The sequence below is a fragment of the Saccostrea echinata genome, unplaced genomic scaffold, assembly GCF_033153115.1.
Source record: "Saccostrea echinata isolate AGI-Se365-2 ecotype Australia unplaced genomic scaffold, CSIRO_AGI_Sech_v1 ptg000054l, whole genome shotgun sequence".
Lineage (NCBI taxonomy): Eukaryota > Metazoa > Mollusca > Bivalvia > Ostreida > Ostreidae > Saccostrea > Saccostrea echinata.
Window position 1 is genome coordinate 32,359,719 of NW_026889803.1, and position 60,948 is coordinate 32,420,666.

The 60,948-nt window shown below is 32.3% G+C and overlaps 3 protein-coding genes across 3 annotated transcripts; 1 reads left to right on the forward strand and 2 right to left on the reverse strand.

Moving 5' to 3' along the window:
* Positions 1–15,757: 15,757 nt before the first annotated feature.
* LOC133206360 (proline-rich transmembrane protein 1-like) lies at positions 15,758–18,594 on the reverse strand. Its single transcript, XM_061342312.1, has 5 exons — positions 18,497–18,594; positions 17,630–17,677; positions 17,342–17,433; positions 16,426–16,554; positions 15,758–16,005 (listed from the first exon to the last, which is right to left on the reverse strand). Exons 1-5 carry the CDS (start codon positions 18,501–18,503, stop codon positions 15,808–15,810), a joined length of 474 nt encoding a protein of 157 aa, XP_061198296.1. The 5' UTR covers positions 18,504–18,594; the 3' UTR covers positions 15,758–15,807.
* A 7,024-nt stretch (positions 18,595–25,618) lies between these two features.
* LOC133206299 (uncharacterized) lies at positions 25,619–30,962 on the reverse strand. Its single transcript, XM_061342250.1, has 4 exons — positions 30,766–30,962; positions 27,390–27,591; positions 27,089–27,180; positions 25,619–26,637 (listed from the first exon to the last, which is right to left on the reverse strand). Exons 1-4 carry the CDS (start codon positions 30,881–30,883, stop codon positions 26,465–26,467), a joined length of 585 nt encoding a protein of 194 aa, XP_061198234.1. The 5' UTR covers positions 30,884–30,962; the 3' UTR covers positions 25,619–26,464.
* A 4,035-nt stretch (positions 30,963–34,997) lies between these two features.
* On the forward strand, positions 34,998–60,339 carry LOC133172170 (phospholipid scramblase 2-like). The gene is made up of 12 exons (XM_061307010.1): positions 34,998–35,057; positions 37,625–37,675; positions 39,893–40,042; positions 43,685–43,723; positions 52,554–52,685; positions 52,942–53,019; positions 54,159–54,235; positions 54,630–54,760; positions 55,184–55,304; positions 55,665–55,767; positions 57,012–57,070; positions 57,745–60,339. Exons 2-12 carry the CDS (start codon positions 37,639–37,641, stop codon positions 57,793–57,795), a joined length of 978 nt encoding a protein of 325 aa, XP_061162994.1. The 5' UTR covers positions 34,998–35,057; positions 37,625–37,638; the 3' UTR covers positions 57,796–60,339.
* The last annotated feature ends 609 nt before the right edge of the window (positions 60,340–60,948 follow it).

The window sequence follows — 60,948 nt, forward strand, 5'->3', positions numbered from 1 at the left end:
CATGCTTAGGTTTAAATTTCAGCAATACACTGAAGATATAAGATCTGAGAATCTTATATATGTCTAAACTTAACGATATAATGTTGAAATCTTAGTATATTATCTGTATCACAATTTTTAAGCATGTAGGAACCTTTATATCAAAATATTGGTCTACGAATCACAAGAAATTATATATTAATCATGTATTTCTGTAAAAATTCAATCTTCCAATAACTCAATAACTCATGCACATATATAAATTAGTATTTACTTCTCTTTTATTAGATACTGGAAACATTAGGGGAAATAATCTATGGAAAGTGGTATTGCAACGTAAAAATATTTTATTATCTAAAAGTTATATTTTGGTGTATGACCTTGTAAAGATTTTTTTTTAGAATGTTGATTATATTAGTGAGATCTACTTTGCTATTTAAAAAAAAATAGATTGGCCATCTTTAAAAAAAATTGTTTGATTGCCCTCTCCCGACTGACTAAAAATGGCCCGACTCAAAACTTTTTTTATATTCAAGGACATCATATTTTTTTTTCTTTTTATTCCTCTTATCCTGTCAATAAATATGTTGAAATTGTCTAGAAAAAAAGATTTTCCCACCTACCTACCGACTTAATGATTTTACCCTGAATCAGGAGAGGGGAAACAAACAATATCTTAAAGAAGGCCTTATTCTTGATCGTTTTTGGGTGTGTGCATATTCACTATAATGATGCTTACTATGTACAGTATATTTTATTGTAATTTGTAAACATATTTCGTAAACATTATATTTGTGTCACTTTGATTCACATTTCGCTTCTAGTTTGTTCTTAACATAACCCCGGAGCCAAGAAGAGTCACACAAGGGATTTAAATTTACAGGAAGTCTTTGAAATAAGCCGCATTGTGGAATTTTTGTATTTTTTTTAACACATCCTATTATGTAATAGATTTGTGCATTTCAGCTTTTTAAAAACTACACAACATTATCAACTTATTTCCAAGTAGCATCCTAAATACACCTGCCTACAAATGTATATAAGAAAAGTTTTTTAAAGTACTATTTTCCTATCACGATAAGTGAAAATTATCACTTAAAAGAGCGTAGAAAATGATCAGATAGGTAATTTAATTGTCATAAGAATGACTCTAAGCCTCTATAAGCAGCGCTAGTGAAGATTGGTTGATTGTATGTTTTACGCCCCGTTCGAGAACTTTTCACTTATATAGAAACGTCATCATATACTGGCAAAGGGCTTGAAATTTATACCTTTACTCGGCTCTTAGGGTCATTGAGCAGTGAGGGTTCTTTATCATGCCAATGCCAACATGTACCGTGATGTGGGGCCTTGGTTTTTAAAGTCTCATCCGAAAGACCTGCAACGCTTACTTCAAAGTGCCGAGAACTTAATTAATAATGTGATATCCCCCCCCCCCCCCAACACACACAATCACACACAAATTACAAAATAAATCCAAAGGAGATATAAAAACTAGCAACGAACATTATATTGAATATAAAAAGAACCAATTTGAATACTATTGAGGTTGACATTTAGGTGAAGAACCAGTTCTAGTTTCAAGATTATCATTCATTTATTTTTTAGGTATTCTGTGGCACCTTCAATGGATTTTTATGATTTTTCTTTTATTTCTTTAACCTTTCAAATAAAAGCAATGGGGAAAAATCTGACTTTTAGGATTTCAATCAAGTGTTACGCATCCATAGTTATGACGTATTTCAGACGAATGTCCTATGCATGCATTGCTATAAAGGGAAATATGTCGGGAAGGGGGGGGGGGCTGACCCCCCTCCCCCTGAGATTTTCAAGAGTTAAAAGGTTCTATGTAAAAGTAACAAAGACATGTCCATGAACCCATTTCTCAGGACACTTATTAAAATGGCTACAAGTCATGTGCATTATGAACCCCTTCCCCAGGACACTCATTTAAAAGACAAGAAGTAAATGTGTATTATGACCCCCCCCCTTTCTCCCCTGAAAAAGGTTTTTAAGTTTGAGGTAATTAATTTTATTTATTTATTTTTATTTCTTTTTACTTATTTGTTTATCTATTTATTTGTATTTGCTTGTCAGAAAAATTTCGAGACTTAACATCTGTGATATTTTATATGAACCCCCCCCCCATCACCCACCCCCGATAAAAATTCCTGGGATGTGTGTGCTTAATTGTCCCCCTATATATATATATATTTTAAAAATTATCTTAACTAATAAAACTTGTCATTCCTACCATGCCTACATATTCTTTGTCCCTGCACAAAGTCATATTGAGGAATTGGAATAGTTTTACTTTCAATTATGTCCGTTGCCATGGGAACAGGAATCCATAGCAATTAATGAAATAATTACCAGTTTCAGTTTGAACACGCATTTCTGCATGACCTACCAAGAAAATTCAAGATCATATAGATGGCAGAACTATTTTTATGCATATACAGAATGTCTTTTTAAACAGTGATTTATCGACATTTTTGAACAAAAATCGGGTTTTTTGAAAACTGAAAAAAAAGATGTTTGGACAAATATATTTTTCTAGAGTTTTGATATATCAAAAGGCACATTATAAATAACAAAATTCTACTGGAATAATTTCTGTTGCAATTTGTTTAAGGTTAGGGTGTTTTAGGACTAGAATGACTGGACTAAATCGCCTCGTTTTTCTTTTTAACATCGGGCTCGATGCTATATGATGTTCTAGAAGTTTCCGTCAATATTAAGATCGATGAATGACGAAATAATTTGCAAATTTCCCTTTTTAATCGGTTATCACAACTTATTTCTTTTATATCAATCAAATCAAATTTTGATTGAATAATTCAGTGATGACGTTTTATGAAATAGATAAACAATTGCTTGTTGTCAGTTTCATTAAAAATTGCTAGTAACTTAGATCCGCCAACCGGAAACGCCACCGTACTCACGATTTTGCTATTTCATGGTTGTTTATAGAAAATGAAAGTAGACTTTTTATTTAATGCACGATACTTACTATGCGAGTGAAATCTAAATATAGTTTACGAACATCATCTTGTATATAGTGTATTGTAAGAGGAGTAATTAAGAACTCTGGTGCACCTGCTTCAGAGTTTATTGGCAAAATTTATTAATTTATAAGTATAGATAGGCTTAGTTGTTATTGAGAAGAGTTTTAAAGATATTTCCTATATATTCCTATGTAAAACTTTGACCCACTGTTGTGGCCCTGCACTACCCCCGGGGCTCATGATTTGAACAAACTTGAATCTACACTACCTGAGGATACTTCTGTAATAATATAACTAATAATGGCGTAACTGTTCTTAAGAAGAAATTTTTTAAAGATATTTCCTATATATTCTTATGTAAAACTTTGGCCACCTGTTGTTTCTTCTCCCAACCTCCAGGGGTCATGATTTGAACAAACTTGAATCTACACTACCTGAAGATACTTCTATATTAATATGACTAATTATGACTTAGTTGTTCTTGAGAAGAAGATTTTTAAAGATACTTCCTATATATTTATATAGTAAATTTTGACCCCCTGTTGTGGCCCTGCCCTATCCCCAGGGGTCAAGTTATGAACAAAATTGAATCTATACTATCTGAGGATACTTCTATATTAAAATTACTAATAATGGCTTAGTTGTTCTTGAGAAGAAGATTTTTAAAGATATTTCCTATATATTCCTATGGTAAACTTTGACCCCCTTTTGTGGCCCTGCCCTACCCCCAGGGGTCATGATTGGAACCAACTTGAATCTACACTACCTGAGGATACTTCTATAATAATATGACTAAGCTTGGCTTTGCTGTTATCGAGAAGATTTTTAAAGACATTTCCTATATATTCCTAAAACTTCGATCCCCCTCTTGTGGCCCCGCCCTACCCCCGGGGGTTATGATATGAAGAAACTTGAATCTACAGTATGTAATGAAGTTTCATCTTTTCTTGCCCAGTTGTTCTTGAGAAAAAGATTTTTAAAAGATGCCAACAAATTTTCACGAATTCATAATTATTCCCCTTTGAAAGAGGGCGTGGTACTTACTGTGAACAAATCTAAATCCCTTAACCTAAGGATGCTTTATGGTAAGTCGAAAGTTGAAATTGGGCCAGTGGTTCTTGAGAAGAAGTCGAAAATGGGGAAAGTTTATAGACGACAGACATCAGACCGACGCTGGACACTCTTTGATCAGAAAAGCTGACTTGAGCCTTCGGCTCAGGAGAGCTAATAAGTCCAAAGTAAAATTCGATACTCAAGCCTTAATCTTTGAAAATATGTAAATATATGTTTTTCTTCTATTGCCTATATATGTTTCATCACTCCCAAAAAGTGATATTTTTCTTTTGTTCTCTAACATTTAGCGAACCCCTAGCGAGCATTTGATTGATTGCCATGATCTGCTAAGCATTTGGTTGGTTACTGTCTTCCGCGAAGTAAATAAATGATATACACAAAGAAATTAAGTTTTTGAAACGTGAGAAAAAGGTTCCATAACACGAGCTTTTTAGTTACTGATTTTTCTCCAACTCTCGTTCCTAGATTTTCAGCTGCTTGTCTTTTGACAATTAAAAAGGTACGAAACTCGAATTGTAGAAAAACCGGTAACTAACTTGCGCGAGTTATGGAACCCTTATATAAAGATTAAAATTAAAAAAATAAGCCCTCAGGTAGGCAAAAGTACAATATATAAAAGTTTTATTATTAATTGCTTGGATGTTCGATTGCTTAACATTCCTCCAGTTGCCAGTGGAAGGCTGCAAATTGAGACCTGTACCTGGCACTAACATTTATGACCATTAAGCAGTGACGGATCTTTTACTAGGATACAGTATTCGGTTTATAAGTCTCCCCCGAAGAACCAGAATCCACTTCCCGTAAGGAAGATCCGAACCCGTGATTCAAGGATTAACTCCTCTGGAAGGAAATGATCGAAGCACTGTGCCACACGCAGAGATTGTATTTTGCTTTGAACTGTTACTCAACTGAGGCATAAAAAATCCATGTCGATGAAGACCCACATGAAACACTGTGACTTGCGTTTGTATATTTTTATCTCCTCATTTTCTACTTTAAAAAAGATAAACATCATACATTGACAGCTGCCATAATGGCACAGATCCCAGTAGGCCAGAAGCAGAAGAGACAGGAAAGAATGGCGGGCACCAGCCAGTCGTTTCCTCTTTGTGTAGCAACTAAGACAGGTGGGGCAATGTTGACCTACAGAGTAGAAATCGTCAATCTTTCCAACAATAATCTACATACTTCCTCATATAAATTTTGTATAACTTTAATTTATACATTTGATCAGATTAGATCCTTTTTTCACTTGTATGATGCATTCAAATAACGATCTTTAAAATACATGAAAATTTGGTATTTTAAAATATGTCTGAATTAAACTATTGAAGGTACAAAATAACAATAGACTTACAGAGACATTCGCAGAGTGTTAGTCACCTGTATACTATAACCTACTTGTGACAGTTGTCCGAATTCGGGAGGTTGGTTGTACCCAACGTTGTAAGCTAAAGAAGAAATAAAAAGACAAGACGTCTTTGGTTAGATTTCTGTTAGATTTCTTTCTTTGGTTTAATTGCTTGTCTAGAAAAAAATTGCAAGTTTACCTACTGTAAAAAAATGAAAATAATATTATCAAACAATGTGACTCAATATTTTGCAAATTTCAGTTTAAAGAATTTCTTAAAATATGATGAAGTTAATATTACACTTACGGTCCTGTAACTGTTCCGAAGTGTGTACATAACCAGCGTTCTTGGCTGAGGAAACAAAGTAGTAAGGAATTATTCGCTCAAATTTTAAAATATCTAAGTCTAAATTAAGGTTCATATACATTTAAGTTTTAAAGGAATGACATACTTAAGTGAAAGAAAGGATCAAACACACAAGCCAAAGGATAAGGTATAAGATAGATAGAATTTCTAGTGAAAGTTGAGTGGATTTGGTAATGTTTAGAAGGCGCGTATTCAGAATCTAAATATTTCCTTTGTAAATTTATTCATAGATTGTTTTTTCTTCATACCAATCCATGGATTTTACCTGAAACTTCCTGCAATCATGATATTTTGTCCTGTTGTTTTATTTTCATTTGACATACATTCAATTTTTTTTACCATAGATACTGAGGTATATACGGAATAATTCAGGCCCGTAGAACGCCGACGGGGGGTGGGGGGGGTGGGGGGGGGGCGCCCTCACTTTTTCAGAGTATAGTATTTTGATATAGTAAATGTTCCTTTATATGCTGGTTCCCCCCCCCCCCCCCCCCCCCACACACACACACATTTTGTTGCTGTAAGGTCGAGCACTGGCAAATTCTAGGATTTGGACAGTTAATTAGGGGTTTTATCATCATTGTTATTATTTTCTTTTCTTTTTGCTTGTCAGATTATTTTGGAAAGTTGCCCCCCCCCCACTTTTGAAACCGTTGCTATTTAAAGTGTAAATAAGTTTTTTTTCTTTTCATGTTGATTTATATTTTGTACAGCTTACATATATATTTCATCAAAAGAGGATAAAATACTAGTAAAGTTTTTGTTCAAGGACTGTTAATTGCAACCATCACCCTTCCATACACTATTTTACTCTGTAACTGAGTGTAGAAAAAATGTCTAAACAGACTGACTGGTATTGTCTTCAATTTCGAGTTTACTTATAGATATATGAAGTCGACATACGAATGAAAGTAACTATAATTGTTAATTGATAAAACGTCCTCGATATATCTAAATGTTGAGTTGAAAGCCACAGCAAGATTTAAAATCTTGTGTAGATGTTGAAGGCCACAACAAAAATTTTATTTTTATGTAAAAGTTTTTGAATAAATTCTGCTTCATAGAAATATATAAAAACAGGTCGATTAAGAGGGCAGCACAATTTATGCCCACCATAATTCCTACAGATTGTTGGAAGACCTGGGTCTCCAAAGACTATAAAGATATTGTCAATGAGGAACTCCAGAATCTTTTTAATAACAACTTCAGAATACTTAGAATCAGAATGATTTGTAAATTTGTAGATAACTAATCACAAGATATGAAAATCATGAGTTCCATTTTTATCGATGAAGGTGTTTAATTTGCGACATTTCCAAAGTAACACCAACTGTGAAGTTGCAAATGTCCTCATTTTTTTTTCAATTTCGAGAATAAAGATTATAAACAATATCCTAGTTATCCTTCTCGTATAATCAACCAACCCTTCTGTATAAAATTTGAAATTGTTATAAAAGAAACTGTTTGAGTTATTGTGTCACGATAGATATACAGATAGACATACAGACAGACAAATTAAAGCGATGTGACCCCAAAATTGATAGGTGTTTTGCTGGTAATGCAAAGTATTTCTGTACAAAATTTAATATTGTTACGATAAAAACTGTTTGAATAATCAAAAAAATTGACAGACGGACATCAAAATTGATATTTGTCGGACAGTCTTTCTCTTGAAGTCAACGCCGTCTGTTTAAAATTTGAAATTTTATTAGGAAACCAGTTTGAGTTATCTTCTACGAAGATAACAAACAGGTATATGCATAAAGACTTCAACATACATGGAGACAGACAAAGTTTATAGGTGTATTTCATTTATAGTTAATTATTTCTGTAAAAATTTTGAAAACAATACATTGAAAATACTAACTTTTTAATTTTAATTGAACACATCCACGTATAAAACTATCTTTGTAAAGTTACATATAAATTAAAATTACATTGGAAGTGTGAGTTTATATCCTTTTGGCACTTGGATCATGATGAGGATAAAGTCAATGTAGATGGCAATAGCATTTATAAAAGAAAAGTTGTGTAGCTTATGCAGATTGTTTACTATAATTGTATTCTAAAACTCTTATTTATTAAAATGGAAAATGAGACTGTTCCTATTTTATTTGTGCATTAAAGGTTTAAAATCTGTGAAATTTGAAGAAGATATTATCAATGGATAAGATTTAATTTCCTCAAGAAAAAATCATTATTATAAAAAGTTACCTATATGCGATTTTTTTTAACTTTTGTTTCCTTACACTCCAGATTATATATTTCTACTCTCTTAAACTTTTTAACTTTTTATTTCCTTCACAAAAATGAAATGATTTATCGCAGAAATGTTAACAGATTTGGTTTTGATGTTTGAAACAGATTTCTGAATTTCTGCATATATATAGTCTGGATAGGACAAGTACAGTGTATTATCTTCTGATTATTAAAAATATTAGTGAATTTTTTTTTTAGTTGCTTGATTAAATTAAAACTTCACTCCATATACCTCATTACGGAAGCCCATTTAGGACCTATGAATGGGCTCTCTTACTTCATGTATGTAAACACCTTCCAAAATCACCCTTGGAACAATACTTTTACTTTAAATATTACAAACAAGGAAAATTTAACCATTGGCAGACTGTGCTTGTGCTGATTTATTTATAGTATATAGTTACTATAGTACTATACATGTAATTAATCATAGTTTTCAAAGTTATCATTAAAGTAAATCAAAGCGGCAAAGCGATCACTATGGTAAATCAAAGTAAAATATTTATCATATCTGTATATAATGTTCTGTGATAGGAATCTCAATTAATATAATTATACATTAATTGCGCAACATGGATAATACAATTTTTCAGATTTTCTCATTTAACCGAAGTTACATTTACAAAACTACAATTTAGATACGAATGAAATTTGGCACACGCATAGTTATAAGCATGTTCTATAAATAGCAGATGTTAAGTGGTGTTTTGCTCTATGTTTATGACGTCACAATGTGAAAATGACGTCAATATGTAGATGACTTGTGACAAAAAACGGTTGACTCAGTCGTACTCGAGCAAGGAACGGCTGTAAAGTTTAAGGTATTTCTTGGAAATTCCTTTGCAGTAGCATATAATCATTTGTACAAAGTTGATGAAGACAAAAGACTTGCTAAAAGTTTAATTATTGATTTGATTGATTGCTTTTATAAAGGAAGGGAGATGGTTTAAAATGATGTTCGTTCTGGTGCCCAGTAAAAGTAAGCTGGGAAAGAGATTAAAAGATGTGTTCTTAGTTGAACAATTTGGTATGAAAGATCGCCAAGATACAGTTAGAAAAATAGTTGAATATCTTAACAATTAAATAATTATTAAATCCCTAAAATATCATTTTCTTTAGACTTTAAACATATCAGATATGATAAAAAGAAGGCTCCCAAATTAAATCCACTTTGGATAAACGACCCACACAAGACGGAGGAGTCGGGTTGTGATGGTCACCATGCTCATTCTGGGAAAGGATATCCTTATCCATCCATCCTATTGCCTAGATTTGGCCATTGTCACAAATGGACTGTTCTTGTTATAGAAAATAACCTGCATGGTAAGAAATATAAGACTCGGAAAAATCTTTAAGCATCTCTAAACAGAACGCTACGGAGCATGTCACGTGCTGCCTAGACCACGTGATTCGCACATGGGCAGAACTGTGGCAGATGTTAATTTAAACCGAAGAGGACTACTTTAAAAAATAATAAACCCTGAAACCTAATTTTATTTTTTTATTGAAGAAATTTAATTAGTTCGCGAACTTTTTGATCACCCTTCGCATTGTTATCTATTGTTAACTATATTTTTGTGAGGGATTCTACAAGAAACAATCCATCTAAAGATCTTCCATCTCAGGGTCCCATTTATGTCTTATTATAAAATGTTATGTTCATCCTTTTCACATGAGATGCCTTCAGATTTGCTTTGTATTTTCTGCATTGAAATAAAATTAAGCAAAGCTAGGTCAAATCACTTTAAACTACAGATTAACTGAAACTATAGCCACTACATGTAACATGCATGATCTACGGTACATAATTATTACGATGATAATGATGATTCTGTTTGCAGCATCATATTGTTATAATTACTGAGTTTAGGGAACATGAAGACAGAAAATATTTAAATTATTTCCATAACAATATTATAGAACCTTTGGTCTCTACTTTTTTTGGTTGCATATCCCCAGGAAACATTTAAAGTAAGAATATTATTTTATACATGAAGATGGTCAACATTTATAAATATGCTTGCAGTATATTTTTTCTTCATTTGCTTCAAAATAGTAAACAATTCAGCACTCATAATGTAGTATAAAACATGGGGTCGATGAAGATGTAATTATGAGTGCCGTTCAGTTTAGTTATAATAATTTTGATTGCCTTGCGAAACAATCTTCACTTAAGAATGACTTAATGAATTCACTTCACTTAAGGAACCAAACAATCTTCACTTAAAAGGTTAAGACAGTTGAATTCTTACAGTGAAACACTGAAAGTATCCTTGCAAACTTAATATTGATGCTTACAAAATAATTATATTTAACGTACATGGGATTAAAAAGGGGTCACTGGAGATTGTAAACGACTGAAAAAGACATGTAGAAGCATGACATTGTCCATATAAAAGAGCTGACCAAAGCAAGATTGGAATAGACTGATGGTTGAAGACTATAACATCCTCCTCGCGAAATACCAAGCTAAACTGTTTCAAAAATATATTTAGTGCTTGCATAAGAAACCACTAAAAGTGTCAATGAACAGTACGTACTTCAGGAAAAAATAAATCCGATGTTGCGGAAATTAATAATAATTTTACATATAATTGAACCGAATGCCTTCTAACTGTAAATGAATTGAATAGACATTCACTTGTACATATCCAGTTATGAAATACTCACAAATGTCTACAAAACTACAATTTGAAAGATTTTTGAAATACAGCTGTAATGTAGTGAAATGTAGCTAAATACTGCTGACTCGGCTTTAACTAACAAATAATTGATAAGTCCATTCCATTTTGATCAAACAACCGCATATTATTAATAACACCATAACAAAATGATAAAAAAAACCCCACTTTATTAGTAGAAAAATTAAAATCATGGACAAAAAGTTAAAAAAAAAAGTTAATAATTCTAGAGACACTCCATTCTTGAAATATTAAAAAAAACACACACTATGATTAGAATAGAATACTTTCAAGGCAAGACAAAACCACCATCCTTTAATCCAAAATATGACTATTAAATGAATTCATTCTGAATATAAGCGATTCTGAGTCCCCTACTGCAGTGTTGTTTATTCCCTTAAAAAAAAATAAGAGAAAAAATATTATTGAGCGTATAGCACAGATGAGTCCAAGGGCCTTAATTCCATTAAAAACTATTGGAGCGGAACGAAATACAAACCTTCTCTGTAATTCATCAAGGTTGACGTAAACAAACAAAACCGATCAAAATGTTAAATTTTTCTGTAACTCGTAAAGGTAGACTAATCAGCTCAGTATCTGAAAGAACTGCGAACGATTATTGTTCTGCCGCCTACCTCCAAGTCAAATTTCAAAAGTTAACATATTTAAATGATTTTTCATATTTACATAGAAATTTATGTAAATTTTCATAAAACATAACTTATTAGGGAAAGCAAAGAGAGATAACTCTATAGTTTTGGTAAAAATTGCGTTTTTCACTTTAGAAATCAACGAAAAACGGAAAATATTTTAAAAACAACTTTCCCCGCCCCCTGTGAAACAAAAATTCCTTTGTTTGGGTTGTATGAATCGTTATTTCAAAAATTCATACCAAATCTTTTGTTGTTTTACGGGGGGTGGGGTGGGGGGAGGGTATGTTTAAAGACAAAAAAAAAATGGGAAAACGGTCCTTTTATATCCAATTTCAAATGAGATTAAAGTAAAATAAGGTCTTTTATCAATCTTTTATATTGAATTTTACAAATTAAGTTAAACATACGGAAAGTTTTATGGATCATTTCCATACGTTTTTTGAAAGTTTTTTTAAACCCTTATTTCAATAGATAAAGTTTTCAACCCCCTTTTGAAAAGAGTCGTAAATAAAAGCAATTAAGTTTTTGGCACTTGTTTTAAAATTATTAATGAACTCTTCTTTGCATTCAGTTAAGTTTTAATGACCAAACTGCCATTCATATTGAATTAAATGGGTGTAAAATTAAGGCGGGAATCGAGAGTTTGCGTGCATGGTTCTTTCTAAGGCTGTAATTCCGTCAAAAATCATCTAAACGGATTGAATTGCGAACTCAACAAAATGCCCATGGGCGACATCGCTCACCTGAGCACTTTGGTTAGAAAAAAGCAGAAATAGTTCAATACTGAAAAGTTTAAATATAAAGATGGTTCCACCCTACCCCCGGGGGTGATGACTTGAGCAAAGTTGCTTCCTTACTAAAATGACTAAACATGGCTTTGTTGTTCTTGAGAAGTTTTTAAAGGATTTTTTTTTATATATTCCCACGTTCAACTTTGATTACCTAATGTGGCCCATCCTATCCCTGGGGGGTATGATTTGAACAAATTTGAAGCCACACTACCTGAGGATAATTCTTTATTAATATGACTAATCATGGTGTTTCTGGTCATAAAAAAATAATTTACAGTGTACATATTTTTTCTTATATGTTCCTGTATAACTTTGATCGGTGTGTTCCCATTTCGCCTTACTGTGAAATAGAGGTAAGAAAATGATAAAAAGTTCTAAGGCGAAGTGGGAATTTGATAATTCCTCTGTAAAAACAATAATGAAAATTGATTATAATTATGTTTGTTTTACTGATAAGTTAATGACACAGTTTAAAAAGCAATATTTGGGATGTAAAATGAAAAATTAAATAATATTAGTAATATGTAAATATTATAACTGGCCTCTGGAGTAATTTAACATTGAAAGATAAAAAATTAATGAAATCAAAAATGTGAATTATTTGATTGATGCAGCTCCTGAGAAAACACTAAGTAGCTTTAATATTTATTTTGTAAATTTTAAATTTAATCAGTCATTACCAGTAGTATTTTTTATGCCTTTATATAAACTTAAGTCTTTTAACTTAACTCTTTTTAAATCAATTTTTTTCCTAGTTTTTGTAACATTTTTCGCAAAATTTTTACAATATTACTCTTTTACACCGTGATCAAATAATTAATCTTTGAATTCCTGCTATACAAAGCAAACAATACTTATACAAATAATTATATGTTTACACAGGTTCCCATATCGCCATAATACATCCCAGAAGGTACTAAGGCGAATTGGGAATAGCAAATTTTATACAGCTAAGGCGAAATGGGAACAAACCCTTTGATCACCTGTTGTGGTCCCATCCTATCTGGGGGTCATGATTTGAAAAAAAAACAAAAAAACAACCAAAAACAAATAACTTAAATTTACACTATCTGGGGATGCTTTTGCATTATTATTACTAACCATGGCTTTGCTATTCTTGAGAAGAAACTTTTAAAGATTTTGTCGATTTATTCCTTAAAGTTTGTAAAACTTTGTTCACCCATTGTGGACCCATCCTTTTCCGATAAGGTCAGATACTTCTGAAAGAAATTCCTAGTATATGTTTCTGTGTATAACTTTGATTCCCTGTTGTGGCCATATCCTGACCTTGGATGGGGGTGGGTGGGTCATGATTTGAAACAAACTGGAATCTACACTATGTAATGAAGTTCTCACATAAGATTAAACTTTTCTAGACTAATGGTTTTTGAAAAGATTTTTGAAAGATGCCATTAAATTGTCACAAATACTTAATTATCTTCCCTTAAAAAAGAGCGTGGTCCTTATTTGAACAAAATTGAATCCACTTTACCATGGCTTTGCTCTCCTTGAAAAGATTTTGACTATTTATTCCTTAAATTTGTAAAACTTTGTTCACCCATTGTGCATGGGAAGAACGATGGCATATGTGCATTAAACCAGGAGGGGACTGCTTTAAAAAATAAATACTAAAACCCAATTTGTTTCTTTTATTGAAGTTATTCAGTTAGTTTGCGAACTGTTTGATCATCCCTCGTGTATAAAATTTTCTAAACTCAAAGGCAGTAATTCCGCTAAAAATCATCGAAGCATAACAATATAGAATTTGTTAAGTAACTTACAAACCGGAAACTCGCATAATTTTTGCAAACGCTTAGATAAAAATCTGGAAAACCAAGTGAGAAATAGTGACTGACAGAAAGACAGGTAGAAGGACAGACAGATAGATGGGCAGGTGGAAAGGAAATCTGCAGGTTGCACAACAGTATTAAATTTTGCTATATATTCTTACCAAAATTGCGCAATTTTGAGTAGGTGGTCTTAATTCAAAACAAACTTTTGAGAGGTTTCCTTTTCAGATCTTGTAAAACAATTCTTTATAAAGATTTTAGTACCAAGAAATACATAGCCGTGCATCCAGCAAGGCACGCAAGTTTATTTCGGTCGAAGTCGAGCAGGTCTTGAAAATCAAATTCAGGAACTAATCACTCCCCACTCAAATACAGTATATAGAAAAATCAGCACACCTTTAATTATAATAAATCTGGTCAATAGAGGAAGTTTACATGTACATATAGCTTTTCAACTCATAAAAAACAAGATGTGTTTGTGAAACACTGATGCCCCCATATGGCAGCTTATGGCGAAGGTTAAAGTTTCTCATATGCAAGTCAAAATCCAGGCCAAAAGATAAAAAATGTTTAATTTGAAAGCCCTAGCTTCAACTGTTATAAAGTTATGGCGAAGGTTAAAGTTTTTTAAAAGTAAGTAAAACATTAAGGTCAAGGTCAAAGTTGTTGGAATCAAAAGGAAGGTCTTGTCACAAGGATTACATACATGTATGTAAAGTATGCAAGCCCTGGCACCAACCATTCAAAAGTTATGGCCAAGGTTAAAGTTTTTCAAAAGTAGGTCAAACTCCTATGTCAAAGTTAAAGGTCAAAGTGGTTGGTATCCAAAGGAAGGACTTGTCACAAGGATTACATATATGAAGTATGATAGCCCTAGCACCAACCATAAATTATGGCCAAGGTTAAAGTTTTTCAAAAGTAGGTCAAACTCCTATGTCAAAGTTTAAGGTCAAAGTGGTTGGTATCCAAAGGAAGGTCTTGTCACAAGGATTACATATATGAAGTATGAAAGCCCTAGCACTAACCATTCAAAAATTATGGCCAAGCTTAAAGTTTTTCAAAAGTAGGTCAAACTCCAAGGTCAAGGTCAAAAGGTCAAAGTTGTTGGTATTCAAAGGAAGGCCTTGTCACAAAGAATACACATGTGAAGTTTGAAACCCCAAGCACTAACTGTTCAGAAGTAATGGCCAAGGTTAAAGTCTCACAAAATTTTGCAAAAGTGGGTCAAACTCCAAGGTCAAGGTCAAATATGATGGTATCCAAAGAAAGATCTTGTCACAAGGAATACACATGTGAAATATGAAAGTCATAGCTTCAACCAATCAAAAGTTATGGGCAAGGTTAAAGTTGACAACAGACAGACAGATAAACAGACAAACAGATAAACAGACAGACAGGACAAAAACAATATACCCCCGGGATCTTTCGATCCAGGGGCATAAAAATTCAGCTCCAGTCAGGTTCCAAAATGGGAGATTCAGGAATCATTTTGCGTCAGCCATTTTTTGACATGAACCTCAACTGAAATACATGTACTGTTATGACACCTTAAATTCCCTCTGTTTCACCAGTAGGAGATAACATGTAACAATATGAATGCAATTTACAATCCACAAATGAAGGGAAACAAAGAATATCGATCATGTTGATATGGAACGTAAATTTGTGCATGACAAGTTTATCACTATATTTGCATTATTTTCATCGTAGGATAATTAATTGAAATAAAAGAACTACAGTGTTTTTGATATTATTGACCCCCCAAAAAATAATAAAATAAAAGGAAGAAAAAAGAGAAAAAGAAAGAAATAAAACACTCAAGATAATTTTCCCGTAAGGACATTTTGGCTAGTTTCATTTCCACGGGGGTGTGGTGATTGTTGTATAACCATTGATTTTGTTTTCAGTTTCTTTCCACAAGACAACGTAGAGGACAATAAAGACGACTGCAGAGAGGATACCGACTCCAAGCGAGGTAAAGGTCAGCCCTTTAGCCAAGCTGGCACTGGATCGCCCACCTTCGTAGTCACCAACATCAAAACGGACCCTTGCCTGACAAGTAAGAATAACGAATATATCAACTGTTGAAACCTGTGGATATACCAGCCATTTTAAGCTTCAGATGTTTTTGTTAGAAATTCATTTTTCTCTTCTATTTAATAATTTAATTATTGAATTTTCTCTCCATCACAAAGCTATAAAATCAGATAACACTCTCATGTCCTAAGAGTGAATTTATAAATATACATAGTGAATAAAAGTTTAGGTCCTTAACATAATGTAAAATACTGATTCATCCACAAAATAGACTAATGCACAAGTATTTAAGACATCAAACCCTTTTGTGCAATTACACAAACATAAAAAAGACTCAAAAATACACACGTATGTCATTGAAGTACCCGAAGAAACGCTGCTATTGTATATGATTGTATAATTTCATTTTCTACATTAAGAAGATAAACATCGTACATTGACGGCTGCAATGATAGCGCAGATCCCAGTAGGCCAGAAACAGCAGAGACAGGAAAGAATGGCGGGCACCAGCCAGTCGTTTCCTCTTGGTGCAGCAACCACGATGGATGTAGGGGCACTGGTGACCTACAAAGTTAAATAATTATTATCAATCTTTGTAACAAGATTAACGTTTTTCATGTAAATTTTATACGGATGATAAGATTAGATGCTATGTTGGCACTGTGTTGAATTTCAATAACGATCCGCGGCTTAATATAGACTTACTTTCATTATGTGAAAGAAGAAGGTACTGTTTCATTACAAATCTGACCTTGTATTTTTTTGTGAAATATGAAATTGTGAGAAATAAAAACTCATGCTTCCTGAATTGTTCAAACTCCATGCAATAAGATGATACAAATCGTTTTTCTTATAATTTTATGACCTACTAAATGATAATTGAACTTGTGCATTTTCCCATAATTTTTTCTTTTAAATGTTACAGAAGACATAAATTTTCAGTGGAATTTTCTTTCAAACAATATAGACCACATGCATCGCCCATAAAGATTTTAAGAAATGTGATTTTTACACAACATATCCAAAAATTAAAGTGGGCAACGGCTTGGGCACTATTTTTTAAAAGGAAAATAGACCCTTAAATCAGTCATTTTGAGTTTTTTTTCTGTTTTAGATTGAGAAATGTAACAAATTAATGACTTCATATTTCCGGTCCGGTCCTTCTCTATATTAAATTCTTTCATGATATATCACTTTCATATATTCAACTTGCAGCAAATTTCAAAACGTTTTGAAAACCTAAAATTTTTAGGGTAATAAATCAAAAACAGTACCTTCGTCTTTGTATCGGGATTCAACAATTTAAACTACATGTATATGTGCTTTGAGATTAATAAAACGCCAGACTTACAACGACATTTGTAGAGGTGTTACTCGACATAGATCCATAACTTACTGGCTGCTGTTGTCCGTATGCAGGTTGGGTGTACCCTGCATTGTATGCTAAAGAAAGAAATATGACATGTTACATTAGATTTTCATTGATTTTCTATAATATTCTATAATAAATTGGGCTGATGCTTTCTTTTGAGGTAAATGAAAATTACGCAATAGAGCAACGTGATTCTTTTCAATTTTTCAAAATTTCAAATTCAAGAACCTTCTGATATAACTATGGTAAAGTAAAGTTATACTAAACGGTTGTTTGGCTGCTCTGGATTTTGTACATAACCTCCAGCTTTTTTGGCTGTAAAAACAAGGAGAAAATTATATTTGCTCGAATCATACCTTTTTTTTTAAACAAGCATACATGTACACTTACATCTTTCAATGAATGAAATAAACAACTTTACCAAATAAATGATTACATGTTAAGTTCGAAGAATATGTACTATACTTATCAAAACTTATTTACCACTTGCGTTCTCGGATCGCATTCCAAAGATTTTTGCTCATAGTGTATGTGTGGGTGTGTTGTGTGTGTGTGTGGGTGTAGAGAGAGAGAGAGAATGTATTCAACTCGGTGTAATGACAACCCTCTTCCTTTTTTTACATTCAGCCATGTTTTTTTACACCATACGTATCTGTTTTACAGATTGATGCTCAATCGTAAGGAAATCACTGCATACCGAAGTCAATCCAAGGTCTTGTAATGACAAACTTCATAATTAAAAAAATATTGAAAATTCTGAAAGCAGGGGAATTTCATTTATTAGGTCACTATTGCCAAATTTTAAGATCATGAATTTAGACTGATCTTGAATTTTAAAGAAAAGTTCTGAATTTTTTTTGCTATGTTGAAAAGCAATTAAAGGGTAGGGAGCTTCCTGTTTAAACGTCAAAAAGGAGAAATTCTGATGTTGCCTTAAAAACTAGATCAACTGTGCCAAATTGCATAGAGTACTCTGTAACGGATAGACTATATTGATTTTGAGCAGCTTTATTTTCTCCTTTCTTCTGAAGTAGGTTTTTTTAAAAATATTTTTTCTTTATTCTTTGTTGTTTATTTCGGCTTTTTTTTTTTTTTTAATTTTAACAAGTAACAAAGTTAATGAGCAATACTCACTATCCATGTCGTATCTACCTTCTGTCGAAATCTATAATCAATGTAATAGGTTGCACAATTGATCCGATTTCAATGTGTTTTCCCTGAAATTTTGACTGTTTTCTGTCTACGATTATCCGGTAGTAAATACCATGGATCTTAAATTTGCTTTTTGGGAATGTAAATACATGTTCCACGCCCATCAAAAATTGCCGAAACGTGTTCAGACTACACTTTTGCCTAATTTGAACGATTGGTCAATTTTTTCGTCCACTTATCGTGGTTTTTCCTTCCCTATTAGATAAAAACGAAAAGATAGTTGTCTGAATATCATTAAATATCATTTGAATCTAATTATGCAAAAGATGGAGTTCAAAATTACTCTACAGGTATGACTGCTCATAATAAAATACTGATACTATACAAAAAAAGTTTATATTTTACTTGTGAATGCATCTTTTACTGCATTTTTGAATGATATAAAATTCACCTAACAAATTATGACAATGTGTTATTAAGCGGCATTACATGTATCTATAGAAGAGAATAAATACGTGTATTATGAAGCAGAACATGCACGTTGATAAATTATTATAATAAAAAATAATATTTCATATCAACTTTATACTGTTTGTGTATAGGTTTCTCAACTTTAAATTCACTTAAATATATGGAAATCCTTTCGTAGTACATTTGTTTGTTTGTTTGCTTTACGAATTTTTACTTATTGGGACACTTATGGTCATATTGAGCAGTGAATGATCTTTTTGTGCAAGCAATTTGTACAACACGATATGTCCGATTATATGGATTAATCAAGAGGACCGGTCTCCACTTCCCGCAGAGGGATTCGAACCCTCAAAGTAAGAATCATCTCCTTTGTCCGCGACTTTAGAGTGTAACGCTCTAACCAATGCGACTAGGTCCTTTTTAAGGTAGAGTTTCATGCATGTATGAGTATGATACAGAAGTGAAGATTACAAACAATATTTAATCTTGTAAATAAGATAAAAAAATGAAAGTGAAAAAACGGACCCCTGGAAACACTACAGGTGGGAGCAGGTGTCTAGGAGGTGGACGCATCCCCTGTCGACCGGTCACACCCGCCGTGAGCCCTATGTCTTGATAGTTTAGACGGAGTAATCCGTTGTCAACAATGATGATCAACAATGATTGAACAATTGCTTATGAAACATGATACAACTCAACGATAGGTTGCATTTGTGAAGATCATTATAACGATCATAAAATTTGCGAAATGCTGTCTTTAAACGAAGTTCCTGAAATCCATGTGATATCAACTCATTTGTCAGTAGCCTACCTTGGTTTAAAACTTACTCTATATACTCAGAGTATGCTTTTGCGTATTGAATGAATTGGGAGACATAAAAATCATATGCTGGTGAGAGTGGAATATTACCATAAAAATAAGGGAAATTGACGTTTGTCAAATGTTAACAGTTTAGTTGTTAGTTGGCAATTGCCTATAGTCAGTTAAAAATATGACACAGTTGTAGCAGACTCTGTGCTGTCTTTTAATTCGAGTTCACTAGGATATATCGCGTAACTATTGTTAATTGATAAAACGTCGTTGATATATTAAAATATCGAGTTGAAGGTCACAGCAATAGTTTCTTCTTTTCATGTAGAATTTTAACTATCAATTCTGCTTCATAGGAATTTAAAAACAGATCGACTAACAAAACGACGCAGATAGGCGTTGTTCGGAATCCAACAGATTATTGGAAGACCTGGTCTGCATATGTCAATGAGGAACACGAGATGTTTCAAATGTTGCTATTGATTTTTAAAAAAGATTTTTTATTCAAAATTTTCCAAAAGTTATTTGGAGTTTGATTTGATTTGTACCACTTCTTGAATATGTAGTAGCACAGTATGAGGAACTTCACATAGGAATATGAAAAACTTGAAGCAATAGAATTTATCTTCGGAAGCAGTATAAGTTAATCTAGATATCAATAATTTTTTTTATGATTTTACAAATGTAAGTTTATGTCTTCCTTGACGTAGGACATGATTAAATCAAAATGGAGATTTTATATGCATCTAGAACAACACTGTAGCCCAAGCAAAAAACCATCATACAGGTTTACCCATGGCGTGGTTTCATTGCTTCAAAATTGCAAACATGTAACTCTATTAATCGCTGCTATAAATATTACAGCATGGCATATTTTCTCTCTGGTATAACTTATTTAATCATTGATAAATTAATTTTCAGCCAAGTTTAGTTTAATAAACGAATATGTGCATACACGTTTTACAAACTCATGGAGATTTTTTTTTATATTTCATTTTCAAATGCTCTACTCATCTACTTATTCATAATAGAAAATTACATTATTTCTTAATGTCCGATTACACAAGATGTATTTGATATCGGATGTTTGTTCATATACAGTGTAGTAGCTTCAAATGTTAGAAGCATTGTTTTTATTTATAATGTTTAGTCGTATAAAGTTTCCTTTTTCATTCAAATTTCTCAATAATATCTATGAAGTGATTAAAAAATGTATAGATTTTAAAGGGTGATGACAAAAAAGAAGATATGTGAGCATTGTAGAAAGTCTACAATTTCTAAATATTTTATATATGCATAATTTACATAGATCCAAAAATATATTCTAATCCATTTTTTTCCCATCTTGGTTTTCTAGCGAATATTTCTCTCCACGAACTATTGGTACATGTATCATTATGAATCTATAAAGAATATTTCCTTAGTCGCGAAAATTAGTCGTAGCAGATAGATTTCAAACTGACAAAACGCAAATAAAGGTTGGTTTGCTGTATTTAAGAAGAAATGAGTTCCTTTCATCAAAGCACAGATACGGGAAATGAAATTGTACTATATCTTAAAATTTCACAGCTCTTTTATGACAAAAATTCAGAAAAATGTAGTAAAATTGAAATTGACAAAAGTTCAAGCCAGAGGACATGTGATTTTTTTTTTGTTTGATTTCATGTTTCAAAACATTCGAATTCGATAAATATAATAAAAATATGAGTTATTTAAGGAATTTGGTAATCTAAAAAAAACCTACATGTACATGTGAAAAGACTTCACTGGTTCAAAAGAGATCATTTTATGTTCTTATAATATGTTCTTTAAAACATTTTCTTAAAAAATTATCACTAATCTAGACATCATTGTAGACTTACATGTACATGTATGTCATTAAATGAAAAAGTTGATAATTAAAGGTTTCAATCTGTTACCGAAAAACTGGGAATATCTGTACGTGATCCCTCAGAATGTAACATGCTGGATAACCAATTGGGGGGGGGGGGGGGGTTATTTATCAGAGTTTGAAATTACTCTAGTAAAAGATATGGATTGAATATTTTATTTATTGCATCTTTTTTTTTTTTTAAAAAAAGAAAGAACATAATTGAGTGGAATTTAGGAAAAATGTGTACCTTTAAGCATTTTCATAATATTGAAAGACTTAGTGGATTTGATTTTTTTTAAATTATCTGCGATTACTGCAACTGATTCAAAAGTTATCAATAATTCAACATGAACAAAGAAAGGTAACTAAGTTTTAATTTGTATACTTATTATTATTGTGGTCGACAGAGACATGCGCTAGCTACAATTATGAGTGACCTCGAATCTCATTATTTTTTTCCATTGCTGATGCATGTGCGTGCGTGGGTATATTTGTTTTTAGGTGTATTATATCCAGACAGATGAAATATCTAACAAAAAAATACTGACCGAATCTTAACTTAATTGACGTTTTAAAAATGTCATATTTAAGCATGGCCGGCATTTCCAGGAATACTCAAATTAGTCTTGACAAATGACCAAATGTGAGTATTTGAATGATTTTTAACACCCTTAAGATACATGTACCTAGTTTTCCCCTTTGCTTAAAACGCGTTATAAAATTAAAGTATTACAAAATGAAATATGTGAAGATAAAAGATAACGAACAGTGATCGATCTGGGGAAAAAAAATCTACAAAGTATATAGTTATGTAAACAGGGTATAAAACACTACAGGTGTGATCAGGTGCCTAGGTGGAGTAAGCATCCCCTGTCGATCGGTCACACTAGCCATGAACCATATGTATTGAGCAGACAGACGGAATATTCCATAGTCAAATTTAGTATATAAAAGGCCTAACAATTGGTATAAAACACGTCAGCCAAAATTCAAACCCAAAATATGTTGTTTTGCTAACAAGATCGTTATAACGACCATAAAATGCTGACTTGAAACGAGGTTGTTGAAATCCATGTAACATTAACTTATCTGTCAGTAGTCTGCCTTGGTTTAAAAATTGATCAAACTCGAAGAATGCTCTTTAGAATGGAATAAGCTGGGAAACGTTAACTCCATATGCAGGTGATAGCGGATTATTACTACATAAATAAGGAAAGTTGAGGATTGAAGTGAAGTCATCTCGTTTGTCATACAACTTAATTGTTAGTTGGCCCTTATCGACTGTAGTCTGTAAAACATCCAAATATGAAACAGATGTGGCAATCTCTGTAATATCTTTCATTTCGAGTTGACTGGGATATATCGAGTCGACATATGAATGGCAGTAACTATTGATAATTGATTAAACGTCGCCGATATATCTCATTGTGGAGTTGAAGACCACAACAAGAGTTTTCTTTTTCTCATGTAGAGGTTTTTAAAAATAAATTCTGCTTCATTAGAATATAAACATAGGTCGGCTAAAAGGGGGCATAATAAGTGCTCATCACAATTCCAACAGTTTCTTAGAAGACCTGGTCTCCGAAGACTACATAGATGTTGTCATTGAGGAACTCCTGCATCCTTTCAATATCAACTTCAGAGTAATTGTGTGTGGAATCAGAGTAACACAGTAATTTGTTGATAACCAATCACACGATAGGAAAATTTCCGAGATCCGTTTTTATTGAAGAAGCAGTTGTCCATGGTTTCATAAAGCCTCGGTTTTAATTTATCGTGAGGAATGGTCGCATAAATTGTAGAAAAGTCGTACGTTTGATGTTACTTACTTCTGAAAAAATTGGTAATTTTAAATTTTCTTAAAGTTCTTTTGAGTTTTTGAGAATCCATATCTGATTTACACCACTTTTAACCAAGTTTGTGGCTGAAATGTAAAAATACTAGTTTAAACAATTTTTTCATGATATTATTTTAAAGTGCTTTATCATTGTTGTTTTTATTTCTATCGATTTAGTTTTTCTTGATCACAGCATAAATGCTGATTAAAGTTTGATAGTGCTAATTAATCAATGATGAAACATTTTCTTTCAATGAACACATAATTTGTTCTCGGTCGACATCACGAACCAAAAATGTTAAGATAATAATGACAGTAAGTACACTGCATTTGACAACAAAGAAAGTGAACAATTTCAACATTATCATGGGTCTAACTGACAACTTTTTTGTACAATCGTCATGCTTTTCCTTGGGCTAAAATTTCTTTTATAGAAAAGCTTAACATTACGTATAATTATCGTACATTTACAGAGTTCCTACAGTCTACAAGTACTTTGATTGCGTAGACATAAAACCTTTTAGCCCAGCTTACAAGAAGTCTGGTCATTTTCCAAAGATGCTGTAATAGAGTATTGCAAATCCTAATTAAAATTTTCAAAACGAAATTCATTTAAGGCATAAGACAATATTTCTGATTTTTTCTCTTCTAACAGACTTTGTACATGTGTAGGGGTGTTAACCCTTCTCTATACGTTTCCGTAAAATAAATGGTTTTCGTCATTTGAGCTTTTAGTAAGTTATCTCATGATGGCAATATCCTGACTTAATTTTCTTAAATGCTAGCTTCTAGATATAAATGATTTTTGATTGTTACATCGTTCTCTGATTTGTCATCATTTATCATACCCAAATAACAATCTGAGTATAATTATATCAGTATAATTTACGCATTTTAGTAAATCTATTATGTATCTTTCCATAATCCTTATTTTGAAATTAAAATCCGGAAGAAATTTCTGTAATAGTAAACAGCTCTGCATTTGTCTTCGCAAAAAACTTTGTGTTTAAAACTTTTGCAATTGAAAAATTGAATAAGTTAATTAAAAAAGGTCAGTACAACAAATATTATGCATACTTTGAATAAAATCCGGAGAGAGAGATTATTCTTCTGCGTAGAAGTCTTCTGTTCTCAATCATAAGACCTTTTCAGATGTCAAAGAATTTTCCTTATCTAAGATGAAATTTATTCGAAGAAACCATTCACTTTCCATAAAACTTGTTTTATAATCCATATACTAGTATATCTACTCTAAACAAAACTGCAATCAAAGAAGATAAAAATAGTATTGACATAGAGTTTTTTTTAAAAAACATACGAATAATAAATTTAAAAACAAATCAATAATTTGAAGACTGAGATTTCTTTAAAAATTATATGTTAATTTGATATTCCATATATATGTACATGTATTTAATATACATAGTAATCAAAATGAAAATACCAGCTGAATGAAAAGAATTCCTCTTCAAAAAAAAAAGATTACTCCTTGGTATGGATGATTGGTGAGAGAATTCAATAAGAAATTGTAAAATCAAGTTTTAAAACTTATTTTTATTTAAATTATTACCTGAGAAACAATAATTAACTATACTCATCGTCAACAATACTTCACACACTAACAGCTATATTAATACTTATCAGTATATGTATTTGCAGCATCGTGCTTTTTTCGTTATATTTTTTTATTTTCAATGACAAGGAGGCAGAAATATTTACAACTTTTTATCTATAATGTACAATGAAAAAAATACATACATGTGGTGGTAAAAAAAATGTGCACGATAACATTCATTAATTTGCAAGAATCTACAAATATAAAAGTAAAAATCAATAAGAAAACAAAGAGGTTTTGTACCCAAAAAAACACATTACAAAAACTTTATAAGTCATATAAACAAAAAATAACAAATATCTTTAATTTAGTATCGGGAAAATAAAATACAAGTACCATTTCAATAATAGGGGATGACCAGTGAAAAACACGGAATGAACAATAAGGCTAACAAACACACACGCACACAAGAATAAATAAATAAAGGACAAAAATATGTAGTAGTAAAACATACATTTACTGTAAATTTTGAGAAAAAAAAATGAATCAATGAGGGATATTTTTATCAATTGTTCAAGAAAGCATATAAAAGAAAGGATTATATTCGTTGTTGATATTTTAAGATGTATTTATTCTACACCATTCTGTATATACACATATAGATTCATGGATCTTTTACTATATTACAAATTCTCTCGACCAGTAATGAAAACATTCAATGAATTTTTTCTTCTGTCACACTATAACTTGTCAACCACAAAAATCAAGACATTTAAAAACTACTGAGCATGAAAGATACATGTACATCAAATATATGCATGTTCTTTCGATTGTACATTATAGGTATGAAAAAATGATTTCTTTGGCTTTTCTGAAATGTTCAACAAAATTTACGTTTCCAATCACATTTTAGAATAAAGAACACATGAAGCCGGATGAATTTCAGGTTGCCCAAAGAAAATGTCCCCAACAAAAACAACCACGATATGTGAATTCAATCAATCATTAATTTACTTCTCAAACATAATCATGAAATATTTATATATCGAAAACATTTTACTTTCATTGTAAATTTCACCACATATACATGTATGTGTCAAACAAAGCCACTTTGAGTTGGGTTCGTACTTTTCAACATTTAGGTATGTCGTTTACTGTATATTTCATTGCATATCGGTGTTTTTCTTTAAATTTGTCTTGAGAAGATATATTACTTTTTGAAAGTGAATGTAAGAATTACACAAAAAAAATAATGTATATTCCTGATTTTTAAAAAGAAAATAAAATTACAAATACATTACACTTTGTTAAGTTTTTGGAATGAGTACAGTTCAGATTCCAACCATAAATCTACATACATGTATCAAAACCCCTATCCTTAAAGTTGACAGAATTTAATTAGTTTACAGAAATACTAGCGTGAGAAAATTCAACACGAAAAACAAGGAAACGACACATGTTATTTTATTGGCTTTGTCAAAGACATTGGGGTCAAATTTGAAGCAGTTCTGTTTACCATCAATCACCTGGAAATTCTGGGCCTCACAGAAAGACGTACCATTTTGGTATTTAGCACCTATAAAGAGTACCAAATACGTACACATGTAATGAAACTCAAATACCCCTTACAAATACGGATGACAAATATGCCATTTTGTACTTTTTACATTTAACAGACAAAAAAAGGAAACAGTTCATTTTAGATAATTTACGTACTTGTAATATTTTTAGTACTATATATCCATAAATAGACACACAAGGAGGCAAAACTGGCTTTTATCATGTGTGGAGATTACAAATATTTCTGTCTACATTTGGATTTTTTAACTGCATACAATATTCCCTCTCCACAAAACTGATGACATGGATTTCAAATTAACTTCCTTGTATGTTTCGTGTTACTTGTACATATAATTTATATTACAAACATCTATTAGGTTTATTCAAAAATAAATGTCCTTTAGCAATTATGTCAAGAAAATATTTGTAAAATAATAAGTACAGTTAACTGAACGAATTAGCATTACCTATTCTTTTTCCGTCATAAAAAGCTCCTTGGCAATGGTGATAAACTGATTTACAAAAGTCCGTACAGACATGAACTTTTCTTTCTTCATCTCTGAAATAACAAAGGTTGGAAAATTAAAATACATAAATAATGAATTTTTCTCAGGAATTTAAACATATCTTATGCATTTTGTTTTTGTACTGCTAATCATAATTGTTTTTAAACATTAGTTTTTCATTGATATAAGTAAACCTTTTTCTTTGAAAACATTTACTAGATGTGGAATTTTCAAGTTAATAAAGAAGAATGAGGTTTCATACTTGTGATACCAGTGAACTTGGTCTGGTGCACAAAAATAACACATCATGTAGTTCAAGTGATTGGTGCAGTCTCGGGAGGCTCCATATAAAGGTGGCATTCCGGAGAAAACAGAGGTAACCTCTGTACGTTTACAGCAAGCTTTGGGGGCATACCACGTACAATTTATTAGTCCCTCAACTTCTACAGCAAATCTTTTATTTTCTAAAAAAAAAAAATTTACACTGTTAATTATAACGGATTTATTTAATTTTTGCATGACTAGCAATATTGAAATTTGAACAACCATGACCAGTACATGGCTGAATAAGGCTTTCATATATATGTAGCACGTTCCATAGTTGCAGCATGGCCTTCACACTGCTTTTCCTCTCTAGCTCTATATACTGGATAATGCCAATCCCTTTGTAGTGACACATATTCTGCAAGTACATATACTATTTATTGTGGTGACATGCCACTCTTTCTTGTGATGAACCATGCCACTTTTCCTCATGTCATTCCACTCTAAGTGTATGAACCTTCCCATAGATTCTCATCACAAACTGCTACTCTTTCTTGTGCCATCCACTCTCTCTATATGAACCATGCCATTGCCCCCGATGATGAACTATGTCATTCTTACTTTTGTCACTTCACTCTTCATGTATAAACCATGCCATTCTCCCCATGGTCAGCCATGCCATGCTTCCTTTTTGTCATTCCACTCATTTTGTATGAACCATGACATTGCTCCTCATGATGAAACATGCCACTCTTCTCAGCTCATGTACAAATATACAATTCTTCATCATGGCGAAATACATGTATGTTATTCTTTATGTGGATTTAACCATACTACTCTACCTTGTGGAGAATAAAGCCATTCTCATCATGGTGAACTACATATACAATACTCTTTTGTATGATTAACCATGCCACTCTTCCTTCATTCTCAGCACGGTGTAACTACAATATTCTTTCGAATGATGAACCATGCCATTCTTCCTCATGAGTCATGTCAATGTGAAAGGTTAAGATAACAAACAGTGATCAATCTAGTAAAGAAACGAATCACGAACAGGACAAAAACACGAATCCCTGGAAACACCAGTCATGGGTTGAAGTGCCCGGAAGGAGTAAAAATCCCTTGTCGACCCGGTCACCCGCCGTTTGTCCTATGTATTATGACTGTACACGGGGTAATCCGTAGTCAAATTTAACAATGAATGAACATATGGTATGAAACATGTCAGACAAAATACGATCCAAAGATAGAGATGCATTTGTCAAACAAGATCATTACAACGGCCTCAATCTAATTCAAGGTGATTCAAGCTACCCTTCATCATTTATTCTCATGACGTCTTAATCAATTCTTCATTTTTAACCATGTTACTTTCCCTCTCTCCAGATGATAAATCATAAATCTCTTCACGCTTCCTAATACAATTTCTCATCATAAACCATGTCCTCCTCTTTATGAATTGCATGTACATGTACGTCTATTTTTCATCGCAAAAAAATTTCTCTCTTCATCAAAAGGAGCCCATTGCTCTATTTCGTATCAGATAAACCATTCTTGCCACTATTCCTCATGATTCAGCCCACCACAGATACTTCTTACACTTTTCTTTATGATGAACAATGACATATTTCTTTATATAATAAAACAAGGGTCATTTCACTCTTCCATTATTTTTGTCCCCCGCTTTCTCTAAAATCGGGGAATATTAATTTGGGTCTGTCCGTCCGTCTTTCTGTCCTTCCGTCCATCTGCCATTCTGTTTGTGGATAACAATTTAGTTTCCTGACGATATCTCGAAATTTTGTATCATCACTCCCTATGACTTTAAGAAAAGGCCCCTATTGATTTTGAAGTTAAAAGGTAAAAGGCCACGTTCAAAAATTCATATATTGCATAACGTGTTTTCAGACTATTCAGGTAGTTTTCAGATGATAACTTACATGTATGTTCTCTTTGAGCTTTTGCAATGAAATCGTGAGGTGATGAATCCCTCTAACTGAAGAAAGACCTCTATTGGTGTGAAGGCCAAAAGGTCAAGGCCAAACGTTCTTTTTTTTCATCATCAACATTTTTTATATCTTCCACCCTCTTATTAATACCTTAAGTTGAGGACATAAATTCCTTGAATTAGCTTGTTGCCCGTGTTTTTGCAACATTTAAATGCAATATTTCAACGCTTTATAAATGCATGTTGCCTCCTTCAGGACAAATAAGGTCCTTTAAGCTCTCCTATAGATCCTTGTTCTTTCCGAAATACTATTTGGTATTTCAAATGTCTTCCACTTCTCCTGGGTTAAGTTTATTATACAGCCTTTCACTCCTGAAGCCTTACAATGTACATGTAGACATTAAGGCAAGAAAATTCGTTTCTGCATCTATTTTGACGATATGGCAAAGTATACATCCATCCACAATACTTTAATTCATGTTTAATTTGGACAACACACATTTACATGAAAGTCATTGATGATTTTTAAGTATACAGCTCAACAAAACTTTTGAAACTTAATATGCTTTCGTGAACTAATTAAATGCACATTTTGGAAATACATGTAAATAAATTGCTACTAAACAAAAATGCAAACAAAAGATATGATGAATTTTGCAATTTTATGATAGTTTTCATATTCATTGATGGTGTTTTATTTTCTGGTATTTGATAACTTCGCCTTTGCACGTATTACAGCCTTGATGCCACTAGGTTCGCTATGAATTAAGTTTGTACAGAACGTTCAGGGTTAGGGCATTGAGTACCATTCCCACTGAAATGTCCTCCACATGTTTTTTTTTATTTTTCAGTCATTGGCATGTTTTTTCCAAAGGCAACTCTGTTGCCCTGTAACAGTCCTGATTCAAAACTAAATAAAAACATTTTGGGTTCAATAAAAAATACCGGGCCTTACTCAAAACATACCTACAACTTTTGAATTAAGGACAAACATATAACAACTTGAGTCTTATTTATATAAGTAAAATGAACAAGTTTAACCGCATAGTTTTTAATTTTTTCCTTCAAAGTTTCATAATTGTGGAATTTGAAGTGACAAAATTTTTCATAGATTAATAAGGATGGTTGTAGAAAGGTAGAATTTTGAACATCCTAGAAGGTTTACAATTTCTTGATGTTTTAAAAATTATTATTTGCATCATTTCAACAAAAATAGGCCCAAAAATATATACCAATCCAGTCATCCATTTTTTGTATCATCTGCCCTTAAAAGATATATGAAAGGCACTCGTGGCTCAATTCCAAAGAAAACGTAGTATAACACTTACAGACTGTATTTCAGGACTGCAAACATCTCGAAAATAAGAGAAAGAAATCAATATAGTTGTATGTTGTGTTGAATGAAAAATCGAATGATCCTTACCAAAATATGTGCAAGGTTTCTTGTCATGGTTGCGTTCGATGTGAAATTCAATTACTGAATTTTCGGCGATCACCACGTCTGAAAAGGAAAGGACGAGAAATACGACCAGGCATTTCATTTTGAAGAACTCTTGCTGATGTAGTTATAAAAGCAGTATTTTAATCATACTGGCTGAGAACCCAGCATCTGTACCAAGAAAAATCAATATAGGAAACATGGATAGAGTAAATAAAAATAAAACGACGACGAGTCGGATTTCCGTCTTTATTTCAAGATTTTAAAATATCAAACAATATTAAAAATCATTATTTGTTTCAGATCTCCCTACCTTCCCGTGAAAAGATTCGCGTCAGGATAACTTGTTTTGAACGTCTATGAAAACAAACTTTTTGCGGAATCGTCAAAAAGTGTCATTAATTATAATATTGTAATAAATACGAAGAAATGTACATTGCGGACCCTTGAGACTTCCATTGATTTTATCAGTATTTTTTCCATAATGAATTAACTTTGCTAAAGCTCATGCATGACTTACTTGTAGGATCCTGTTTCTCTCTTATTTGAACCCCACGTCATCCTGTCAATAAAATGGTGAAATCGATATTCGGGTGTCATAGTCATAGGGCTAACTATTTTTAATTATTTATAATTAGGGACGTATTAGTTGATCCCTATTATAGCTAATAAATTTTGAAAAAAGATTACTTAATTTTTAACAAAATGTTTTCAAGTATTACAACCTATAGTGACGTAAAAAACGTCATAGCAGTCAAATATTTCATCAACAAGTACAGTATATATCTCACTCAGCGGTCCAACATCGATTTTTTTTTTTTTACTTGTAAGACTTCTTTATTGGTACAGATATATATATATGAGAAACAATTTTCAAACGTATAATATTACATGCATAAAGCTTCAACATTTATGATGAGCTGTTAATACTCAGATATACTAGGCAGTCAAAGAGATCTACACGTAGGTCTACTTTTAGCTATGTTAAGAAGCTTCAAATTGTTGTTGAAGTGCGGGATACTCTGTTAAAGTATAAACCCTGCGTATACAATTATACATGTATTAACCGATGGTATACATGTACATACATCCTTAAAGTTGACAAAAAAGACACCTGGTTCTATTGGAGAGTCCATAAGTCGATAGTGAAGCTCATGGGATTTTTTTTATATTAACATAAGGCAGCTAGGTTTGTTTTGTTAAGAGATGATTGATGAATAAATACAGAAGAGGAGGAGGGGGTTTTGGAATTTAGAAAATGCATATTTCAGGCACATAAGTATCGCCCCCCCCCCTACTTTTTTTCCAAACAACCTTTTACTTTTGAAAATTTTCATTTGAAAGGCTGTCCCCTTTTTGTTTTTATCATAGTTAAATCATGGTAGTTTGGTGATGTATTAATAAAATTGGATGGGAAAAGTAGTTGAAAGAAAGTTGGAAGCTATCCCCACCCAGCCGGCCGCTCCTTTTTTTGCTTGTCAAAGTTTTCAGGTATGTTGTCAATTTTTTTCTGTCTGCCCCATTTCAAAAACGACACTACGTTTCTGTATTTTGAATATATTGTCCGTAATGTTTTCTCAATCATCATGCAATAACCTTCGAAAACACTTTCTTCTAATAAATGCATGCATATTTATGTTCCCCAAACGAAGTTTGGGAACATATTGTTTTTACTCTGTTTCTTCTTCTTATTATTATTATTAAGGTCTTCCGTCTCCAACGGAAGACCTTATTGTTTTTGTTCGGTTTCTTTTTCCCTATTATTATTATTATTATTATTATTATTCTTACCGATTTTGTGCACGCAAGTTCTCGGTAACGTCTTGGCCGATTTTCATGAAACTTTCAGATCTGATAGGTATTGATCTGAACCTTATTGGAAATTTTTTTCGTTGATGACGTCACTTTCCATCTCGAGATATTTAGGATTTTCTGATTTTTCGAGGGTCGGCTTGTCCTGGAAACTCCTCTGAAACGACTTAAGATATTGAGTCAAGATTCTCAATGAAGGTAGGGGAAGGTTTGTAGATTTGCAGGCAGGTGTCCAAATTTCTCTAGCGCAAAAGGCGCCGAAGCTCGGTAGGGCTCAAAAAATGTCTCAGAAACATCTCACAAAATTTTACACCTTTTCTTTCATATCTTCATACATGTTCAGAATTTGTTAAAACATATAGAATGATACGACCTTTCATTTGATATCACGAAAAAAGGGCTGACCCCTCAAATTAGGGGCTGAGAGGGGCCAAAAGTCTTTCATCGTTAACTCTTTAACAATCAATAATTTGCAATACATTACTGAAGCAAAGATGCTCATCTTAACGATTTACAACAATATATGATAAAATTCTGATCATATGTTACGTAATAAGGGGTCACAAGGGGCCAGAATGCTAAATCTTTGACGCTTTATATCTCGAAAAAGGAGAATATTTTGATAAGCAATACTGAACAAAAGATGGTCAGAATAATGTTCTAAAGAATATGCACCCTTTCAATTTTTGTCAAACGGCCCCATTAAGGACTTGGAGGGGTGGCCCCTAAATATTTCCATTCAGCATATCTCCACAACGAAAAGAAATCTCTGAATAGCTGTTGAACAAAAAGTCTTCAAAATCACAAAATCTTTCATTTGATATCAAGAAAAAGGGGCTGACCCCTCAAATTAGGGGCTGAGAGGGGCCAAAAGTCTTTCATCGTTAACTCCTTAACAATCAATAATTTGTAATACATTACTGAAACAAAGATGTTTATCTTAACGATTTACAACAATATATGATAAGATTCTGACCATATGTTACGTAATAAGGGGTCACAAGGGGCCAGAATGCTAAATCTTTGACGCTTTATATCTCGAAAAGGGAGAATATTTTGATAAGCAATACTGAACAAAAGATGGTCAGAATAATGTTCTAAAGAATATGCACCCTTTCAATTTTTGTCAAACGGCCCCATTAAGGACTTGGAGGGGTGGCCCCTAAATATTTCCATTCAGCATATCTCCACAACGAAAAGAAATCTCTGAATAGCTGTTGAACAAAAAGTCTTCAAAATCACAAAATCTTTCATTTGATATCAAGAAAAAGGGGCTGACCCCTCAAATTAGGGGCTGAGAGGGGCCAAAAGTCTTTCATCGTTAACTCCTTAACAATCAATAATTTGTAATACATTACTGAAACAAAGATGTTTATCTTAACGATTTACAACAATATATGATAAGATTCTGACCATATGTTACGTAATAAGGGGTCACAAGGGGCCAGAATGCTAAATCTTTGACGCTTTATATCTCGAAAAGGGAGAATATTTTGATAAGCAATACTGAACAAAAGATGGTCAGAATAATGTTCTAAAGAATATGCACCCTTTCAATTTTTGTCAAACGGCCCCATAAGAACTTGAAGGGGTGGCCCCTAAATATTTCCATTCAGCATATCTCCACAACGAAAAGAAATATCTGAATATTTCTTGAACAAAACGTGTTCAAAATCACAATACCTTTCAATTGATATCAAGAAAAAGGGGCTGACCCTCCAAATTTGGGGCTCAGAGGGGCCGAAAGCATGTCATCTATAGTTTTTTGATATTGTTATATAAATCAAAAGAATGAAATCTAATTAGGGAAGTCTATATATCATTATCTTTTAACAAAGATCATAGTCAAAATCATATCTCATCTTATCGAAAAATCGGACGGAAGACCTACTCGTTGCTCGCAACGAGATCTCATCTAGTTATTATGTTCCCCAAACGAAGTTTGGGAACATATTGTTTTTACTCGGTTTCTTATTATTATTATTATTATTATTCTTTTTTATTCTTATTTCTTCTCCGGTACTTTTTTGTTCGCGAGTGTTCTCGGAAACTGCACATCCAATTGAGTTAAAACCTTTTTAGGGTTAATAGGCATGTTGTGTAGATGTGCTCGTCGAATGTCATTTTGCGCGCACATGCATGCACGTGCGGGCGCGTGCAATGAGTGAAATGACTGCCATACTTCATATAGCCGTAACTTTTACATTTTTTATCGTACCGATAAAAAATGTTAATGAATATAATTGATAGTATTGCATCTATTTTCTTTTACTAAAATATCGTTAATTCTTTTTTTAAATTGATAAGTAGGCCGACTCCTTTTCGTAAAATGTATAACAAAAATTCCTATGGGCTCAAACACTACAACAACGAATTGACCTCAAACCAACCGGTAAGTGGCGCTGTGAATGTAAATAAACTACAGAGGAAACGGGTGGGCGCTGTCTTCCCATATACAAACGAAAGTAAGTTTGAGCTTCGGTTGATTTTGGAGTGTATTATCCATTATGCTTTTATGATAATTGTAACATTATGTCTGATACACATAAAGAAAAGTGTATGCGACAGGAATATCCGCGAACATTGCGCAAATCGAAGTATTGAAGTAGGCTGCTATAGACTGATAGTCTATTATTAGGCCTACGTGTAGCGGGAATAATACCCAAGCGTCAGTATACGGGCCAAGTTTTTGATATTTCATGAAAAATAATGTATAGATATTAGGAACATATTTTGGTGTCTGATTTTAGGCACTTAGTTCATGATTCGTGATCCCTTAATGATAGTAAATTTATAGTGAACTCTTGACTTTTGTTCATGATACGAGTAATATTGATGTAATAACAGGATATTTCTTATCAAAATGAAAGATCTTTGTCTTTTCATTCTGCTTTGTTTACACTGGGGTTATTATGTATAAACAACTACATTATACAATCCTTGTGAAAGAAAAAAAAAGAAATAGAATAGGGCCTGATGAAATAAAGTTCCTATAGAGTAATAGCTAGACTTCTACAGTCTTTCAGTTTGTATATATAATAATCATATTAATATATATCATACTATACATAAGAGAACAAAACATAAATTATGTTTAATATTTATGTTTAACAAACTGTCAGTAAATTAAATCTTTCTGAAAATTAATACATTAATATTTGTTTGAGTAGTATTTCATCAGTCTCGAGGTCTTGCATCATTTGTAGAATCAGCACTTAATTCCTATTGCTGAATATGACAGTGTATAAATTGATGTATTTATATCCAGCAAGCTAAAGTTTAAAACATTGAAGAAAAGAAATGAGAATGATACAAAGATGTTAAGTATGTTTTAATTTAATTAATGTATTTGTATCTTTATTTCAATAATGTCAATTGTATCCTACATTGTAAAATCAATTTAAAGTAAATAATAAAAGTTTCAAATATTTAACTAAAAAAAAAATAAGATAAAAATTTAACAGATTATAGGTTGGAAATGTTCCAAAAGTAGATTTTGTAATGTCCATGTTCAGGGAAGTGAGTAAGTGCAGGTATTCTTGTCTGGATCCTGTTAATTTTAAATTTTTTTTAAAGATTACACTTTCCTAAATTTGTTATTGTTTTAAACTAAAATCAATTTTAAAATTCATGTTAATAATAACAGTATATAAACCCAAAATATGAACCTTTGTTCATCTATTGTATAAGATATGTTGTGCTGAAATATAATATTATTGTGATTATAACGTATAATAAGTGCACAGTTAACATGGCAAAATGTTTGCACAGGTGAGTTTAAAGTTTACAAAATAAATGAATTTTAAATATTTCAGATTTACATCTTAAATGTTCATTTATCAAAGCATTATGTAATATATGCTGTTATATGTAGATTTTAACTTTTTAAGTATTAAATTTCATTAACTGTCTGCATTGAGATATCATGATAATGTTGTTGTAACAGCTAGAGCGTGAAAGCACAAATCATGTTCAAAATTTGCCCTCAAGAAACAGAGGATGTTAATAAAATAATTATGTAAAGCTACAAGGCTTTGTACATACATTTTAAATCTTTTTTTTGTTTCTACAGACATTTTCGTGTGAATCTTTAATGCCATGGATATTTGTGTAAAATTTCAGCTATGAGATGTGTATATGATACATGTTGTATTTCATCCAGCACATAGAATAGAACTTGCGGTACCTTTAATATTCATTTGTGACTTTTCTAATCCACTGTTTACATACAAGTACAGTAGCTTAAGCATTTATTGAGGACAAACTTATTATATTTACATTTCCAATGTCTTTGTCCGAGATAAAATTACAAATTGTAAATATACTTTATTTCTACATAAATCTACTGGTTCATTGATTGGCGCGGTTAAAAAAAAAATCACGTGCGGGGCGGGACAAAAAGAGACAGAAGCAGGGCTATTAGCACGGGAATTTGCAGAATCAGGAGCATGTAAATATAAGGAATAACTGTCAGATTTTTTGGATTCATGACGATGATCAATCGATTGGCTTGCGTGATAATTTTATGCATAAACGCCTTCGGCGTTTATGCAAATTATCACGCAAGCCACTCGATTGATCACATCATGAATCCAAAAAATTAGACAGTTATTCCTTAAATATAATGAAATTTCATTGATTTACATGATTTATGTCAAAGCATATAGACTGAGATTCAGCAGATATTGATTTATAGTCTTGATGGATTTTTATTTCATGAAATTCATCGAAGTTGCCAGAACTGTTATTAACCTTCAAAAAAGCATCATGATCAAAAATCACAGCCAAATAAAGGCAATTTCACCTAGGATATGTGGTCTTTTTTTCCAAAATGAACTATATTTTCCTAATTATTTTTAAGATTTCAAATTCTTCCCAAAATGGATGAAAAAAGGCTGCTTTTAAAACATGCGTGAAATATACTGATCTGTTTATTTATCATGTTTTAATTACATGTATGTACTGCACACACCAATTGTATTTTGAGGAAGGTGCTGCACTAAATGATCAATGTTTTCATCATTAATTTTAGGACAAAGAACACTAATGGATTCCAAGCAACAACCTCCACCTGACTATTCAGGTAAGTGATTTATACCAGTACTTAAAGGAGTACAGGACAGGAACAATTAGTTTTACTTATTACTATCAGAAAAAGTACATTTGTATGTACCTATAGATAAAAAGTTAATGTTCAAATAACTGAGTTTATTACTGTTGATAAACTGGGGGATAAATTCATGAAATAAAGCAAAATAAGTTAAACGTTAAATCAATAATTTATTTTCTCATACCATTTAAAATGGGAAAAAAATCTGAAAATGGGAAAATATATAAATTGTCACTATATGGACTGCAAATATACTTGTAATGCCTATAACCTTTCATTTAATGTAAGGTTATAGAATATATACATCATGATACATGAAGCAAATTAAAACTAAGAATGAAACTACACTTCAGTTTCAGTATCAGTATGTTGGTCAGAGATATGTCAAAATGAGTAGAGAACCAGTTCAACTTTGATATATTGAAAGAATTTTTACTACAGTAAATGCCTTCACTGATAATGAGGTTCATATTTGATTTGAATTTGTCAGAGATAAGAGATAATCTGAGATTGATTTTTACACAGTATTTTTGTTTTGCAAAAGGCAAGTTGGAGTTGGTGTGATTTATTTGAGTTCTTAGATAAACAAAAAACTTGCATACTCATGAAAGATAATGAAATCTATTTTTAATGCTATAATTATACACTTCTTCCCGCTATGTCTTTATTTTGCAAGACTATTTTAAAATTCAATTGTATGCTCATGAAATGTGAGACACATTAACATGACTAAATAACAAAGATTTGCAACTGTTCAAAATCTCACAATTTCTTGTGTTTGCTTTTGTTTACTTTTTTTCCAAATCTTGCACCATTTAAATCATATAAATCTTTAAAATTTCAGGGATAATGGAGCAGAACCTTTTTATCCACCTAAAAATATTCAGTTTGTTCTATTACTTTAAGTTTCAAATTTTAATTGATAAAATAAAGAAGGAGAAATCTGAGATAACAACAGATATGTGACCTAATGGTCAGCCCTATCTCCCAGACTTTGCAAACTTTCAGTAATTGACCACTTTAATTTGCCTAGTTTATCTCTTTCTCTTATTATCTCTCTCTATCTATTTATGGGCCTGGGAAAGGGCCATGCCGTACACCATATGTGCTTATACTGCTGAAAAATGGTGCAATGCATTAATGGTGTGCTGCGCCATGCAGCGCATCATGCAAATATTCTGTAAAATGCAAGCACATATGATTTTCTCATTTCTAAGTTCATCACAGCTAGCACATCACAGACAATTCCATCTAATTTCAATGAGGATGATGGTATGGAATTATAAAATCAAAACATCAGTTTAACATAATTGACATTCTGCTGGCAAAGAAACAGAAACTTTTCCTCACAAATGGTTCTTAGCTGACAATTCATTTTGGACAGCCGATCATAGCATCACAAGTTTTAACTATCCGAAAGTCTGGCACATCTTGCACATAGAAAATGTTTCCTTACAACGAATACCATATCAAGGAAGTCTACTTATCTTGGCCTTTAATTCCTTCAATCTGTAAATCAGCTTTTAAAAAGAGAAACTTTTTGGTATAATTTTTGGTATAATTTTAATATAATTTTTCGAATCTTTGCCGTTTTAGAATGATTTACTGTATGAAGTTCTTAGATTAGTAGAAAACATCAGCAAGTCAATGTCAGATACGATGATTTATCAATTCCTGTAGCATTTTTTAAAAATTTTCCTAAATTTGTTGTTGAAGAAATATTCATTATCACTTACAACAAAAATGCAAAATGATCATACTGTGATATGTAATTTTTAAGGTAAAAATAAAGAACAGTGATCATTCTCATAAACAGTTCTTTTTTTATACCTAAATATTTAAAAATGGCCCCAATAATGTATTTTCTCTTCAGCCCCTAAAATTTCAAAATGGCCTGATCATTTCATGAAAAGTGTGGCCACTGGCCCCACCTGTTCTTTGGCCTTCCCAGGCACTGCTATCTTTCTATCTTTCTCTCTCTCTCACATATACATAATAAAATTAATATCAATTTTTAACTTTAGGTAGTACATGTAGTACACAACAATGACTAGTACTTTATATAGGACCATCACTTTTTTAGTAAATACATGTAAACATGTACACATGGTGGAGTTGCAAATCTCTGTTAATGATGTCTGTGTTGAAAGTAAATTGTAATTTGAATTATAATTTTAAAAATATATGAAGGTCAGCAACAAGGTGGACCTCCCCCAGGGCAATATGGACCTCCTCCAGGGCAATATGGACCTCCCCCAGGGCAATATGGACCTCCCCCAGGACAATATGGACCTCCCCCAGGGCAATATGGAGTACAGCCTGGTTATGGACCACCACCTGGTAGGGATATAATTTATGTATTATTTTACATGTTATTTTATAAATGGAAATGATAACAGTTATTCTTCGAGTCCACATCAGCATACAACTTCTTTGAAGACCTCTGTGAAAATCAGATATTAATTAAATAGCTTATCAGAAAATTCTGTTCATGATTTAGCCCATGTGTTTTCATTAAGCTTTGCTAGATTAAGTATACTAATTAAATCAGAACTTTCATCCACTTCCATTTAATACTAGTATTATCCCAGGGTTTAGTCCAGGCTTTGGGGAAAACTACCCTTCTTGGAGAAATTAGGAAAATCAGTTGGGGGTCTGGGGGACCAGAGCTCTGCAGTGGGACGAAGGCCCCCAGCCAAATGTAAAACCATTTTTGTGTCAGTCAAAATGCACAGGTGACGAGATCCACCATGCATACTATGGCAAAGATGCCATCACATCTTGTACAGGAAGGGGTTCAACTTACACTTAATATCCTTATTTGAGCTTTTTCAGAGTGCAAGGGGAATTTTTTACTCATCAAAAGGGGAAAATGAGATATTCAGGGGAAATTTTCTCTTAGATTGATTGTTCTTTTACGTCCCATTCGAGAATTTTTCACTCAATGACATAGAGAGACATCACCATATACCGGTGAATGGCTTCAAATTTGGACCTTTACTCGGCACTCAGGGCCATTGAGCAGTTAGGGATCTTTATCGTGCCAATGTCTGCCATGACAATGTCTGCCATGACACGGGGCCTCGGTTTCTAAGGTCTCATCCGAAGGACCTGCAACTTTCACTTCAAAGTGCTGAGTGCATGGCGTAGGAACAGTTGCTACCCATTTTTATTGACTTTAGTCAGTCGTGGCTGAAATTCAAACTCACAACCTCTCGATCATGGAGGGAGTGCTCTACCGACTGAGCTACCGTGAATGGTAATTTTCTCAAGAAAAATACTGAATATCGGTAGTGTATATGACCTAGATAAATCCCTGCTCTCCATAATGATTAATTGCTTAGTCACTTTCCCCCCTCTAAAAATTTGAAATAATTTTATCTGTTGCACCTTGTTGAAGTATTAAATATTATTATTATTATTATACCCCACGCAACTAGTTGTGGGGGGTATGATGTTTTTGACCCGTCCATCAGTCAGTCAGTCAGTCAGTCCGTCAGTCCTGTTTTTTTGTCAGCGCAACTCCTCCTAAACTGCTGCACAGAATTTCGTCAAACTTTGCAGATATTTAGGACACAATGTGTAGATGTGCATACTACCAGGAAATTCTGATTCCTTTATTTTTTCTGGGAATTTCGGCACTTTTCAACTTAGATTTTTGGCCATATCTTGAATATAGAGATGAACAGTTTGTCAGCGCAACTCCTCCTAAACCGCTGCACAGAATTTCGTCAAACTTTGCAGATATTTAGGACACAATGTGTAGATGTGCATATTACCAGGAAATTCCGATTCCTTTATTTTTACTGGGAATTTCGGCACTTTTCAACATAGATTTTTGTCCATATCTTGAATATAGAGATGAACAGTTTGTCAGCGCAACTCCTCCTAAACCGCTGCACAGAATTTCGTCAAACTTTGCAGATATTTAGGACACAATGTGTAGATGTGCATATTACCAGGAAATTCCGATTCCTTTATTTTTACTGGGAATTTCGGCACTTTTCAACATAGATTTTTGTCCATATCTTGAATATAGAGATGAACAGTTTGTCAGCGCAACTCCTCCTAAACCGCTGCACAGAATTTTGTCAAACTTTGCAGATATTTAGGACACAATGTGTAAATTTGCATACTACCAGGAAATTCCGATTCCTTTATTTTTTCTGGGAATTTCGGCACTTTTCAACTTAGATTTTTGTCCATATCTTGAATATAGAGATGAACAGTTTGTCAGCGCAACTCCTCCTAAACCGCTGCACAGAATTTCGTCAAACTTTGCAGATATTTAGGACACAATGTGTAGATGTGCATATTACTAGGAAATTCCGATTCCTTTATTTTTCTGGGAATTTCGGCACTTTTCAACATAGATTTTTGTCCAAATCTTGAATATAGAGATGAACAGTTTGTCAGAGCAACTCCTCCTAAACCGCTGCACAGAATTTTGTCAACTTTTGCAGATATTTAGGTCACAATGTGCAGATGTGCATATTACCAGGAAATTCCGATTCCTTTATTTTTCTGGGAATTTCGGCACTTTTCAACTTAGATTTTTGGCCATATCTTGAATATAAAGATGAACAGTTTGTCAGCGCAACTCTTCCTAAACCGCTGCACAGAATTTCATCAGACTTTGCAGATATTTAGGACACAATGTGTAGATGTGCATATTACCAGGAAATTCCGATTCCATTATTTTTGCCCTAAGAGTTTTTCCTATTATTGAATAAACTTTCCAGCTAGGTAATAAGGAAATCCACACTGGAATCAGCCTTTGTAATGACATTTTTTGTGAAATATTTTATGACCTTAAAAGACCCCTATTGACTTTGAGATCAAAATATGAATGATTTAACACACACACAAAATCTTGAATCTTGGATAGTTCTCAACCCCCCCCCCCCCCCCCCCAAATTGGTGCTTTGCCTTAAATAATTTCATAAGTACAGTATATAAACAAATTCATATGACTACATTATAATTTTGTTTCCATCAGTTAGGCCATTCCAAGTTTTTTCTATGTTTAGCGTCCACCCATCTTTCAAATACCTACCTACCTATTCGCAAAAAACACACAAACCAAAAAGTAAAACACAAGTCTTTATAGTCATAAAAATGATGTCATCCAAAGGATTTGATTCCATTAATCTATTTTTCTATATCTATTCTATAGAAATATCTATTCTTCAGCAAAATCAAGGTTTTAAGTGCTTACAATATTCCAAATATGACATATTGTAGACAAATACTTAGAGTAATTCATAGAATTAAGTGATTTCGACCAGAATAAACAATTTCAGGACTTCTGATTTTGTTTGTTTTTTCTTATATGGGGTGTCAAAAACCAAGGCGCACGCGGACGCTAAACATAGAAAAAACTTGGAATGGCCTTATTTAAATGTGTACGTTGTCATGTGTTGGACATGGACTTACACTCATTAAAAAATCGAAATCACTGAGGAATTTAAATAACAGTTTGTCAGCATAACTCCTGCACTGAATTTCCTGAAACTTTGTAGGTATTTCAGACATAATGTATAGATTTGTATATTACCAAGAAATTTTTATTCCATTATTTATCTAGAAACTTCAGCCCAATTAAATTTGTAACATACAAAGATTTGAATGTCCTTATATGCAAGAAGTTTTGATGTGATGATTTTTTGCAAGTAATGCCCCTTTTTGAATTATACTGTGTATTTAAAATGCACTGTGCTATTCAGTACATGTTGCGTTGTCGAGTTTTGGGGGAGCGTGGGGTATGTGAGCTTGCTCACTTTTTCTTTCATTCACTTAAAAAAAAGAAAGAATTATATTTAATTATACATATGGTGTTATTTATGACACTTTGTATGGAGAGTTTCTACATTAGTATTTATTAATAAGAATTTGTTTCCTATTTAATATACCACTGTAAGGTAGTACTCTTGTCCAGTTTTATAGCTTTTGAATCTGATGTATATTACCAAATTATTGTAGGTCAGCCATATGGGCAGAACGTGCCCCCGCCCCCTCCAGGTAAACACAGAGCTATTAAGACATGTAGATATACATTGTATTCTACGTGTTTTGCATGTGATGATATTAGTTGTGGGTGCATGTTTACCAATTTGTAAAATTTTATATCTAGTTTTCTTTTTTATTTATAGAACGTTCATAGTACATTCACAGTATAATTGTACATTGTATAAACTGCTTATGCATATCGAATGTCATGTAAAATTTACAAATATTGTCATTACAAATTGACCTGTCATGGCAAACTTAGAACCTTAACAATAAATAAGCATGGATCAGTTTATAATATATAAACCAGAGTAAGACATATGTAGAAGTTCATTGTGTTATATGTTACTCAATTGATGCCTTTCAATCTTACACTAAAATCTGTTTTATCTGAATATTGTTTGACATTTCTTAAACCAATGTATGAAGTTGAATTTTTATAACACCCATACAGGTCAATTTGCAGTAACAATACATTTAGCTTCATGTGGGTACAATTGTACCTGTTCAGTTACTTCGCACTACCATATCTTCCGTGGATTCGTCCAATAAAAAATCACACGTGCATATTGAATACTTCTAGAGCTTTACAAAATGCATGATTTCTAATGAACAATTTCAGGAAGGAATCCTTATGTTGTTCCCCCTACACCTCCATGTATAATTGTCGAAAACTGTGAATACCCAAAAATAACCATGATAACTGCATGTCAAACTTCTGGGAGTTTCAGATCAGACTGTTTTTGGAATAGAGGCTGCCATATTCTTCATTTTTAGCATTATTGAAAGTTTGACATGAAATGACCAGCTTAAATTCTTAATAATGTTATTAAAATTTTAATTAGTGTAAATATGATTTTTTATCCTTTTTAAATTTAATTCAGTTTGTATAGATCTGTATACAAACTATAAACAACAGGTTTTTACAATCAATGCACTTCGATCAACACAGTATTTTAAGTATAAACAACAAGAAAAGGTTTTTATGATCAATACACTTTGATCAACACAGTATTTTAAGTCGGGAATACAAAAAATATGTACTTCCTCAGGGTTCGACACTAACTTTTTAAGGCTTTAGTCCAGCCGGACTAGTGCTTCATTACTTTTACTAGTCCGCACGCTATTTTATCAGTCCGTCAAAAAAAAAAAAAGAAACATCAATGTTTTTTAACATTAATTTAACATGACAATTAATATACGTATTATTTTTTGAAATAAACAAAGTATTTACGTGAAATATATTATTCCACAGACTCATGAAATCTCGCAATCAGCAAGTTCGATCGTATTCCCGATCTCGTTTTTTTTTTTATCTTTACATTACATCCAAAACGTCCAACATCTTTCTTAAAAGTGTCATACTAAATCATGATCGCTTAAACCTTATACTTCATATTGATCAGTCGAAAAATTAAGCGCTGAATTGACCCGGTATTGCGTAACTCCCGCCAAAAGCTAGAAATCTAAAAATACACGCGGGATTTCTTAGTAAAAGTTGTCGAGAATCGGACATCGGTAATTTATTCATATTCTTTTTCAGAATTTTTTATTGGTCCGTTCGGACTAATTAGCCACATATTTTATTAGTCCGAATGAAAATGTATTAGTCTGAGACTAACGGACTAACGTTAGTGTCGAACCCTGCTTCCTGCAAAATATAAGGATCTTATTTTCAAGTGTAGTTCAGGAAGTGATGCAGTAAGGAAGTTATGTAAAATGAGTCTGTAAATGAAAAAAAAACAACAACTTGGTGGAGAATTAGAATGTTATTAGTACATGTAGTACAATTCTACATTAAAGTTTCATTTCAATATTTTAAATCATTTTGATTTTTGATGCAACTGGTAATTAATGAGCCAAAAAATAAGCTCAGCTCCTTTTCTAAAGTTTTTTTCCCTTGAATTGGGTATCCATAGTTTTGAATATGTGCATGTACTTCTTTACCATGTTTGCATTAAATAATGAATGAATGAATACAATACTTTATTACTAACTTATATATATGACAACACCCTTATCCAACATGCTCCATTCTTTGTAATACAGTTGAACTTCAGTATCCTGAACACTGATATCTTGAATTGAATACCAAGGAAATATGTCAAAATGATTTGGAAGTCCCAATTGCTTATTCCTTAAGTATTTTACCCTGGAGATCTTGAACCCTCAGATATCTTGAAATTTTTTTTCTCGGTCCCATAGAGTTCGAGATAACGAGGTTTGACTGTATATTAATATTAACTCGGTATAAGGCTAGTTGACCTTCATTGGGATCATTGACTATTATTCCTTAAAAAAATAGAAGTTAATGGGCGATTCCTGTCAAATTTTGCACCATGAAGTATGCTGGATTTTTTGTTCACATTTCAGTTATAATTTAGATTTCTTTTGTAAATCATTATCATTGCAGCAAAATTTACAATGAGTGAACAGAGGGATAGAGCACCATTCTCAAAAAGGGATTGGCCATTATGGGATTTAAGGTTCCATGGGATTAATAGCTAATTGTTTTGAACTATTGTTGTGTACTAACATGTAATATTACTTGTAATTAGTTTAATATGCTTGTTTTATTTTTCTGTGAAGTGTATGCACAATTAACAAGTTTGGAACTTTTGAACTTGGGTAATAGGCTGAAAAGAACTTGCAGTGTTAGTAAATTTAAAGGTCCATCAATATATAACACAGCTTGAAGACACACTTTGTTGTTTGCAAATTCAAATATCTGGAAAAGGTGCAGCACCATGCTGGGGAAAAATATGTGATGTTATAAACTGCAAATTTAAATCCCTATGCAGTAATAATGTATTATCAACAAATCCTTATTCATGCATGAAGCAGCCAGTCTCAATTTTCCCATAAATTTCATGTAAAAATACATAAAAGTGTATTTAGATATACACTTTTGTATATATTAAATCTGTTCATAGACACATGAATATATTTTTATGGTCCCACCTGTTACCTGTTTCCATGCATCCATCATTCTGTCATTCCATCATTCTGTCATAGTTTTCTGGGCTTTTTTGGGGGGTATGCTTGTAGACAATGAGTTCATTTTGGTATATATTAGGCCATGAAAAATTAAATAATAGTTTCTCAGGCCAAAAATTTCAAAATTCAATGTGGCAGGCAGGTTGGTTGGTTTGTTTGGTTTTTTTTTTTTTTATAGCAGTGTTATACCTTTTTTTCATGTCAGTCATTCAACAAAATGATGATATCAACTTATTCTAACTTTTTGTTCTCTTAAATTTATTATAATATGTATTTAACTTTAAATAATGTTATTCTAAACAAAGTTAATTCATAAAATACTGTATTAACAAGAAATGTTCAGTTTATCTAATAAAAACATCTATCGATTAGCATTTATGAAAAGGGGAATAGCTCAATTTTCTTTTTCAACTCGGAAAAATAGGAAATTGAGTTATTTCCCTTTTCAATATGTCAATAAAATTGTTCAATGTGGCAGTGTTTGACCTGATGCGGTGGTGCCTGAGACACAATTGATTAATTTTTTTGGCCTTACTTAATATAATGACTTACAGTTTTTACAAAAGTTATAGCCCTTGGACTTTGAAAATTTCTAATAATTCACTGTTTTCCACACTTTTTTTGCTATGCTTGTAATGACTTCATTTTAGGTACAATATGTCTCTTGATATTGATGACTTGCAGATCAAGTTCTCATTTCTTGATGATTGACCCATTTTTATGAAAGTTATTGCCCTTAGACTTTGAACATTTCTAATAATTCACTGTTTTCCAAACTCTTTGCTATGCTCAATGTAGACAATGAGTTCATTTTGGTATGTTTATTGATATTGATGACTTGCAGGTTTGAGTTTCATGATGATTTACCCATTTTTATGCCCCCATAATTGAAGATTCAGGGTTATATAGTTTGTGGTTTGTCTTTTAATCTGTTTGTCTGCAAAACTTTAACCTTGCCCATAACTTTTGAATGGTTGGTGCTAGGGCTTTCATATTCACATGTGACAAGACCTTTCTTTTGGTACCAACATATTTGACCTCTTGACCTTGGAGTTGACCTATTTTTGCAAAAATTTACCAAATTTTAACCTTTGCCATAACTTTTGAACAGTTGAAGCTAGTGTTTTTATATTTCATATGTGTATTCCATGCATCCAGACCTTTGTTTGGGTACCAACATTTTTTGACCTCGGCCTTGACCTTTGAGTTTGACCTACTTTTGAAAATAATTAATCTTGGCTACTTTTTAACATTGGGTGCTAGGACCTTCATATATCACAAATATATTTCTTGTGACAAGACCTTTCTTTGGATACCAACATTTTTGACCTCAATACATGATGTTGATTTTGGAGTTTGATCTACATTAATTTTGAAAAAAAACTTTAACCTTGCATATAACTTTGACTGTTGCTGTTAGCGTTTTCATATTTCACTTGTGCATTTCTTGTGACAAGACCTTTCCTTTAGTATCATTTTTTTTTCACCTCATGACACTCATGGGTTTCAACATTTTTGAACTCTTGACCTTGACCTTTGAGTTTGTTCTAAATTTGAAAAACTTTAACCTTTGCATTGATTGATTGTTTTACGTCCCATTCGAGAATTTTTCAGTCATATAGAGATGTCACCATATACCGGTGAAGGGCTTCAATTTTTGACCTTTACTCGGCACTCAGGGCCATTGAGCAGTGAGGGATCTTTATCGTGCCAACGCCTGCTGTGACACGGGGCCTCGGTTTTTAAGGTCTCATCCGAAAGACCCGCAACTTTTACTTCAAAGTGCCGAGCTCATTGCGAAGGAACAGTTGCTACCCGTTTTTTATCCACTAAGGTCAGTCGCGGCCGAGATTCAAACTCATGACCTCCCAATCACAAAGCTCTACTCTACTGACTGAGCTACCGTGAACGGCAACCTTTGCATTGAGCTGCCTTATATGGGGGCATCATTTTTTTTGTTTTCATACCACCGCAAACGAAGTTTGGGGGGGTATATAGGAAATCACCTTGTCTGTCTGTCTGTGCAAATGTGACCGGTCCATATCTTTCTTATGGAGGAACATTAGAATCTACTACTTCACTTAAAGATTAGAATCTACTACTTCACACAAAGGGTGTGTCATGACCTTGACTCAAGGTCATTTGGGCAAGTTCAAGGTCCCTGGAAGAAAAAGTTCATAATTCGTGTCCGGTCCATATCTTTCTTATGGATAAATTTGGTGAGTTCCCATTTTACACAAAGATTGTTTATGACCTGAGGGTGTGTCAAGGCCTTGAGCCAAGGTCATATGGGCAGTTCAAGGTCACTGAAAGAAAAAGTTCATAATTTGTGTCTGGCCCATATCCTCATATGGATAAATTTGGTGAGTTCCCATTTTACACAAAGATTGTTCCTGACCACAGAATGTGTCATGACTTTGACCCAAGGTCATTTGTGCAAGTTCAAGGTCACTGAAAGAAAAAGTTCATAATTCGTGTCAAGTCCATATCTTTCTTATGGATAAACTTGGTGAGTTTCCATTTTACACAAAGATTGCTTATGACCTGAGGGTGTGTCATGACCTTAACCCAAGGTCATTTGTGCAAGTTCAAGGTCACTGACAGAAAAAGTTCATAATTCATGTCTGGCTCTATATTTCTTATGGAGAATTGGTAGTTTCCACTTCACACAAAGATTGTGTATGACCTGAGGGTGAGTCATGATCTTGACTATAGTCACTGTAGAAAAAATGGATAAATAATGCATCCATACTTTCCAATAGAGGAATACTTGAAAAATTGTTATTTATTTTTTCAATGTAATAAAAAAAAATGTTATCATAAGAATTGATGTTTTATTGGGCTGCGCCTTAGTTTCATTCATTTAAAAAATATAATGAGCAATTACCGGTAAATTTTAAATATTTAAACATATTGTGAACACCTCTTATATCATCAAACACTAGTTTAGTGACTTGGCACCTTCTCTGAAAAAAACCTGCAAGGGGTATTTGTCCATTTTGGACAGTTTTAGTTTTTTTTTGTTCACAAACACATTTATTTTGAAAGTGATTGCCCTTAGATTTTGAAAATTTGCAATAATTCACTGATTTCAGGAGTTTTTCATCTGTACTTGTTCATAAAGAGTACTTCTTGGACTTTCACATGTTTAAAACTTGCACCTCAGTGGGGGCATTCATGTAACCCTGATGTATCTAGGTTTTCTTTATTCAATGTGAATTATTATTCCATGATGGTAAAAAAAAATAAAAAATACAGAGAAAATTCACCAGCATGTGCTTTATACTGTATATGTATGTTTGAACATCCTTTATAGTGTGTGAAAGTCATACATTATATCTTTCTATTTACCTACACTGATCTATGTATGTATGTATGTATGTATGTATCTATCTATCGAACAATCAATCGAGAGAGTACATGCATGTGACCATGCAGTATTGTAATACATTTCAATCTCATACTTCATACTTTTAAAAGGTTCTAAGTGGTCTGAGGAAGTAGCATATTGATTTCGCTCTGACTTAGACTGGGTTTTAAGCACTGTCTCGAATTTTACATGTACGTGATGACCTTCATTAAATATCTTCTTATCAATCAAACTAAAGACCATGCAACTAGATCTGATTGACAGGGTTGCTGAAGAATAAGCTTACTTAGACCATATTGCTTTTTGTTTTAATTTGTTTCTTGATTCTTGTTCCTTTGATTTGTCCCTAAAATCTAAAAAAAGAAGAAAAAAAAATCCAGGATGCACCCAACCCTATAGGGTTGACTGATTAAAAGTAATTTATAACTTTTTCTACAAAATGTAGAATTCAAGATAACATTTACTTAAGGATGACTGTTTACTTAGATGACAAAAAAATTTCCACTGATAAGAATGAAAAACCACCTATTGTACATTGTAGACCTATGCTTTTAGTGTTATTATTCACTTTCAAATAAGTAGGTCAATGACCAACTTTTCATGCTAGTGGCCCCTATTTTTCGGAAAATACCTCAATTTTTTACATTAAAACAAATATTTTTTTTTAATTAAAAAAGTATAACAATTAGTAGCAAAACTTTGGCTAATGAAATATTATATAAATGGAAAAGTTTTCTTAAATATTAATAAACAATACGAGTTGAAACTAAATAAACTTATTTATTATTCCAGTCCAAAAATCCTCTGAACATGCATTTTCTAATTTTTACCCATTTTTAGCTCACCTGAGCTAAAGTGAGCTTTTCTGATCATATTTTGTCAGGCGTCCGTCTGTCTGTCTAGCTGTCCTCCTGTCTGTAAACTTTTCACATTTTCGACTTCTTCTCAAGAACCACAGGGCCATTTTCAACCAAACTTGCTACAAAGTACCCTTGGGTTAAGGGGATTCTAGTTTGTTCAAATGAAGGGCTATGCCCTCTTCCAAGAGGAGATAATTACAAATTAGTGAAAAATTAATAGCATTTTTAAAAAAATCTTTTTCTCAAGAACCACTGGAAAGATGAAACTCATGTGGAATCATCCTCAGGTAGTTTAGATTCAAGTTTGTTGAAATCATGACCCTGGGGGTAGGGTGGGGCCACAATATGGAATCAAAATTTTACATAGGAATATGTAGGAAAAAAACTTGAAAAATCACTTCTCAAGAACAGCAAAGCCATGATTAGTCTTATTGCTATTGAAGCATTCTCAGGTAGTGTAGATTCAAATTTGTTCAAATCATGACCCCCAGGGGTAGGGTGGGGCCATAATGGGGGATCATAGTTTTACATAGGAATATATAGGAAAAAAACTTGGAAAATCTTCATCTCAAGAACAGCAAAGCCATGGTTAGTCTTATTGCTATGGAAGCATTCTCAGGTAGTGTAGATCCAAATTTGTTCAAATCATGATCCGCAAGGGTAGGGTGGGGCCACAATGGGGGATCAAATTTTTAGCAAGGGAATATATAGGAAAAAAAACCTTTAAAAATCTCCTCCTCAAGAACAGCAAAGTCATTTGTTATATTGATATGGAAGCATCCTCAGGTAGTTTAAAATTCACCCCCCCCCTCCCCATTTAAACTTTTCAATACTGGACTGATTTGTGCTTTTTCCTAGCCAATGAGTGATGTGGCCCATGGGCCTCTTGTTAATCTAATATTACAAAAATTTGAATAAAAAGAACTCTAAACTATTTATAGCCTCAGTTTACTTCTGTTGCCCTCATTCTGCTGGTATTAGAATTATATGAGTCAATTACCAAATTCTTGAGATGCGTTGTCTGGAATGGTTTTTGTTCATATTTTTGAAATTTTTCATTGCATGCCATTCAATTAAATGAATTGAAATAATACTTGAGCTTCAATACACGTAATACATCCTTGCCTAAATTGTGTCACAACACAGACTTTGTGTGGTATTCCTCCTTAATTACACTGTAGAATGAGTGTAGGTGCAAGTAAAATTTAGGATGGCTTTTGATCAGGACATTTTACAGAGTTATATATTTGAGTTATAAAAAATGTTCAGTGTGAAAGAATGCCCAACTTTATCAATTTAGTTAACCTCTTGCAATGAGTGCTGTGTCCTTGCTATTTTGCACGATAATTGCTTTTCGCTGTAAATAAAAACAGTACTTTCTCTGATTATAAAAAAATTTATTACTATGTATTACATGTAATTTGATTTTCATTTGAATAAAGTTGTGTACAGATATGATCATATACATGTATGTAATTTAAGTTTTTAGTGATACATGTGTAATTGTTTCCATTGCTTTGCATGTACTGTATAATGATTTAAAATGAAGTGCAATATGGCAGAAATGTTTAAGGTGAGACGGTTTAAAGAATCTCAGTTTTTATATTGTAAATAGGTCTGCAGAATGTTCAGGTACAGCAGATGTGGGCTGCCCGTCCTGAGCCCATTCCAGGCTGTCCTCCTGGGCTAGAGTACTTGACAATGGTGGATCAGCTTCTTGTTAAACAGCAGATTGAGCTTTTAGAGGGTCTGTACATATAGAATGAACCCAGAAAAAGAAATTAATGCTTTTGTTTTCATATGACACATGCTTTAATGTGTTTAGAATAATGACAACAGTCATTTATGATGATGATTGCAATTAAGTTTTCATATTTCTCAACTTTATTAGAACTTGATATCTTTTACATTTCAAGTTAATTGACATTCTGTGGCCAAGAATGAATGTTATAGCTGTAATGATTTGAAATTTATTAATTTTTTTTACACATTTTGTTTTGTAGTTTTCACAGGATGGGAAACTGCAAACAAGTACAAGATTGTAAACACAGGTGGACAACAAGTCTACTTCGCAGCTGAAGGTAAATGGTCTCTTTTTTGACTTGTCCAAATTAGGGATGTAACGATACAGCAATACATCGATTGTATTGATCGGAAGGGCTCATGATATGCATATCGTAACGCCATGTATTTATCATGATACAGTACAAGATAATTTTCATTGTTTTGTTTGAAACTACAAACAAGCTAATAAATTTTAATGTTTTAAAATGGCTGAATAAAAGGTAGCAAAGAAAAACTACAATGTCAAGACTATAAATCCACCTTTTATTAACTTTGGTCAGGGGTATATTTTCTATAACTGGAGGTTTTCAAAGAATAATATGTTAAGATAACAGTTAATTCAATTGTTGACAGCTGTATCATGATACATGTTGTATCGCATGACAGTATCGTGATATGTATCATATTGTTAGGTAGCTTGCAATACTCAGGCCTATATATATAGTCCAAATCAAGTTTTTAAAAGTCCTTAAATTGGATCATCTAACAAAGGACATTTAAAAGTATTAATTTTTTTAAATGTTTGAAAATAACACTTCAGTTTTTAGATATGGAGGAGATCCTAGTACTTACATGCATGTTTTGATTAAGTAGAATTGAAATTGATCGTCACTTTGAGATTGTGTTTAATGACTCATTTTTTCAGGAACAGCTGCATTATTGATTATTGCATACATATTTTGTTTTTAGCTTATGATGGATCCCAATGGAAACAATAGCTAACATTATTATCTATGATTAAGTCCCATAAGGCAGAAATCAATAGGAATTAATTAATTCAGTAAATTATTTAAAGGCATGTAACTGGAGATAATACATTTTGATGTCAGATCAGATGCATAATCAGTAAATGTCCTGTCAAATTGATTAACACCATGCAGCTCGACAGAGTTTTGCTGTCAGACTACAGCATACAATTCATGTATCTACAATTCTTCATGGATATGTACAGTGTATTTGCTATACAAATTGTGAAAAGACAAAAGTGAAGACTTAATTTTAGTAGATTATGATCTTTACTTGCAAAATGTTATTGTTCTAATGCATTACCAAGCATGACTTATTATGAACAATAAGAAACCCTTAGATATGTTATAATTTCCATGAAAATTTATGAGAAAAGAAAAAGATGTATTTAATGAATTTGATTTAATAGAATCTGATACCTGCACTCGCCAGTGTTGTGGTCCTAATAGAAGTTTCACAATGCACATCACAGACAACATGGGACAGGTGAGATAATCATAATAATTACAAATTCATGGATGTTAAAATCATCTTTGTTCTAAAATAACAAACACATATATCTTAAATTTGCAAAATGTGTGGATAGCATGGATCCATATTTTGATAGAAACATATTCCAGAACAAATGAATAAAAAAACTTGAATATTATTAAGTCTCTGTAGGTCAATGTAGGATTCATTATGGCTACTTTACCATGTACTCTTCTTGTTAAAGATTGTGTTACTAGACAATTTAGCACCAGTGATTTGCAGTTTGTATACTGATATCTTTAACCTGATTGAAGCAGTATAAATCACGGAGCTTTCTGTATGGTCAGTCAGTACCTGTATCCATTGTATATGTTTTACACGAGGTCATATTTACCCTTTGCTTGTACAGGAGGTGATCAGGGTTACACGAGAGTTTAAGTGTTGTGCTGGGTGCCCATGGTGTGCCTGTATTGACGCTCTGGCCCACGAGATTACTATTGAAGCACCACCCGGACAGGTGGTGGGATATGTCAAACAGGAGTAAGTTATTCTTACAGGCATTATGAGGAGAGGTTGAGAGGATGATATTGTAACTGTGAATCAGCAAATACTGTATTTCCTTTATAGAAGTTCCTTGATTTTCCCAGTTTTGAGATGTTAAGCTTGTTCCATTTAGTTTTCCAATAAAAAATGAATAATGTACTTGTAGCATACAAGATGACAGCAGATATTAGTACTGCATTAAAAGATAATGCATTAGTCAAGTTAGTTCTGTAGAGTCATATTACAAGTCCACCTAATGAATCATGATGTTGAAGAAGACCACTGTATTATTTTTAATATTCATTTGTGATTTCTATGATGAGCTGCCCTTTCTGCTGTTTTATGATATAAGAAAAAATAAATGTTAATTATTCAATATAAGACAATACCTGTACTTTCTGTTTTTTTAAAAAAATTCAGACAGAGCTGGTGTCCACCAAGCTACTCGATACAGGATGCTAATCGCCAGGAGATCTTACGCATCAGTGGACCTGTCTGCATGATTACAGGGCCATGTTGTCCAAATGACATCGACTTTGATGTTAGTATCAACTAGAATATGAAGTTATATTCATAAGTATTTGAATATTTTTAAATGATTTTTTCTAGCTAGATTAAAAAAAATTCTGAGTGTTAGATCACCTCTATCCTTGTCAACCAAACTTGAGTGTTTAAAAATTTATTTTGATAATAGTTTGCACTTCTAAAATAGAAATAGAACAAGAGATAAAATAAATAAAAGAGAACTAGAAAGTCATTTTAGATTCAGTTCAAAGTCTCCTAGAAGAAGAAAATGTTGCATTTGATTGAATTTCCCTGTGACATGATAAAAGTTTTGACCCAAATGTATTGCATAAACAAGGAAGAGAATATGGCAAAGTATTGTGAAAATTATTTCAAGGTCTTGGCTAAAGATGGAAGCACACCGGTGGGAAAGATCAGCAAGCAATGGAGTGGATTGATGAGGGAGTATTTCACTGATGCTGACAACTTTGGAGTTTCTTGTAAGTTGAGATCACTACATTTTTATTTTGGTAAAAAGAAACTACAGACCTACATCGTTTATGCCTGTAGGTCCTTTATATCTCTAGTTCTGTCATCTGTCCATCCAATGAGGTGTTTCACCTTACTGTTATGCCTTACATCAGTATTTGAGTCAATAGAAGTCAAGGAGATTGGAAATGGAGACTGATTACATGAGAATATTTTATACTATTCAAAGTTGCATTTTGTGGTTTCAGCAGGTAGCAAGTCTAAATTTGGTATCAGTGTTGATTCTGAATGTACCAGGGTATGTAAAACTAATAGGGTAGAATCTAAACTTTGTATGAATTATGGACGAGACAATTTAACATCTGAAAATTTTCCCATTGTACATGTAGAAGTAGAAAAGCATGATACTTCAAATGAGTCTCTTTGGATTAATTATTGTAACTGGTACAGAGAATGCTGAGGCTTAAGCTTTTTCTGGTTCATCAAGGTTTATTTAACACCATTGTCTGCAATGAAAAAAAATGTCTGTTTTTGGAGTTACCAATTAGTTCATGATGCTTGATGATTGATTTCAAATTTTATTATTGATATTTTATTTTTGGTTACAGTATGCATTTGATTGATTATATTTACAAGGAATTAGAAATATATAGCTGGAAAATATGATTTTTTTTATTTGCTGCCCTATGTATTTATAAAGAAAGAGTTTTTTTTTACACATACTGTCAAACCTCATTATCTCAAACTTGATGGGACCAAGAAAAAACTTTAAGATATCTGAGGATTCAAGATATCAGGATAAAATACTGAAAGAATAAGTGGTTGTAACTTTCAGATCACTTCAACATATTATTGGTATTTGAGATATCAGTGTTCGAGATACCAAAGTTCTACTGTAGTTGTATATTAACGTCAGGACATATTCCATTTTTTATAAAGAAAATATATGAATTTCAAATTAACATATTTGTTTCACATTTTAAGTTTCCTTTACATTTCTTTTTCATCATTAATTAAGTCATTACAATCACATTCCTCTAACCCCTACCTTATATATTAAATATATTCCTTAGCAAGACCCTTGCTAACTAGAGAGCAGTTAAAACTTTGTTTTAATTTGTAAAAATTATATGTAACTGCCAAAACTGAAGAATATATAGACATTAGACAATACTTGTACTTAAATGTCTCATAAAAATTAAAGATCATATGGAATTAAAGTGAAACTTTGATTTTTTTTTTTTTACTGTTGTAGTTCCAATGGATCTAGATGTCAAGATCAAGGCAGTGATGGTTGGAGCAGTGTTCCTCATTGTAAGTTATCTCCCCATTCCTTGCTAAAACAATTGTAATGATAATTATAAAGGTTTAATAAACTAATAAATATGTTATAGATGCATGATTAAAAACTGCTCAGTTTGATTCAAGAGAATTATTTACATCAGACTAAGCAGATTTATACCTCTCTCATGCTTACTAAACATTTCTAAAGTGAGTTTTAATTACCCTGCATGTTTAGCACTGTATTTTGATATAAACTATATTATAGATGATGTACATGTAGTTACATGAATTGTGTTAGCATAAGGAGATGGAGAAGAATTTATTCATTCCCATTATGATTTTTACTGATCTCTGTATTTAAGTATTAGTGATGTACAGTTTTTTTTTAACCAGACTTAATTATATAGGGGTAAAAAAATTGTGGCATTTTCGCCTTTTTTACCTACTTGTCTACAACTGAAAACATTATTCTATAATATATATTTTATAATAAATTATATATATATATATATATATATATATATATATATATATATATATATATATATATATATATATATATATATATCTAATAATTATATATATTATAATATATATAAAGTAGATATGTGGAATAACATATGTCAAAGTCAAAAGGGTTTATTTGTCTCTGCTTGGGTCATCAAGTTTGATCAACTTATCATTTTTTATACATTTTGTTGCAGGACTTCATGTACTTTGAGAACAACCAAAATAACAATAACCATCATCACTAGTGTTTGGGCAGGTTAAACACTATACAAATAGGGACAAAATGTCCAGGATGGAAACACTATAGTGGAAACGAGAACATGAAATCCTAAAACCCAGGCTGGGCAAAACAGTTATAACTTACATAAAAAAATGTGTATAATTTGGAGATATACAAACTAGGAGAAACATATTTAGTAAGAACTTAGTAGCATTTTTATCCTCTCTATACTGTTTAGAAGTAAATGTAGTTACAATTTTTTTTTTAAAAATTGAATTTTAGAAAAAGTTATGCATGTATTTTAGAAATTAGCTGCAGTGTACAATATTGGCTTGTTTAAGTCATTTTATTAAGGAAGTACTGTAAATGTATTATTCATGAGGGTAGAGAATGTTAAAAGATTTATCCATGATGTACCTCAATATTATATGATTAGAGCAGTGTTCTAGTTTTTTTTACATACATGTATAATTGTATATACCGTTGTTTGACATTATTGTATGACTCCTAAATTTCAACTCTGATTGGCTAATATCCCCCTACATGGGAATAATATTATGCTTCCCTCACATTCTGTTGATATCTTCATCTTTTTTCATTTGATTAAATGAAAAAACTGTTTTAATATGATACAATACAATAGTTAGTGGCCTGTATTTTGTCCATCCAATCATTTAGCTACCTTCAGTGACCTCATCCTTCAGATTCATTGATTATTCTCTTTCTCTAGTAACTAATTATAAATGACTATTTCTCAAACAAGTCAGTATAATATTGGAGTATTATATCATAGTTTTAGGCATACAGTATATTAACTGGGAATTAAATATAGGAACTTTTGCTTGTGTTAAAGCTGAGCTAAACTTCCAGTAATATTGGTGCATCTAATTGGTGTTCATTGTTAAGTAAGAACTTATTAGTAAAGTTTCAACAGAAACTAATGTTTATATGTTCATTTTAGAATTTTGTCTACTGTGGTTTAGCTTGAAATCTTATTTAAATACAATGTACTTATCAGGACCAAAGAGCTAAAAAAAACATCAAAGTATTTCATGTTGGCTTTGTTTGTTGTATGATTACGATTTAATCTTGAATGTGAAAAAATTATAAATGTTAGCCTGTTTCTTTTACGTAATAGTTTATATAAACATTCATAATTTCCAAAAAGACATATTTTCAAATGAATGATTTGGGCTTAATTCAATGTTGACCAAATGAATTCAATGTTGACCAAATGAATGTAATTGTCATTTTTACTGGTTTGTTTTCTACTCCACGTATTTTAGCCTCCTTTATAAAAGAGATTTTGTATGTGTTATTCTGAAGTACAGCATCCACTTCATATGTTTACTCTGAAACTAAGTTGATTCATTTTTTTTTATCTTTCTCTGGAATGATTTCAAGAAAAAATAATAAAGAAAGGTACAAGTTTACAGCACGTGACAAAATTATCAGGGATATTCCATGCAACAACCAATTCATTCTAAATGCACCTTTCACATGAATACATGCACATAGTATGCATTTAAATGTAACTGAGGATTTTGTCTTTATTGTCATCCTTTTTTGTTAGAAATCAATGAAAATGCCTTAATAAATGTACAAAGCCTTGAAAAATACATTCCTGGCATGATCTACATCCCTTCCATAATTGGGACATTAACTGTGATTAACCTGTATAAATGAATTTGTCACCTTTGTTTCATGTGCTGTTGTGAATTTTTTCTTTTATTTTATTTGGCATGTCACCTTGTATTTCCATTCTTTAATTGGAGTTTCTTATTTCTTAACATAATTGATATACACTGTATTCTAACATAGATATTTGGTGTTTTGTAAAAAAATATTTTACTTTCTACTGTATCATGTGAATTAACCCAGTATTACTAATGGCATTATTATTTATTGGTCTTTCAAAATGCTGTAGCAATGGGCTGTTAATTAGTTAATGAATTTGTTAAATTATTGTCCACATGTAAAGTCCCTAGCTTTAGTGTGTGAAATCACTATCAGGCTGATTAACCACAAGAAAGGTAGCAAAATGATTAATGCTGCTTTTGGCAAATTTCAAATTCACCAAAACCATTATTTACTGCATCTGATAAAAATGAATTTAGTCATGAATTTTTTTTTATCTCTGAGAAAGTTTTTTAAATGGTGATCTACTTCAGAATTAATATTGTAAAGGTTATTCTTACTGTATCATATAACAGGGTTTTATTGTATATTGAACATGTGTACCGGTAATTGATTTTTTCCCAATTATTTTGATTTTAAAATGCATTAATTGTGTATTGGTAGATTGATAATATGAATTGGAGTTTATTTTATTAGCTTTACTACAGTAGACCTTAATTAATTTAGTCTTTGTTGTTAATATAAAAGTTATTTTAAAAAAAATGCCTGCTCATCTTTATTCTTCATTGCTAGTTTTTCTTACTGTTAACCAAAGTGACTATACAGTTCTACTTTTCAGTTATTTATAAGGAATGCTCTGATTTGAAATTGATTGCACAATCTGAAATATATTAACTTAATTTCAGGACTTGATTAAAACTAATATGATGTACTTTTGGCACTTTTACACAGCTAGTTGGAAATATACGGGTGCCAAAAAACGACGATTTCCTAACATCCAGACATGTCTTAAACTTATTGGAACCTGACACTCTTAATGAAGTATTTGGTCAATTGCTTATGTATCACAACTGGTTACAGTACTTCGGCGGTATTGATAGTACATGTCATTTCATATTAGCAATAATGCCCGCCTTGTCAACTGTTCACCTCATGCATAAATCAATATCTTTGAGCTTCATTTGGTTTTAGTTTGGATTTAATGATTAGATCACCTATATTCTTATGTTTACTGTATGCAACTACATGTATAGGAGGTGTTGTGATCAAGACTTTGCATACTTCGTCATGTTGTATGTAATCCCAATATTTCATTAGTTGTTTCCTTAACCTCTTTATATTTGGGTTGAGCTTGGGGACAAAAACGTTGGATACAGCTTTATTATCCTTTTTCTTCTTTAGATTTTTTGAGAAGATCCATTCTATTTGCAGAAAGTGTTTCTTGCGTAATCAATTTCTTGATTCTGATTGGTCGGCGGAATACAGTTTAAATCATATGACCAGTCAGATAAAGCGTAACACATCCAAACTCTTACAAGGC

Coding starts and splice junctions, on each gene's coding strand:
- LOC133206360 (XM_061342312.1), bottom strand. Junction 16,555..17,341: donor ACACCTCTACAAATGTCGTT/GTAAGTCTGGCG, acceptor TTAACTTTGTAG/GTCACCAGTGCCCCTACATC. Junction 16,006..16,425: donor CTATCATTGCAGCCGTCAAT/GTACGATGTTTA, acceptor CTTACTTGTCAG/GCAAGGGTCCGTTTTGATGT.
- LOC133206299 (XM_061342250.1), bottom strand. CDS start 30,883: ATGAAATGCCTGGTCGTATTTCTCGTCCTTTCCTTTTCAGACGTGGTG. Junction 27,181..27,389: donor CAAGTTCACTGGTATCACAA/GTATGAAACCTC, acceptor TTGTTATTTCAG/AGATGAAGAAAGAAAAGTTC. Junction 26,638..27,088: donor TTATGACGGAAAAAGAATAG/GTAATGCTAATT, acceptor TACTCTTTATAG/GTGCTAAATACCAAAATGGT.
- LOC133172170 (XM_061307010.1), top strand. CDS start 37,639: ATGGATTCCAAGCAACAACCTCCACCTGACTATTCAG. Junction 55,305..55,664: donor CAAATGACATCGACTTTGAT/GTTAGTATCAAC, acceptor AATTATTTCAAG/GTCTTGGCTAAAGATGGAAG. Junction 55,768..57,011: donor TGACAACTTTGGAGTTTCTT/GTAAGTTGAGAT, acceptor TTACTGTTGTAG/TTCCAATGGATCTAGATGTC.